Source organism: Apium graveolens, unplaced genomic scaffold (genome assembly GCF_009905375.1).
Source record: "Apium graveolens cultivar Ventura unplaced genomic scaffold, ASM990537v1 ctg1677, whole genome shotgun sequence".
Lineage (NCBI taxonomy): Eukaryota > Viridiplantae > Streptophyta > Magnoliopsida > Apiales > Apiaceae > Apium > Apium graveolens.
In genome coordinates, this window is record NW_027417352.1 from 6,392 (window position 1) to 78,480 (window position 72,089).

General features: G+C 32.8%; 7 protein-coding genes across 7 annotated transcripts; 4 read left to right on the top strand and 3 right to left on the bottom strand.

The window, feature by feature from the left end:
* Window positions 1-3,623: 3,623 nt before the first annotated feature.
* LOC141700038 (uncharacterized) lies at window positions 3,624-4,249 on the top strand. The gene is made up of 2 exons (XM_074503812.1): window positions 3,624-3,907; window positions 4,042-4,249. The coding sequence occupies exons 1-2, from the start codon at window positions 3,624-3,626 to the stop codon at window positions 4,247-4,249; spliced, it is 492 nt and encodes a 163-aa protein (XP_074359913.1).
* Window positions 4,250-19,549: 15,300 nt separating this feature from the next.
* Window positions 19,550-20,501, bottom strand: LOC141700039 (uncharacterized). The gene is made up of 2 exons (XM_074503813.1): window positions 20,127-20,501; window positions 19,550-20,050 (listed from the first exon to the last, which is right to left on the bottom strand). Exons 1-2 carry the CDS (start codon window positions 20,499-20,501, stop codon window positions 19,550-19,552), a joined length of 876 nt encoding a protein of 291 aa, XP_074359914.1.
* A 3,240-nt stretch (window positions 20,502-23,741) lies between these two features.
* LOC141700040 (uncharacterized) lies at window positions 23,742-24,557 on the top strand. Its single transcript, XM_074503814.1, has one exon. It carries the CDS (start codon window positions 23,742-23,744, stop codon window positions 24,555-24,557), a length of 816 nt encoding a protein of 271 aa, XP_074359915.1.
* Window positions 24,558-28,416: 3,859 nt separating this feature from the next.
* On the bottom strand, window positions 28,417-30,491 carry LOC141700042 (uncharacterized). Its single transcript, XM_074503815.1, has 4 exons — window positions 30,357-30,491; window positions 29,819-30,280; window positions 28,734-28,968; window positions 28,417-28,628 (listed from the first exon to the last, which is right to left on the bottom strand). The coding sequence occupies exons 1-4, from the start codon at window positions 30,489-30,491 to the stop codon at window positions 28,417-28,419; spliced, it is 1,044 nt and encodes a 347-aa protein (XP_074359916.1).
* Window positions 30,492-34,103: 3,612 nt separating this feature from the next.
* On the top strand, window positions 34,104-35,261 carry LOC141700043 (uncharacterized). Its single transcript, XM_074503816.1, has 2 exons — window positions 34,104-34,921; window positions 35,054-35,261. Exons 1-2 carry the CDS (start codon window positions 34,104-34,106, stop codon window positions 35,259-35,261), a joined length of 1,026 nt encoding a protein of 341 aa, XP_074359917.1.
* Window positions 35,262-41,585: 6,324 nt separating this feature from the next.
* LOC141700044 (secreted RxLR effector protein 161-like) lies at window positions 41,586-42,248 on the top strand. The gene is made up of 2 exons (XM_074503818.1): window positions 41,586-41,693; window positions 41,814-42,248. Exons 1-2 carry the CDS (start codon window positions 41,586-41,588, stop codon window positions 42,246-42,248), a joined length of 543 nt encoding a protein of 180 aa, XP_074359919.1.
* Window positions 42,249-50,227: 7,979 nt separating this feature from the next.
* LOC141700045 (secreted RxLR effector protein 161-like) lies at window positions 50,228-50,959 on the bottom strand. The gene has a single exon (XM_074503819.1). It carries the CDS (start codon window positions 50,957-50,959, stop codon window positions 50,228-50,230), a length of 732 nt encoding a protein of 243 aa, XP_074359920.1.
* Between the last annotated feature and the right edge of the window lie 21,130 nt (window positions 50,960-72,089).

Sequence of the window (72,089 nt, forward strand, 5' to 3'; positions counted from 1 at the left end):
TCAAGGTTAGTAATAAGATCCTTAAACTCAACAAAAGCTTCATCCTTAGTTCGTAAAAATAATACCAAGTAAACGAGAATAATCATCAACTATAACAAATCATAATTCTTACCTCCCAAACTTACATACCTTTCTGGACCAAAAAGATCTAGATGAAGGAGCTGCAAAGGAACATAAGTTGATACTTTATTCTTAGCAGTAAAGGATGTTTTCACCTGTTTTCCAAGTTGGCAAGCTGTACAAGGTTCTGTTTTCTTGTACTTCAACTTTGGTAGACCTCGTACCAGATCATGAGAAGATATCTTCCGAAAAAGATCCATGTGAACATGACCTAGACGTTGATGCCAAAGATTCTGCTGATCTTGAACAGTAGCAAGACAAATTTCCTCCTGCTGTTCATCAAAATCTAACACGAAAATATTTCCTTTCCTTTTGGCAACTAAAGCAAACTCATTAGTCTGAGTACCAATATAACATACATCTTTATCGAACTTAACCTTATGACCAACATCAGTAAGTTGACTTACACTAATAAGATTATTTTTCAAACCATCAACTAAAGAAACATTAAATAACAAACCTGTCATTACCAATGGTGTCTTTTCCAATAATTCTGACGGTGTTTGAATCTCCAAGAGTAACTAAGCCACCTTCCTTGGCAACTAGAGATAGAAACTTGGATTTATCACCTGTCATGTGACGTGAACAACCACTGTCGATGATCCATTTATTTCGTGGAACATGGACCTTCAAACAGACCTGCAATAATTGCTTTATCTCTTAGGTACCCACTTAACCTTGGGTCCTGGTTGGTTAGTATCACAAATCTTATATAAATGTCTATCTGATTTCTTAATCCACATCTGGACAATATTAACAGATGTATTAGCAGATTTATATCTAGTAGATGATTTATAAGATGAGTTAGAAGGGTGGCCCTTGATACCACATAATCTAGATTCAGATGTAGGGTGGCCAGCTTTGCCACAATCTCGACATTTCTCATAAGGCATCTTATATTTTATAGGAGCTCGCTTATACCCTCCTTGAAATGCACGTTTCTTGATTGATTCACATCCTAAACCTCCTTTATCAAGAGAAGATTTTTGTTCTCCAAGAAGAGCATTCAAAGTTCCTTCTCCATGGAAACATTTAGCTAAATCCTTTTCAAGCTGTTCGACTTTCTGCTTTAATTCAGGAACCAGGGGATCAGGAGCACTGTCTTCTTTAACGGTTTCTGGATCAACAGATATTGACTCTTTCTTCAAGGCTTCAAGGCATACATCTTTCATCTCAATCTCATTTTTGAGATATAGATTTTCTTCAGTAAGTTTTGAAACCCTTTCAAGCAAGGATTTGTTCTCTGCAACCAAGGCTTCTTCCTTCATGGGGTCATCCATTTCACTAAGAACTTCACTTAATGCTTGTTTTAAATAAGCATTCTTTTCTTTTAACTTCTTAACCTGGACCTGCAAATTCAACATGGATGAAGATATATTTGAATTATACTTAATATTCTGTACCTCATCATTATCACTTGAGTTGTCCTCTAGTCCAACAAAGCAAAGTTGAGCAACTTCATCGTCTGAATCGATCTCCACATCAGATTCATCATCACTCCAGTAATTAATGCCTTCTTTTTGTTCTTCAGCTTGTAGCAGTCCTTTTTGAAGTGCCCTTTCTTTCCACACTCAAAACAGGTATCCTTTTTTTGATTTGTTTTACTCTCCTTGCTCGGATTAGATTTGAAGTCCTTTTTTGGAAACTATGAGTTCATAGGTCATTTGGAAGCATTCCGTTTGGCAAGAAATTTATGAAACTTCTTTGTTAGAAGAGCAATCTCTTCATCAGAATCATCAGGAGACTCGTCTGCATCTGCATTAAGTGCAAGAGTTTTCTTACGAGGAGCTTCATCTTCTTCATCATATCTGCATAGCTGATTTTCGAATTCTTCCAATTCACTGAACAGTGTTAGAGTATCCATAGTCGAAAGCAGTGTTGAATCCTGCAGAATGGTAACCTTTGGAGCAAACTTCTTTGGTATTGCTCTGAGGATTTTCCTATTAATCTCAGATTGAGGAATGATCCTTTCCAGAAGTGAGATAGAGTTCATCAATGTCAGAAACCTCCCTTGAGCATCTCGCACGCTTTCATCTCTTTCCAACCTGAAACCTTCATAGTCACTCATTAGCATACTTAATTTTACTTCACGTACCTTAGACGTGCCTTCGTGGCTGACTTTGATTGTATCCCAAATCTGTTTGGCAATAGTACATGCTGAAACTTTTCTTAATTCTGTAGCTACAAAGCCATTGATAAGTGAGTTCATAGCTTTAGCATTGGAATTCATTGCGTTCACTTCTTCGGGAGAAAGATCCTTGAGAGATTTTCGCTTCCCTTCTTTTATCGGAATTGTGAAACCATTTTCTACAGCATCCCATTCGAATGCGTCACGCTGGAAAAAGATCTTCATCCGAAACTTCCAGTCATTGTAGTTTTCAGCACCATGAAGCAGTGGTGGATAATTGTTTGAATACCTATCTGGTTGAGCCATGGATCGCTAGCAAAATAAACACTAAAAAGAGATTTAAATGCACCTGCTCTTATACCAAATGAAATTCGATGGCTCGATAGATAATATTATATTCTAACTGTCAAGGTAAATGGGACAGTCTCTTATGCAAATGGGACAGTCCCTTTACAAATGAGACAATAATGGGACAGTCTCAATTAACTGCAGAAAGTAAAATGCAGAAATAAAAATGCAGAATGCTGAAAACTGAAAAGTAAAAACACCAGAAGTTTTCACTTGGTTCGGCCCCTACACCTAGTCTATGGCCTACATCCAAGTCCCCATGCCAACTAGCATAGAGAATGTATTATATCCACTTAAAACAAAGTACTTACAAACTTTCCTTGATTACAAACTTGGCTCACTTGAAAGAAACCTTTCCCTAGCACACAGCTACCTAACACAAAGCTACTTGGCCTTCCTGTTGTAATCAACCTCCCACAACCCGGGACAAGTGATATAATACATGATTCAAATACAATAATGTAATGTGAAAGTTTACAACTCAACTAAGCTTCTTGTTTGACTGGATATTCAAGAGATATAAAACAAGAATGGTTTTCAGATTATAAAGATAGAAATGGAATCATTAGGTGTAATCTGAGAATATGAGATGTGTCTTCTTCTTAAATAGAATATTCAAGAGAATGGAATAAGAAGAGTTTTTTAGAGAATAAAGATAGAACGTGGAATAAGCACTCTTATTGAATCTGAAAAATAAGATGTGTATTTATACACACAAATCTAACGGGTTTGATTTTCAAAACAAAGAAGAGATAAGATTGGATAATCTATTTGTTTGAAAATATTTGAATAAGTCTTTGTAAAACAACCCGTTAGTTGGTTGTAAAAGATAAACCTTAGAAAGGATAAGATTAGAATAGTTCAAATAGGTTTATCAAGATAGAGTTTGTTTTGAAGAGAAACTTGTTTACCCAGTCAAATAGAATTACACCAAACCCTATCACTTGCAACAACTAAGTCCCATAATCTGCATTCTCTATGTACATCTTGAATTAGGTCATCATAAGAAATCTGCAAATCAACAAGGATGTGGTTTGGTTGTAACACCAATCCAGTTTTTGTGCCACGTCCTCCTTTGTACCACAATGTTGTAGGTCGGTTTCCTCAACCAGGGTTAGGTGCAAACTTGGGTCCTATCCGGAATGTATTGGAAAATCCCGATGCTGATTTAAGTGAATTTTTGGAGGAATGCAGGTGGTGGATGGTTGCGAGGAGACCACCTTATGTTGCACCAGAAGATCGAACAATCTTTTTAACATTCTCCAAAGGCTACTACCTCCCTGAATCGGATATTCGAGAATTCTTCATAAGGTATAAAATTAATTTAATATGTAATATTCATCCAGATGTATGCAAATCCATAACTATACTATATATAGTGTTGAAAATTTGTTTATGTGGTGAGTAAGTAAATATATGTTTACATGCCTTTCCTCTGTGTTTAGGATTTTTGGCGATTTCATTGAAGTCATGTACATGCAAGATGTGTCGAGTGATGAACAACCATTGTACGCTAGAATGGTTTGCCGTTCTTCGTCCGTCATTCCACACATTGCTCCTCCCGGAAAAAAGACCAAGTACTCCATTTATGGGAAGCAAGTCTGGGCCAAAAAGTATATCAAGAGAAGTCACGAGTCCACTTCTGATGATTAGTAAAAAAACATCTGAACTAGCCTTTTTTTCACGTTTATGTTAAAGTTGGTGGCTTGTGGTAAATGTTTCACCACTTTTTAATATTGAAAACTTGTATTTTTGAAGAAGATACATCATGTTGTTCAAGTTTATTATCTTAAGAATTTTTTTCTGAAATAAATTGAATTAATCAGTCTCATGTTGAAAGTACAAAGTTACTTGTAATAGATCGAGCCATATAGAAAATGAGATATGATTAATAATATTTATAACTACAATAACATATAGAAATATTTTATTAATATATTAATTAATATAATATTGCACCATACTACACTCTTTTTCCGACCATGAATTCTAATTTAAAGATGCACATGAAAGGTGAACAATCATAAAAAAGATGGCCACAACATATTCTCTACATAATCAAAATTTTTACTTAATAAATAGATTTTAAAATCATAATCTAGACAACTGACAAACAACCAGAGTCTATGTATCATATCCTAGTCTAGATCATTGTCAGAGTCTATGTATGAGAGTAAATTATCCGAGTCGCCAGATCATCCTAAGTCTATATATATCATCTAACGATAAAAATTAAGAAATTAATGATGTTTTGAAGGCAAATCTTAGAGATATCCTCGAATTATTTTATGTAAACGGAAAAAAAAATCAGATAAAGTTGAAAGAAATACATCTGAGAGAGCTTTTAATAAAGTCAGAAATAGTGCGTGATTTCATGTAATTTATCGAACTTATGGTTTAATAGAAAAAGCTATAATAAATATTGTTAGTTAATACTTTCTGTCATTCATTGTAATATTTTTCAAATTTATTCTAAATTCTGATTTAGTTTAAATAGAATAGCTATTGATGTTTTTGCCACCTTTGATAGTTTTTTAATCCTAATTTATATAATACAAACAAGGTTAGACATTTTTTTATGTTTTTTACAATAATATTAGAAGACTTAAAAAGAAAAAAAGGCATGAAAGTTAGTTAACTTATGTCCATCAGTTCTTGTACAAGTAATTCTACTAATGCTGCACAAATATCCCAATAATATACAAGTCAAGATGAAATTATCTTAAGTTATCTTACCTATTACTCCGCCACACACCTCTAACTCACCCAGAATTGATAATCTACAAAAACATTTTATTAAAAATAAAAAATAACGAAGATGCTCTTGACTACCGATAACAAATTTTGAAAATAATGGTTGTGTCAAACTTGGAATGATGGAATAATGTGTGGACTTAGGAGCTCCGATGAAAAACTAGTAAAATTTTATTTTAGTTGTCCGTTATTTGATTATGTGCGTGTATAGATATATCCGATGCAATTGTCGATTATTTGTGTGTGTGCATATTCATACGAACACACACAGACACACACACATATATATATATATATATATATATAAATTTTCAAATTTTATTTTTTACTACTTAATTTTTGTATATGTTTGTATACCGTGTTTAGTATGGTTGTAATGATTTACTAGGTGTATCTAATCACCTTGTTTTAATCTTGACTAGTAATTTTCTTTCAAGAAGCCTGAGACAAAACAACAAAAAAACTATGATGTCCTGGAAGCTCCTGCAAATTAGAAATATCCAATTGTCAAATTTTTTTTGTTGAGGACACACAACGCGATTTGTACATTACACTATCTAACCCCCCGATATTTCCCAATCTTAAAACATTTTATTGAAAGGAGCCATAATAATTGATACCCTATTGATTCTATTCCCCAAATTCATTTGGGCAGGAACACTCAAAACACACTTTAACACATAACTTTAGTCTTATTAATACATAAAAACATTTATCGCTTCTGAATTTAGAATAGAGAAAACTTGTCTATTTTAAAAATCTGCACATACGGACAGGTTAAAACATCTAGTTATTCTGAACATAGAATAGTGAAAGAAGTACTTGTATAATTATAAGTAATGAGTTTGATACGTAAAACATTTAACTATTTTGAAAGTAGAATTGACGAGGGAATACATGCGTAAAGCTAAACATATTAACATGCAAATATTTTTACTATTATGATATTAATAATGAGGGTAAAACACTTGCCTTTGGTCCTTAAAATTATGCGCACTCGCATTTAACACAACAATCTCATTCTGACATCTCATGACATCATCATATTTTATTCCCTCAAGTCTCTTTATCTGCCGCTCATGTCGTTGCTACAAACCCAGCATGCATTACCATTCAAATATTTTCTTTTGACTTCAACGTTTGGTCATGATAGTCTAGAACGATCCGCATCTATAATTATAAGATACATCTTTAATCATCTACACGATAATTACTCGACAAACTCCTTTTCTAACATTCTATCTTCTATCCATACGATAGTCCACACATAATTAAAATATTTAAGCATAAGAATCTTAAATCATGTAGGCACATAATTCAAATAACACATAAACACATAATTCAAGCAACATGTAATTCAATTTTTCAATCGATTCAGTTTGGTATGTTTAAAACTGAAATCAAGCCAAAATACGACTTTTGGTAAATACGCCACATAGAAATGTTTACAAAATAAGCGACCATTCGACACAACAGGATTTAGGTCTCGAAAGTATTTTTAATGGAAGCCGAATATTTTTCAGAGTCTAGATGCGTTTCGTTTTGTACTAAACAGACAAACAGTCTATTTATTATGAATAACATAAGAATAATTCAAATAATAATACTATTAATTGATTATTAATACCTTTATATATTTTTAAAAACTCAAAATATTTTTCAAAATATTATTTGATTTAATTATAAATAATTCGTTTACCTATTTATTAATAAAATCAATTATTTAAAAATCCAATCAACCCATTTAGATTATAAATAATTAACTAGAATAAATTAGAAATTATTTAATCAAATTAATAAAGCAAACAATTTTTGGAATTTAAAACAATTCAGTTTAATTATTAATAAAATTAATTGAATAAAATATTAGATTTAAAAATGACTTTCTAGAATTTTTAATAAATCATAAACCATAACCAGTTTTTAGGAAAAAGTGTTTGTTTCTTATGGATCGAAACATTGTCAACTCCGAGTCACCGAGAACACAAGACCCGCAGGTAAAACAAACAGATTCTGACGAAGGGTCGATAGTCCGGCGAGGCCCCAATTGGGACGAAAATAACTCGAATTCTATGATTTTTCAGTTGGGTTTTCATTCTAAAACTGAAAAAAACTCGTATTAATTCATAAACATCACTAAACGATCAACCGATCGTAATTTTCGATCAAAAATTTGAACATCACGTTCAATTTTCGGCCAAACTCGACGCGACGGAAAATCTGAACCAACCTTGACAAAAATGAAGGTGAATATGTAAGCACATGACATCTGGAAGGCAGTGAGCTTGCAGATCCAAGGTTGCAGGCTGAGGAAAAGAACTATAGGTTGGCTTTGGCAAGCATCTATCAATTCACATTTTTTTTTTTTTTTTCCGGAGGACATCTTATGTTCAGTGGCTATTAAGACTACGACCGAAAGAAACATGGGATGCCATCAAACGATGTGCCTCGGTTCGATCGTGGTAAGACAGGCCAAGGTGCACACCTTCAAGTCAGAGTTTGAGGTGCCCTTAGCATTAAGGATGACAGAAACTATCGGTGAGTTCTGTTATGATGTTAAATGACCCTTTTTTTTTTTTTTGTCCAGACCAACATACGAGCGTTTGGGTGAATTGTTTGAAAAACGGTTATGTGCGTGAAGAAGCTTGTTGAGGGCTGTTACCTTCTAGGTTTCTGTACAATAACTCGCAATGGAGCAATTTGAAAGTTGAATGACGATGTCAATAGAGGAATGGCTGTGGGATTATAAAGGCGCATGAGGAAAAACTCGTGGCCAAAAAGAGAAGCTGGAAATCAATTACTCTTGACTGAGGATGATTGGGCAAAACGAGAAACAAATGGAGGGCAACTATTGTTAACTAAGGAGGAATGGTTAAAGAGAACAGTACAGGAGGAACTGACAGTTCACAAACCCAGAAATTTCGAGGAGGGTCTCAGGGATTCATGGTGTGAGAGAAACAAGTAAGGTAAAATGTTTTAATTGTCACAACTATGGACATTTTGCTACAATTGTCGTAAACCACGATGAGGTTGGGAGATATATCAAGAGGTGAACTTATCACAAATCCATGATAATGAACCTGCTTTGCTTATGGTGAAACAAGAAAAAGTGGAAGAGCGAACACTCTTGTTGAATGAGAAAGATGTTCGACCAAAGTTAAGCAAAGATTCTGAGATGCAAACTGAATCCAACTTGTTTTATTTGGATAACGGAGCTAGTAACCATATGACGGGGTTACGATCGAAATTCAAGGAGTTGGATGAAAGTATCACATGTCAAGTGAAATTTGGGGATGGTTCGTTGGTTCATATTAAAAGGAAAGGCTGCTCATGAAGGTTAGAAGATCTGCAAATCGGCTTTACAAGATTATAATGGAATCAAGCAAAGGTAGTTGCATGCTGTCAAAATTGAAAGATCCACAGTGGTTATGGCACTTACGTCTTGGCCATGTGAATTTTCAGGCAATCAAACTAATGTCTAAAAATAACATGGCATATGGGATACCTAAATTATTGAATCCAAAGGAGATGTGTACCGGCTGTTTGATGTCGAAGCAGGCAAGGGGATTGTTTCCGAGCAAGGAAAACTTTTCATGAAAAGAAACCATTGGAATTGATCCATGGAGATCTTTGTGGACCAATTACTCCAGCCACATTGGGAGGTAACAAATATTTTCTACTTCTTGTTAATGATTTTAGTAGAATGATGTGGACCTATATGCTAAGAAGCAAAGACAAAGTCTTAGAAGCGTTCAAAAAATTTAGAGTGATGATTGAGAAAGAAAAGGAAAACAAGATCAAGGTACTAAGAACCGATAGAGGAGCGCAATTTTGCTCTAACCAATTCAAATAATTTTGTGAGGACATGGACATTATACGATATTTTACTGCACCCTACACACCCGAACAAAACGGGGTTGTAGAGCGCAGAAATCGAACCGTTGTAGCTATGGCACACAGTTTTTTAAAGGAGATGAGACTGCCTTTAACATTGTGGCGGGAAGCTGTAAGGCACACGATATATGTGCTGAACAGATTACCTATAAGAGCTCTGACAGGGAAAACTCCTCGCGAAGCATGGACAGGAGAGAAGCCTGATGTGTCATACATTCGAGTTTTTGGGTGTGTCGCTCATATGAAAGTACAAAGTGGGCATACAACGAAATTAGAGGACCGAAGTAAAATGGTTATTTACCTTGGTAGAGAACCCAGGACTAAGGCTTCACGGTTGTATGATCCAATTAGTGGAAAAATACTAGTGAGACATGATGTTGTGTTCGAAGAAAATAGAGTTTGGCAGTGGGAAAATAAAGGAAAAGAAGGTGAACAACTGGGTGGAACCTTTTTGGTGGCTGTTGAAAATATAACAGGGGTTACCGAAGAATTAAGTGAAGTCTCAAGCTTCTCTGGTAATGGAACAGTAGGGAATGGTGCCAGCATCTCTAGTAACGAAACGGAGGGGAACGGTGAAAGTGGTGCAACAATGAGTAACAGTCCATCAAGTATCAGTCCATTAAACTCAAATACTGATGAAATTAGTACACCATCAGGTGACTGCAATCAACCCATTAAATTTCATTTACTTGATGAGATTTATAATGAAACACATGAAATTGACCTCGAAGATGATCTATTGTTGCTGGGAATTGAAGAACCTACAGATTACAAACAAGCAGCGAAAGATAAAGAATGGAAGTTGGCAATGAAGTACGAGATTGATGCTATGAAAAAATAAGACGTGGGAGCTAGTGGAATTTTCACCAAGACAAAGCCAATTGGTTTGAAGTGGGTGTATAAAATTAAGCGGAACACAAAGGGTGAAATCGTGAAGTACAAAGCGAGGGTGGTCGCAAAGGGGTATGCTCAACGGCAGGGAGTAGATTTTGATGAAGTTTTCGCACCAGTAACTAGGCTGGAAACAGTAAGGCTTCTACTAGCTTTAACATCAAAGAATGGTTGGGTAGTAGATCATTTAGATGTCAAGTCTGCTTTCCTCAATGGCGAATTGGAGGAGACGGTGTATGTGACACAACCAGAAGGGTTCATTAAAGAAGGAAAAGAGCAGATGGTGTATAGACTGGTGAAAGCTCTGTACGGCTTAAGACAAGCACCGAGAGCATGGTACTCAAAACTCAGCAAGGTTCTCGAGAGAATGGGTTTTGTTAAATGCCCATAAGAGCACGCTGTTTATACAAAACGTGAAGGAGAGGAGGTGCTACTTATTGGTGTATACGTAGATGATATCATGGTCACGGGAACTAGCATCGAGAATGTAAACAAGTTTAAACAGCAGATGGGTGAGATATTTGATATGAGTGATCTTGGAAGTCTATCTCATTACTTGGGCATCGAAGTAATTCAATAGGAGGGATTCACGAAGCTAAAGAAAATATCATATGCTCAGAGATTGCTCGAGAAATTTGGACTGAAGGATTGCAATTCTGCTAAATTTCCTATGGAACCAAAGGTATAGATTGATAATGATGAGAAGGAAAAGCCAGTTAATTCTACGGAATTGAAAATCATGGTAGGAGGTTTGAGGTATCTGGTTCATACTCGCCCCGATATAGCTTTTTCATTAGGTGTTGTAAGTTGCTTTATGGAGAGGCCGACTATTCTTGATCTCAATGCAGCTAAATGCATCCTAAGATATATCACAGGTACACTGGAGTATGGTCTGATTTATGCAAAGGGGACAGGTAAGTACTTTTTTTCTGGATACTTAGACAGTGACATGGGTAACAATGTGGTGGATCGAAGGAGTACAGGTGGGATGGCTTTCTATTCAAATAAAAGTCTGATTACATGGGTATCCCAGAAGCAAAGATGTGTTGCTTTGTCCTCCTGTGAAGCCGAATTCATGGCTGCTATTGCAGCAACATGTCAAAGAGTGTGGTTATGAAATCTATTAACACAAATAACTGACATGAAGCCTGGAGCTGTGGTGATCTACATTGACAACCGATCAGCAATAGACTTAGCTAAAAATCCTGTGTTTCACGGATGTATTAAACACATTGATATACGATATCATTTTATTCGGGAATGCGTAGAGCGTGGTGAAATTATTGTGAAGCATGTTCGAAGTGTGGAGCAATGAGCATATGTGCTAACTAAACCTATGACAACGATAAAGTGCGAAAGGATGCGTGAATTACTTGGAATCAGAAACTTGCAGAAATGAGTTTAGATTACGGGGAGATTTGTTCGAAATAATCTAAACTATATATGGTTTATTTGTTTATTTGCATTGGTGTCTGGAAAACGTATTTTTCTGTGTTTTGAATAAGTCACGGTTTATTTAGCTATTTTGTAGGAGCAGTTGAGTAAGTGTAGGTGGTGGAGTACTGATAGGAGTTGTTCCTGTTTTATAGGAGTAGTAGTTCTTTTTTCATTATATATATGCATCGAGTCTGTAGTATTAACTTAACTTTTATTATTATCATAGTTTAACAACAAGTTTATCTCTGCAAATACTCGTGTGTATTGTTCAGATATGTGGGTATAGTGTGTGCATAGTGTGTGTGTTTATACTGTTAATCTACATCTTCTTCCTATTTTTTCTAAATTATAGTTTACCTTATCCTAATGCCTTACTATTGCTTGTTCCACTATTTTGATAATTATTTTCTTCTATCTTTTTGATGTATTATTCAATCACCACGCTAATTATAGTGATCGCATAGATTGAATGGATTTTGGGGTATTAATTTCTTCTACTATTAGATGATTGCTCTAAAAGTTGAGACTTTTGGAGAAACATATTATTGTTTCTGTGGTGAACTTCTATTAGGAGTGTCCTGTTGAAACTTGGAAATCATTTTCATCACTAATGGTTTATCCCTGTTTCTCCAGGTTGATCTCACATTATTGTAATCTCACCTGGTGCTTTCCAGTACAGTATTAAAAATTGCTCAATATCATTTATGCTAGTGTTACATTTGTACATTCTATTAGAAGTGATTTAACAATCCTTTTAAATAAAGGCACTTGTTTAGGTAAACAAAATGGTAGAAATTTAAATGCTATACAACTTAAGAAGAGGAAAATAAATATATTTTGTATAACTATTTTTTAATAAATTCATTTAATTAAAGATTTTATCAAAACATTTAGATTAATAAAGATATAATTAAACCAAATTATAAATAATTTAATCAAATTACAATTTGAAATTAATAAAGCAAACAATTTCTGGAATTTAAAAACAATTCAGTTTAATTATTAAAAAATTAAACTATTAAATAAAATATTAGATTTAAAAACAAATTTCTTGAATTTTTAATAAATCAGAAATCAAAAACAATTTTTAGGAAATAGTCTTTGGCTCTTGTGGATCAAAACAAGGTCGACTCTACGTTAGAAAATCGGAACAATTCTCGGTCACGAAGAATATTAGACACTCTGGTAAAACTACAGATTTTGGCGAGGCTGGCGAGGCTCCCATTGTGATGAAAATAACTCAAGAACAATAGAAACTGATTTTAGGGGATTTTCTTATTTTTAAAACAATTTTTTTTTCCTATTTTCCGAAAATATATATGAATTTTAATTAATTAAAATCTATTTATATTTACATAATAATAGTCCTAAAAATATTTGGGGTCTAACTATACCACTTAATAAAAATATTTAGCCCAAAATTAACTCGGGGGAATAATTATTTCTCAAATAATCATAAAAATTATGTCAAAGTTCCTCAAAAATTAAGAACTTTCAAAATATGCAATAATATAAATTTTGAATTCCCATGATTTTAAAAACATAAAACTACAAATTTTGTGGGATTTGACGTGTCGGTTCTGATAACTTTTAAGAACTCAAAATATTTTATGAATTTAAAATAAACTCCGAATTATTTTTTAAAATATGCTAGTGCACGCAAATGATGCAGATCCATGTTAACATAATTAATTTCCGATAGCAATTAAGCGCATTTTGACACGTAACAAATATCCGAAAAAAAAACAATATTTGAAAATATTAACATGTATCTAAATAATTGAAATAGTGACTAATCTGGGAACACATTATACGTACCATTTTTTAAATCATGAAAAATGTTTATTTTAGAATTTATATAATTGAATGACTCTTTGAGAAAAAAGAGAATTACAAGAATTTTTTTTAGTAAGGTAAAAAGATAAAGATATATTCTCTGCTTTACATTTAAGTTTGTCTTGTAGAATAATTATCAACCAAATCTTTATATAAACAAAATAATTTAAAAATATTAACATGTATTTATTTTTCATAAATTTTATAATTTTTTCATGAAAAAGAAAACTATAAATGCATTTTATCATTCCAATCAATTTGAGAATATTTCTTGCAATGCACTTCAGTACATCAGAAATTTGCCAAGGAACATCGTTTGGAAGAAAACCCTACACAAAAGCCCTAAAATTTTTGGTAACATGTGGTAAATGTTTCACCACTGTTTAATAATGAAAACCTGTATTTTTCAAGCATATAAATCAAGTTGTTCAAGTCTATTATCTTAATAATTTTTTATATGAAATAAATTGAAATATCAGTCTCATGTTTAAAGTACATAGTTACTCGTAATAAATCAACCCATATATATAAAATGAGATATGATAAGTAATATTTATAACCAGAATAACATATAGAAAATTTTGATTAATATTATAAATTAGTATAATACTGCACAATACTAGGACTCTTTTTCCTACTATGAATTCTAATTTAAAGATACACACTAACCGTTAACAAACATAAGGAAGATGTCCACAACATATTATCCACATAATCAAAGTATTTACTTAATAAGTATATTTTAAAATCATAATCTAGACCGGAGACCAGCAACTAGAGTCTATGTATAGTAGCTATCAATAGAAGTTGGAAATAGTCGGGTATTTTAAGTAATTTATTGAACTTATTGTTTAATAGAAAAAAGTTATAATATATATTGTTAGTTTACACTCTCTGTTTTTCATTATATTATTATCCAAACTTATTCTAAATTCTGATTTATTTAGTTTACATACAGTAGCTAGGGATGTTTGTTCCATCCTTCATAGAGTTTCTAATCCTAATTTATATAATACAAATAGGTTAAGACATCTTTGTTTTGTGTTAATTGCAATTTGAAGAATTAAGAAGAAAAAACAAACATGAACATTAATTCTTATATTCATCCTTTCTTGTACAAGTAATTTTACTAATTCTGCACAAATATCACAATAATATAATAGTCATGATAAAAATATTTATTTTACCTATTACTGGGCCACCTACCCTAACTCACCCACAAAAGTGATAATCTATAAAGATATTTTATTCAAAATAATAAATAATAAAGATGCTCTCGATATTAAATTTTCAAAATAATATGGTTGTGTCCGAACTTGGAATGATGGAATAAATTGTGGACTTAGGAGCTCCCATGAAAACTAATAAAATTTTAAGATAGTTGTCCGTTATTTGAGTGTGTGCGTGTATAGATATATGCGATACAATTGTAGATTATTTGTGTGTGCATATTCATACGAACACACCCACATACATATATCTATATATATATATATATTAAATTTTATTTTTTACTATTATTTGTGTATTTGTGCATCTTGATCTTGACTACTTAATTTTTGTACATGTTTGTATTTGGTGTTTAGATTGGTTGTAATGATTTACTAAGTGTACTTGATCACCTTGTTTTAACGTTGACCAATTCATTTTCGTTCAAAAGGCATGCGACAAAAAAACAAAAATACTACATTTGTCATTAAAGCTCTTGCAAATCAGAAATATCCAATTGTCAAATTTATTGAGGACACACAACGAGATTTGTACATTACACTATCTAACCTCCTAATATTTCCCAATAAATTTGTAGATGAATTTTCTTTGTATAAATTGAATTTTTCCAAAAAGTTTGAGTGTAAGTTGGTTCAAATTGGATGAAGTGATATAGTGAAGACCAATGAACCAACATGTTACAGCCTTACAATGAGTTTTTAAGTTTATTAACGGTTAATAATGAAACCATTTTTTTATTACGGATCGGAAATGTCCAACATGATGTATAAAATATCTGCTTTAGCCAATATATTCAACTTTTGACCGGAAATTACGCGACTGTCTATATGGAAGGATTCTAGAGTTGTGATACTTTGAGGAAGTCAACAAGTACTATACAATTCAATATTTCAGTTGTTGGTTATTTGTGTGTATATTGTAGATTTTCATCTAGTAAATGGTACAAATTCCTAAATATTCGAATTTTATTAGAATTATATGTGTTCATACGTCTTGACCTTGATGGCCTATTTTTTGCGGTTTTCATATGACACAAGATAAAATATGAGTTGGTAAATTTTCATTGGCTTCTACTTATTAATTACAATGAACCCCTGCATATACAAAAAAAAAACTCCACAATAATGTGGGCATACATTACACATACCCTATTTATGCCCTTGTTCGAATTATATGTTCAATTTTTTAGTAATGATTCAGTAATTGTTGAATTTATGAGAATTTGATTATATGATATGGATTGGGGTGTAATACAGAGATGAGAAATACTGAAAAGGTGTACATATTTACTTAAGACTACTCTATCATACACACATGAAAAAAGGTACACATCTACCTATGCCTATCCCATTGTAAACACAAGAAATAAAAAAGGATGATAATACCAATAAAACCAAACATAAGAATTTTACTTGACAATCCAATACCATCACATCAGAGAAACATAAAGCGTGTGAGAGAGTCTCTATTAAACAAAGTTAAACCAACATAAAAACCCTAACCAAAATCAATTTTTTTAATGTTTAGGAACGAGGAACAAATTGAAAATCACAATCGTGATTTAAACTATATGACATGGATTGGGTTAATAAATGATGATTTATGTAATTTTAATTAGGTCATATAACAAGACATTGGTGCATTGATTTTATGATAATAGTTAAAATATAGAACAAAAGATCTATAGTTTGAGATGCTATATTATGGTAATTTTTTAGTTAACTAACTCTGGATAAGTTAACGACCAAAACACAACAGATGCACACAACAAATATACAATCGTAGCTTCTGTATGAAGATCATTACTAACATCACAATTGTAAGAATTAGGACGTGGAGAGGAATTTAGGAGAACAAGAAATTAACAACTAGTAAGTGTATCAGATATTTTAATAAGTAAGACAAATTGATAACAGTTGAAGTCATGATGGAAGATGAGATTGTTGCAAATACCAAACCGAATTCACTTCAATTTTTCTTGGATTTCTCTGGGGTTGTGTTCAATATGTTTGGTCGGTTTCCTTTTCAGTCTGGGTTTCATTGGGACCTGACTACTAGTTTGTCTTATGTAATCTGTTCCTTATTATTGAATTAAAAATTATAGACACAAGAATTGCGTTGGCTGGTTTTTCGTGTAAAGAGGATGATAATTTTGGGTATAAGTTGTCTTCGTAAAAGATATCATTAAAAAGTGGCAATAATTATAGTAAGTAGCTCGTCATACAATTGATGAATTGAAATATATCTTACCGTTTCCGTTGAGTAAATTTCAAATTTATAATTTTGGTACAATATAGTAAGATAAGTCATTTGACAACTATACTGCACAATTATTATTTTTAAATGAACAAGGTTCCTTTGTTCGCCACCAATTACTGTGAAAAGAATTGGATTTACTGCTTGCCTGCACCAAAAATTACTAAATGAACATACTAGTGAAGCATTGGACGATAGATTGGTCCAAGTGCCGGAAGGATACTGATGGGGAGATTTTAATCCAATCCAAGAAATAGGTTTCTAGGTGTCTTGGATTGAGAAGGATCTATGGATGCCTTTGGTATTTGTAATTGGCAGAGGAAGCCTTTGAACATTTTTAACCAAAATAATGTAATGGAATGTACAAAGAGATCCATAGCCATCAGACGTATAATATGCGGGCAATTATTGTGCACAACTAATATTTCGAATAATGTAGATTTTATGGAAAATTTAAGGCTCTAAGTGAATAAAATCATTGGCCAATGTACAATTTCAAATTGTATGATCAAATCTATGTTAGCTAAGTTTTTAGTATTTTTATGTATCATTGTATACGATCAAATATATTTATTTAAAGGTAAGTACGATATGAATAAAATGAGCTAAGGTGTCTTCTCGAAACTATCACGCATACTATTTTATATATTATGCATTAAGCAACATACACTATTTTATGCATCATGCACTAATACTGGATATGGAAACTGCCTTCCGCGCTATTTGTAAATTTTTGACTTTTAGGATATGGGTTGGGCTATAAGTCATTTAGTTTTTGATCTTAGGGGTCATTTGTTAAATCTGAATGACATTTTCTGAATGACAGAAATTTCTGGATGATCTGGACGAAGAGATAATAAGAAAATCTGATCTTAATCTGAACGGATGATGCTGTTTGTTAAAAAAATTTCTAAATTATCTGGATGATGATAATTTTCTATATTAACTTGCTATTTGTATAATTTTGTTTAATAATTACTTTAGCAAGATATTTTTGATAATAATAATAGAAGAGAATGTTTATGTCATTAATAAATTTTATTACAAAACACAATCAATAGAGAATTATAAAATTATTAAGAATACTTTCACAAATTCAAAGCAATATGATCTCGAAGATCATTCATGTATTGAGTGGCTTGAGATTCCCATTGTGTTTCATTTATTGGTCCCTCCAAATCTTCGTCATTTTTTTCTCCATCACTGGTTTGATCGCAAAAATCAAACAATTCATCTGCTAATTTCTTTTTTCTTATGAAATTATGAACATCAATACAAGAAATCACAATATCTCATTGCGTAGAAAATGAATAAGGAGCCATCTGTTTCAAGATTGGAAATCTTTCTTTTAGCACACCATAAGCACGCTCGATAACATTTCTTAATTTTGCGTGGGCATGATTAAATTTTTCCTCCTTAGTTAAGGCACGTTGACGATCAAAATCTGCTAACCAATATCTTGTGTTACGGTACGGGGTTAAATAACTATGGGTGTTCGTATATGCTGCATCACAAAGATAATATATATCTACAATACAAAATTAGAGAAAATATTCTTTACTTTACCCTATTAAAGTATTCTCGTTTAAAAATAGTAAGAGATACATACTTGGTGGAGGAACCGGAAATCCGGAATCAGGATCGAGGGCGACCTCTGTCAATATTCTTGAATAATGTGCTACTCCCTCCCATCCAGCCCAGACAAATGTAAATATCAATTTAAAATTACATATACCTAAAACATTTTGGTAACACTCGCCTCTTCCTCGTCTTCTATATCGAGCTTGTTGGCTAACTGGAATAACAACATGAACAAGTGTACCATCAAGTGCACCAATTGCTCCCTGTAGCCCAATAATAAAAAATGTGAAAACATATTAAAGAATGGTAGTATTACATCGACATGTTAATTAATAAGAAATTATACTGCAAAAAAATTTCATTACTTACAGGAAATATTTTTAGCAGCTCTTTGTGTCTCCTTGAAATATTTGAGTTTTGAATGGATGTTGTAGGAACTATCATTTCTTTTGCAAACTCCATCATCCCATCCAAGACCTCATGAAAATATTTGTATATTGTTTATGTAGAATGCTGGAACCTACGTTTCACCTTTATAAAACGATCGTTATGGCTTATAACATGTAAAAATATAGCCATTTTTTCTTCAACTGTTGAATATCGACTATCTTCCAGCCAACCACGTTGTTTAAAGTGTTTACAAAGTTGAATATATGCAACACGAGAAAGACGCATCATTTCTTGACAATGAGTGTTAGAACCTTCCAACAACTCTAATGTATAAGCAAATCCGGGCATTGCTGAATTATTATCTCTTATTCTTGGCACATTTTTTGGACGAAGTTTTCTCAGATAACAATACATAATCATCAAGCATAGTAACTGATCCTGAATTTCCATTATCACCCTGTAAAGTACTTTCAAATTATAAACAGATAGAAATAAACTAATAAAAAATCATAACAACTAAAAAAGCGTTAGTAAAACCATTAAATATGCATTATAATTGAAAAGTACAAAATTTGAAACCAAACCAATTTCTAAGTTCAACAAAGCTGAAGAAAGATCAAGTCCTAAGCCAAATCAAATACGAAACTTTAAAAAAGTAGGAAATGAATAGAACTAGATGAAAAACTAAATATCAAATCCTAATTTAGTTGAAACCATTTTAACCCAATGCTCATTCTCCTCTGCATCAAGAAGCATCCATTGTTCTCTATACTTTGCACTCTCACAAAAAATCCCAAGAGCCTTTCGATGCAAGGGATTTGTTGCTCCCCAGCCAAGACTATTCAATTTCTCTTTACATTCTTTAAGTGATGGTCCACTATTGGTCTGAACCATCAATTTTAGTGCATTAGTCATCTCATCTTCAAACTTTGTAGTTTTTGCAAGTTTTGGTGATATTTTAGCTTTTTTCTTTGGATTTTCGTGGATAATTGGATTCAGAGTATTTGACTGACTTTCTTCGATTATTGGAATCTCTATGTCATCATTTAGATCAATAGTCATGTTCTTCTTAGAGCTAGGCCCCCATCCACTAACTCCCGTGGCAGCAGTTCCATCATAAAGTTGAGTGCAAAGTTCAGGATAGCTCAAATGTGTGGTTTTTAATGTGTGCACGATCTTATTTCCCTGTGGACAACAAAATAGAGTAAATTTCATTTATGATGTGGTTTTTAATTTGATTGAATATGAATTAAAAAGTCACCTTTTTAAGTTGATCCCATGCTTCTTCTGAGAAGTTGAATGTATTAGTTGTCGGATCATAATGATTCCCAGTTTTGGATTTGAGTCGACACCAAGCAACATATCGGGATCTTAGGTAATCATATCGGTTTCTCATCTGTCTAGCGTCAACCTCAAAGTTGTGGGTTTTCTTAAGAATTTTTCCCGCTTTTATCCATGAATGCGGCTTAAGGTTACTACCTAGCGTGCCACTAGCTATAACTTCCTCAATGCATGCTTCCAGAAATGTTTTAGTTATAAGTTCACACCTCCACAATACTTTTTTTCTTTTTTGAGTTTCGCTACCTTGACTTTGACTCTCACTAACTTGAGTTTGGGTTTCACTAGCTTTGTCCATACCTACAAACCATATTGAGTTTAAAATTAAATAATATAATAATATATGATTCATAACGTTATAAGTTTCTCTTTGCAGGGGTAAATGACTATAGGTGATTAAACTACTAAACTATTATCATGGTTCATGCCTGGACAAATGTGTGTTCAAACATAATCACTTTGCACTATAAATGTACTAGAAACTTTAATTCTGTAGTATCTATCTCTGTCCTTAAAATTATTAAATACACCTTTAACACACACACAGAAAGAAAAGAAGCAATCAGGCAATGGAAACACGGAAACATAACACTGTAATCATGAACCACTTCCTTGTTTTCTATATAGCAGGAGAATTTAGCAATTGATGTCCATAAACATATAACACATGCATGAAAACAGTCCCAAATAAAAGCATTTCATTGCAACTAAATGTTAAGGAAAAAATCCAGAAAGCTAGAACAACATATCAACAAGCAAAGCCGACCATTACAATTTTAAAAATTGCTACTATTTTAAAAAAAACACATGGAAAAATAATAATTATAAATTAAATGTGTTAGCTGTATATGTGGATTATAGTTTACTACAGGGTATTTACTTGTTTTTTTTTGAATCAAGGATCAAGAAAAAGAAAATAATGGCTAAGTTTATGCATTATAATTACAATATGATAATGGCAAAGTTTTATAATTACAGTATGATAATGGCTAAATTAATCTAATATGTTTGAAGACACAATATATAAATAAGTACAAATTGTCAAAAAGTAAAAAAATTGTAAAATGTCCTTTTCTTTTGCATGACCCCTACATTTAGACAGTTTTATAATAAATTATTCAGAAAGGAAATAATTCCAGGAGTCCAGAAACCTATGAGAAAGCAAGTGACTTAAGCATTGTACAGCTTCATCATATATTTCACAAAGATAAAAGTTGGCTATTAATCTCTTTATGTTCAACTTGTAACTCAAAACTTAAGACACTGCTAGATTAGTTGTAGGTGGTTTTCCACTGTATAATTTCTATCTAATTAATTGGTGAGTACAGTGTTAGCATGGTCATCTCAAATTAGAACTAACATTTGTATTTATTTAGTAAAATAGTAGAGAATCAATTTATTTAGTAAAACAAGACATGTTACACTAATAACAGCAATAACCAAAAAACTTGAATCAGAGTTAAAAAGCTAAAGCTGTAAAACTCAGATTACACTCTTGGGGATGTGTGTGTGTTTCCATATAATCTATTTATAAACACTTGACACCGAATGTTTTGCATTAAAATTTGTCTATCAATTTCTTTACTTCCTGGACCATGTGAGGGGTGTCAATATGTCATACTTATAGATTCATTTTGATGATCTTACAAGTCTGACCAGGAACATGTATCATTCACAATTTCAGTTGCTTTTACAATTTCTTCTTCTTGTTTTACTTTACTTTTCTTGGGGGTTAAAACCACTGGAGTCGGCCTCTTTTTCAGATACAATACCAGTGATGGTGAACTACAGTACCAAAATATCTTATAAACAATTAAAGACTATGCTTAAATAATCCGGAGAGACGAGTGAATGTACAATATATCTGTAAAAATATAGATTAGTTATTTTTCCAAATTCAGTATTTACATTGAACAAATTAATTCTCGTGGTTAACCTAACTCAAGTTAGCCAAGTTTGAGGGCCTAACCTTTGATGAACATTTTCTTTTGCTACAAAAGAATCTCCTCTCTTCCACTTCATACTCAGTATCACGAAGTATTTATATCTCCATACTTAGATGACATTTACTTTCTCTATCTATATCTCAGCTACCAAAAATTAATTATTTCTTATTTTCTGAGCAATTGTTCCTGCATCAGTTTAATCGTTTTCAACTTTAACATATTCACTAAATTTCTTGCAATCATATAGAACAGGTGTGGACATAAATAGATAAATGCCAAATTGGGAGCTAAAGAAGTGCTGCAACCATGTGCAAGTTGTTTTCATCACCACCTAAAGTTAACAAATCAATTGAAAGCATAATAAATCTCTATTCATACTTTCAGGTTGAAATTGATTCGAGGAAAACTCACTAGGGTGTGTTGAAACAAGAGTGATGAATTGGGTACATAAATTCCTAAATCGAGCATAAATTTTGCTCGAGGGCACATAATTCATATGCCTCTGTTGTAGAAGACCTACAGAACAAACACAGTGCATAAACAATTACTAGCAAGATAAAGCACAACACATAACCAATTAAAATAAAAAATAACAGATATACAAAGACACACACATACACAAGTAGAAAGCAATACGAGTATAATCAATTAACATTAACTTTATAGGAGGGGGATGAAAGTAGAAAATATGAAAAGAAGAGAGTAGATAGCCCCTTAAATAGATAAATAAGAGAAGCGTTTGCGCCAAATAACCCTAAAAATCCCGCGAAAATTGTGTATACGATAGTAGCAGTTACAGGAATTGGAGTGATTTCTGGACGATTGAGCGAGAAAGATAAAGATCTGTCGTCCAGCAGTATTTTGTGTTTCGTCCAGAGTGAGTAACCTTAATAAAAAGTAAACAAACATTCTGAATGAGGCCCACTCTGGACGAGGCCCATAAAAATTCTCATTCGGCTGTTATCAAACGAGCCTTTAGTGATTTTTTTTTGTTTGGACGAATGGTTTCTGATTTTTCAAATGCAAAGCTTTCAACAAACATATATGCATTTCAAGTATACCACGTGCATGACAATTATACAATTTTAAGTTATTGTTAATTATGATGGTTATTTTAGAATTTAAATAATACATGACTCTTTAAGAAAAAAAGTGAATTACACGAAAAATATTTTAGTAAATTAACCAGATATAGAAATATTCCGTGATTTACATTTAAGCTTATAATTGTAGAATAATTATCAGCCAGATCTTTATGTAAAACAGAGTAAATTGAAAATATTAATATGTATTTATTCTTCATAAATCTTATGATTTTTCTATCAAAAAAAGAAAAAGATAAAAGGTGCATATTCTCATTGTAATCAATTTCAAAATATTTCTTAAAATGTCGGGTTCACTACATTATATATTCACACCAAGTCTCTGCTGTAGATGAGCGCTCTTGTCTATGTTTGGTTCTTACTGATACAAACTCTTCACATTTCCTCTTCAAACTACTCTCTAAACATTTTGTTTCTGTTTCCTCTCAAGTTCCCCTCTCTTGCTCCCACATCTAATCACCTAAATACACCTGTAATTCTTTTCAAGTCATGGCAATGGAGACTGAGTTTGAATTCTATGAATTTAAGCATAGGTTTGCCTTGTACGATCCAGCTTCCTATTTCGATGAAAATATTAGCGACCAGCATTTTAATCTTTACCATACCATCGACCGGACACTTTTTTATAGGCTAGTCCGTAAACTTGGTCGTAACGTTGATGAATCTATGTTTGTGGTGGCATTCTTAATCTGGCTGGAAAGAATCTGTTATAGCAAGAATGCTGTCCACAAAGTAATTTCTTGGCCATTTCATTTAATTAACCAACTTGCAAATGAGATTGCTGGTTTTTTTATGTGGATGGAGAACAAGGACGTAGGTCAAGAGTTGTTTGATCCTCGTTTGCTTCAGATGTTATGCTCTCGTGAAATCAACGTGCTCTACTTTCGGGAGAAACGGAGTAAGGTCAATGAGAGTGTCAGGAATATAGTCTCTGAAGTTTGTGTGAGGGCGTTTAGAGATATACTGACAAGTGATAGTCAGTTTGTAGATGTTCATGGAGATAGGATGTGGTTTGGTTGTAACACCAATCCAGTTTTTGTGCCACGTCCTCCTTTGTACCACAATGTTGTAGGTCGGTTTCCTCAACCAGGGTTAGGTGCAAACTTGGGTCCTAGAAATTATATGGGTCACGTCCGGAATGTATTGGAAAATCCCGATGCTGATTTAAGTGAAATTTATGGAGGAATGCAGGTGGTGGATGGTTGCGAGGATGAACCTCATGTTGCACCAGAAGATCGAACAATCTTTTTAACATTCTCCAAAGGCTACTACCTCCCTGAATCGGAAATTATATGTTGTAATTGAAAGTCGCGAGTCCACTTCTGATGATTATTAAAAAAAACATTTGAACTAGCCTTTTTTTCACCTGTTTATGTTAAAGTTGGTGGCTTGTGGTAAATGTTTCACCACTTTTTAATATTGAAAACTTGTAATTTTGAAGAAGATACATCATGTTGTTCAAATTTATTATCTTAAGAATTTTTTTCTGAAATAAATTGAATTAATTCTCATGTTGAAAGTACAAAGTTACTCAGTAATAGATTAAGCCATATAGAAAATGAGATATATGATTAATAATATTTATAACTACAATAACATATAGAAATATTTTATTAATATTATAAATTAATATAATATTGCACCATACGACTCTTGTTCCCACCATGAATTCTAATTTAAAGATGCACATGAAAGGTTAACAATCATAAAAAAGATGGCCACAACATATTCTCTACATAATCAAAATTTTTACTTAATAAATAGATTTTAAAATCATAATCTAGACAACTGACCAACAACCAGAGTCTATGTATCATATCCTAGTCTAGAACATGAGTCTATGTATCATACCCTAGTCTAGAACATTGTCAGAGTCTATGAGTCTCCAGATCAGTCCTAAGTCTATATATATCATCTAACGATAAAAATTAAGAAATCAATGATGTTTTGAAGGCAAATTTTAGAGATATCCTCAAATTATTTTATGTAAACTAAGTGTACTTGATCACCTTGTTTTAACGTTGACCAATTCATTTTCGTTCAAAAGGCATGCGACAAAACAACAAAAATACTACATTTGTCATTAAAGCTCTTGCAAATGAGAAATATCCAATTGTCAAATTTATTGAGGACACACAACGAGATTTGTACATTACAATATCTAACCTCCTGATATTTCCCAATAAATTTGTAGATGAATTTTCTTTGTATAAATTGAATTTTTCCAAAAAGTTTGAGTGTAAGTTGGTTCAAATTGGATGAAGTGATATAGTGAAGACCAATGAACCTACATGTTACCGCCTTACAATGAGTTTTTAAGTTTATTAACGGTTAATAATGAAACCATTTTTTCATTACGGATCGGAAATGTCCAACATGATGTATAAAATATCTGCTTTAGCCAATATATTCAACTTTTGACCGCAAATTACGCGACTGTCTATATGGAAGGATTCTAGAGTTGTGATACTTTGAGGAAGTCAACAAGTACTATACAATTCAATATTTCAGTTGTTGGTTATTTGTGTGTATATTGTAGATTTTCATCTAGTAAATGGTACAAATTCCTAAATATTCGAATTTTATTAGAATTATATGTGTTCATACGTCTTGACCTTGACGGCCTATTTTTTGCGGTTTTCATATGACACAAGATAAAATATGAGTTGGTAAATTTTCATTGGCTTCTACTTATTAATTACAATGAACCCCCTCCATATACAAAAAAAATCTCCACAATAATGTGGGCATACATTACACATACCCTATTTATGCCCTTGTTCGAATTATATGTTCAATTTTTTAGTAATGATTCAGTAATTGTTGAATTTATGAGAATTTGATTATATGATATGGATTGGGGTGTAATACAGAGATGAGAAATACTGAAAAGGTGTACATATTTACTTAAGACTACTCTATCATAGACACATGAAAAAAGGTACACATCTACCTATGCCTATCCCATTGTAAACACAAGAAATAAAAAAGGATGATAATACCAATAAAACCAAACATAAGAATTTTACTTGACAATCCAATACCATCACATCAGAGAAATATAAAGCGTGTGAGAGAGTCTCTATTAAACAAAGTTAAACCAACATAAAAACCCCAACCAAAATCAATTTTTTTAATGTTTAGGAACGAGGAACAAATTGAAAATCACAATCGTGATTTAAACTATATGACATGGATTGGGTTAATAAATGATGATTTATGTAATTTTAATTAGGTCATATAACAAGACATTGGTGCATTGATTTTATGATAATAGTTAAAATATAGAACAAAAGATCTATAGTTTGAGATGCTATATTATGGTAATTTTTTAGCTAACTAACTCTGGATAAGTTAACGACCAAAACACAACAGATGCACACAACAAATATACAATCGTAGCTTCTGTATGAAGATCATTACTAACATCACAATTGTAAGAATTAGGACGTGGAGAGGAATTTAGGAGAACAAGAAATTAACAACTAGTAAGTGTATCATATATTTTAATAAGTAAGACAAATTGATAACAGTTGAAGTCATGATGGAAATGAGATTGTTGCAAATACCAAACCGAATTCACTTCAATTTTTCTTGGATTTCTCTAGGGTTGTGTTCAATATGTTTAGTCGGTTTCCTTTTCAGTCTGGGTTTCATTGGGACCTGACTACTGGTTTGTCTTATGTAATCTGTTCCTTATTATTGAATTAAAAATTTTAGACACAAGAATTGCGTTGGCTGGTTTTTCGTGTAAAGAGGATGATAATTTTGGGTATAAGTTGTCTTCGTAAAAGATATCATTAAAAAGTGGCAATAATTATAGTAAGTAGCTCGTCATACAATTGATGAATTGAAATATATCTTACCGTTTCCGTTGAGTAAATTTCAAATTTATAATTTTGGTACAATATAGTAAGATAAGTCATTTGACAACTATACTGCACAATTGTTATTTTTAAATGAACAAGGTTCCTTTGTTCGCCACCAATTACTGTGAAAAGAATTGGATTTACTGCTTGCCTGCACCAAAAATTACTAAATGAACATACTAGTGAAGCATTGGACGATAGATTGGTCCAAGTGCCGGAAGGATACTGATGGGGAGATTTTAATCCAATCCAAGAAATAGGTTTCTAGGTGTCTTGGATTGAGAAGGATCTATGGATGCCTTTGGTATTTGCAATTGGCAGAGGAAGCCTTTGAACATTTTTAACCAAAATAATGTAATGGAATGTACAAAGAGATCCATAGCCATCAGACGTATAATATGCGGGCAATTATTGTGCACAACTAATATTTCGAATAATGTAGATTTTATGGAAAATTTAAGGCTCTAAGTGAATAAAATCATTGGCCAATGTACAATTTCAAATTGTATGATCAAATCTATGTTAGCTAAGTTTTTAGTATTTTTATGTATCATTGTATACGATCAAATATATTTATTTAAAGGTAAGTACGATATGAATAAAATGAGCTAAGGTGTCTTCTCGAAACTATCACGCATACTATTTTATATATTATGCATTAAGCAACATACACTATTTTATGCATCATGCACTAATACTGGATATGGAAACTGCCTTCCGCGCTATTTGTAAATTTTTGACTTTTAGGATATGGGTTGGGCTATAAGTCATTTAGTTTTTGATCTTAGGGGTCATTTGTTAAATCTGAATGACATTTTCTGAATGACAGAAATTTCTGGATGATCTGGACGAAGAGATAATAAGAAAATCTGATCTTAATCTGAACGGATGATGCTGTTTGTTAAAAAAATTTCTAAATTATCTGGATGATGATAATTTTCTATATTAACTTGCTATTTGTATAATTTTGTTTAACAATTATTTTAGCAAGATATTTTTGATAATAATAATAGAAGAGAATGTTTATGTCATTAATAAATTTTATTACAAAACACAATTAATAGAGAATTATAAAATTATTAAGAATACTTTCACAAATTCAAAGCAATATGATCTCGAAGATCATTCATGTATTGAGTGGCTTGAGATTCCCATTGTGTTTCATTTATTGGTCCCTCCAAATCTTCGTCATTTTTTTCTCCATCACTGGTTTGATCGCAATAATCAAACAATTCATCTGCTAATTTCTTTTTTCTTATGAAATTATGAACAACAATACAAGAAATCACAATATCTCATTGCGTAGAAAATGAATAAGGAGCCATCTGTTTCAAGATTGGAAATCTTTCTTTTAGCACACCATAAGCACGCTCGATAACATTTCTTAATTTTGCGTGGGCATGATTAAATTTTTCCTCCTTAGTTAAGGCACGTTGACGATCAAAATCTGCTAACCAATATCTTGTGTTACGGTACGGGGTTAAATAACCATGGGTGTTCGTATATGCTGCATCACAAAGATAATATATATCTACAATACAAAATTAGAGAAATTATTCTTTACTTTACCCTATTAAAGTATTCTCGTTTAAAAATAGTAAGAGATACATACTTGGTGGAGGAACCGGAAATCCGGAATCAGGATCGAGGGCGACCTCTGTCAATATTCTTGAATCATGTGCTACTCCCTCCCATCCAGCCCAGACAAATGTAAATATCAATTTAAAATTACATATACCTAAAACATTTTGGTAACACTCACCTCTTCCTCGTCTTCTATATCGAGCTTGTTGGCCAACTGGAATAACAACATGAACAAGTGTACCATCAAGTGCACCAATTGCTCCCTGTAGCCCAATAATAAAAAATGTGAAAACATATTAAAGAATGGTAGTATTACATCGACATGTTAATTAATAAGAAATTATACTGCAAAAAAATTTCATTACTTACAGGAAATATTTTTAGCAGCTCTTTGTGTCTCCTTGAAATATTTGAGTTTTGAATGGATGTTGTAGGAACTATCATTTCTTTTTCAAACTCCATCATCCCATCCAAGACCTCATGAAAATATTTGTATATTGTTTGTGTAGAATGCTGGAACCTACGTTTCACCTTTATAAAACGATCGTTATGGCTTATAACATGTAAAAATATAGCCATTTTTTCTTCAACTGTTGAATATCGACTATCTTCCAGCCAACCACGTTGTTTAAAGTGTTTACAAAGTTGAATATATGCAACACGAGAAAGACGCATCATTTCTTGACATTGAGTGTTAGAACCTTCCAACAACTCTAATGTATAAGCAAATCCGGGCAATGCTCAATTATTATCTCTTATTCTTGGCACATTTTTTGGACGAAGTTTTCTCAGATAACAATACATAATCATCAAGCATAGTAACTGATCCTGAATTTCCATTATCACCCTGTAAAGTACTTTCAAATTATAAACAGATAGAAATAAACTAATAAAAAATCATAACAACTAAAAAAGCGTTAGTAAAACCTTTAAATATGCATTATAATTGAAAAGTACAAAATTTGAAACCAAACCAATTTCTAAGTTCAACAAAGCTGAAGAAAGATCAAGTCCTAAGCCAAATCAAATACGAAACATTAAAAAAGTAGGAAATGAATAGAACTAGATGAAAAACTAAATATCAAATCCTAATTTAGTTGAAACCATTTTAACCCAATGCTCATTCTCCTCTGCATCAAGAAGCATCCATTGTTCTCTATACTTTGCACTCTCACAAAAAATCCCAAGAGCCTTTCGATGCAAGGGATTTGTTGCTCCCCAGCTAAGACTATTCAATTTCTCTTTACATTCTTTAAGTGATGGTCCACTATTGGTCTGAACCATCAATTTTAGTGCATTGGTCATCTCATCTTCAAACTTTGTAGTTTTTGCAAGTTTTGGTGATATTTTAGCTTTTTTCTTTGGATTTTCGAGGATAATTGGATTCAGAGTATTTGACTGACTTTCTTCGATTATTGGAATCTCTATGTCATCATTTAGATCAATAGTCATGTTCTTCTTAGAGCTAGGCCCCCATCCACTAACTCCCGTGGCAGCAGTTCCATCATAAAGTTGAGTGCAAAGTTCAGGATAGCTCAAATGTGTGGTTTTTAATGTGTCCATGATCTTATTTCCCTGTGGACAACAAAATAGAGTAAATTTCATTTATGATGTGGTTTTTAATTTGATTGAATATGAATTAAAAAGTCACCTTTTTAAGTTGATCCCATTCTTCTTCTGAGAAGTTGAATGTATTAGTTGTCGGATCATAATGATTCCCAGTTTTGGATTTGAGTCGACACCAAGCAACATATCGGGATCTTAGGTAATCATATCGGTTTCTCATCTGTCTAGCGTCAACCTCAAAGTTGTGGGTTTTCTTAAGAATTTTTCCCGCTTTTATCCATGAATGCGGCTTAAGGTTACTACCTAGCCTGCCACTAGCTATAACTTCCTCAATGCATGCTTCCAGAAATGTTTTAGTTATAAGTTCACACCTCCACAATACTTTTTTCTTTTTTTTGAGTTTCGCTACCTTGACTTTGACTCTCACTAACTTGAGTTTGGGTTTCACTAGCTTTGTCCATACCAACAAACCATATTGAGTTTAAAATTAAATAATATAATAATATATGATTCATAAAGTTATAAGTTTCTCTTTGCAGGGGTAAATGACTATAGGTGATTAAACTACTAAACTATTATCATTGTTCATGCCTGGACAAATGTGTGTTCAAACATAATCACTTTGCACTATAAATGTACTAGAAACTTTAATTCTGTAGTATCTATCTCTGTCCTTAAAATTATTAAATACACCTTTAACACACACACAAAAAGAAAAGAAGCAATCAGGCAATGGAAACACGGAAACATAACACTGTAATCATGAACCACTTCCTTGTTTTCTATATAGCAGGAGAATTTAGCAATTGATGACCATAAACATATAACACATGCATGAAAACAGTCCCAAATAAAAGGATTTCATTGCAACTAAATGTTAAGGAAAAAATCCAGAAAGCTAGAACAACATATCAACAAGCAAAGCCGACCATTACAATTTTAAAAATTGCTACTATTTTAAAAAAAACACATGGAAAAATAATAATTATAAATTAAATGTGTTAGCTGTATATGTGGATTATAGTTTACTACAGGGTATTTACTTGTTTTTTTTTGAATCAAGGATCAAGAAAAAGAAAATAATGGCTAAGTTTATGCATTATAATTACAATATGATAATGGCAAAGTTTTATAATTACAGTATGATAATGGCTAAATTAATCTAATATGTTTGAAGACACAATATATAAATAAGTACAAATTGTCAAAAAGTAAAAAAATTGTAAAATGTCCTTTTCTTTTGCATGACCCCTACATTTAGACAGTTTTATAATAAATTATTCAGAAAGGAAATAATTCCAGGAGTCCAGAAACCTATGAGAAAGCAAGTGACTTAAGCATTGTACAGCTTCATCATATATTTCACAAAGATAAAAGTTGGTTATTAATCTCTTTATGTTCAACTTGTAACTCAAAACTTAAGACACTGCTAGATTAGTTGTAGGTGGTTTTCCACTGTATAATTTCTATCTAATTAATTGGTGTGTACAGTGTTAGCATGGTCATCTCAAATTAGAACTAATATTTGTATTTATTTAGTAAAATAGTAGAGAATCAATTTATTTAGTAAAACAAGACATGTTACACTAATAACAGCAATAACCAAAAAACTTGAATCAGAGTTAAAAAGCTAAAGCTGTAAAACTCAGATTACACTCTTGGGGATGTGTGTGTGTTTCCATATAATCTATTTATAAATACTTGACACCGAATGTTTTGCATTAAAATTTGTCTATCAATTTCTTTACTCCCTGGACCATGTGAGGGGTGTCAATATGTCATACTTATAGATTCATTTTGATGATCTTACAAGTCTGACCAGGAACATGTATCATTCACAATTTCAGTTGCTTTTACAATTTCTTCTTCTTGTTTTACTTTACTTTTCTTGGGGGTTAAAACCACTCGAGTCAGCCACTTTTTCAGATACAATACCAGTGATGGTGAACTACAGTACCAAAATGTCTTATAAACAATTAAAGACTATGCTTAAATAATCCGGAGAGACGAGTGAATGTACAATATATCTGTAAAAATATAGATTAGTTATTTTTCCAAATTCAGTATTTACATTGAACAAAATAATTCTCGTGGTTAACCTAACTCAAGTTAGCCAAGTTTGAGGGCCTAACCTTTGATGAACATTTTCTTTTGCTACAAAAGAATCTCCTCTCTTCCACTTCATACTCAGTATCACGAAGTATTTATATCTCCATACTTAGATGACATTTACTTTCTCTATCTATATCTCAGCTACCAAAATTAATTATTTCTTATTTTCTGAGCAATTGTTCCTGCATCAGTTTAACCGTTTTCAACTTTAACATATTCACTAAATTTCTTGCAATCATATAGAACAGGTGTGGACATAAATAGATAAATGCCAAATTGGAAGCTAAAGAAGTGCTGCAACCATGTGCAAGTTGATTTCATCACCACCTAAAGTTAACAAATCAATTGAAAGCATAATAAATCTCTATTCATACTTTCAGGTTGAAATTGATTCGAGAAAAACTCACTAGGGTGTGTTTAAACAAGAGTGATGAATTGGGTACATAAATTCCTAAATCGAGCACAAATTTTGCTCGAGGGCACATAATTCATATGCCTGTGTTGTAGAAGACCGACAGAACAAACACAGTGCATAAACAATTACTAGCAAGATAAAGCACAACACATAACCAATTAAAATAAAAAACAACAGATATACAAAGACACACACATACACAAGTAGAAAGCAATACGAGTATAATCAATTAACATTAACTTTATAGGAGGGGGATGAAAGTAGAAAATATGAAAAGAAGAGAGTAGATAGCCCCTTAAATAGATAAATAAGAGAAGCGTTTGCGCCAAATAACCCTAAAAATCCCGCGAAAATTGTGTATACGATAGTAGCAGTTACGGGAATTGGAGTGATTTCTGGACGATTGAGCGAGAAAGATAAAGATCTGTCGTCCAGCAGTATTTTGTGTTTCGTCCAGAGTGAGTAACCTTAATAAAAAGTAAACAAACATTCTGAATGTGGCTCACTCTCGACGAGGCCCATAAAAATTCTCATTCGGCTGTTATCAAACGAGCCTGTAGTGATTTTTTTTTGTTTGGACGAATGGTTTCTGATTTTTCAAATGCAAAGTTTTCAACAAACATATCTGCATTTCAAGTATACCACGTGCATGACAATTATACAATATTAAGTTATTGTTAATTATGATGGTTATTTTAGAATTTAAATAATACATGACTCTTTAAGAAAAAAAGAGAATTACACGAAAAATATTTTAGTAAATTAACAAGATATAGAAATATTCCCTGATTTACATTTAAGCTTATAATTGTAGAATAATTATCAGCCAGATCTTTATGTAAAACAGAGTAAATTGAAAATATTAATATGTATTTATTCTTCATAAATCTTATGATTTTTCTATCAAAAAAAGAAAAAGATAAAAGGTGCATATTCTCATTGTAATCAATTTCAAAATATTTCTTAAAATGTCGGGTTCACTACATTAGATATTTACCCAAGGAAGAGCCACAAGATTTAACATAGCGGTTGAGAGCAAAACCACACCAAAAAACCCTAAAAAATTTGAATAGATGCGGCCTCTCCCAAAGGTTGCGACTGGCGGGTCAAATACACCCTGTATATTCACACCAAGTCTCTGCTGTAGATGAGCGCTCTTGTCTATGTTTGGTTCTTACTGCTACAAACTCTTCACATTTCCTCTTCAAATTACTCTCTAAACATTTTGTTTCTGTTTCCTCTCAAGTTCCCCTCTCTTGCTCCCACATCTAATCACCTATATACACCTGTAATTCTTTTCAAGTCATGGCAATGGAGACTGAGTTTGAATTCTATGAATTTAAGCATAGGTTTGCCTTGTACGATCCAGCTTCGTATTTCGATGAAAATATTAGCGACCAGCATTTTAATCTTTACCATACCATCGACCGGACACTTTTTTATAGGCTAGTCCGTAAACTTGGTCGTAACGTTGATGAATCTATGTTTGTGGTGGCATTCTTAATCTGGCTGGAAAGAATCTGTTATAGCAAGAATGCTGTCCACAAAGTAATTTCTTGGCCATTTCATTTGATTAACCAACTTGCAAATGAGATTGCTGGTTTTTTTATGTGGATGGAGAACAAGGACGTAGGTCAAGAGTTGTTTGATCCTCGTTTGCTTCAGATGTTATGCTCTCGTGAAATCAACGTGCTCTACTTTCGGGAGAAACGGAGTAAGGTCAATGAGAGTGTCAGGAATATAGTCTCTGAAGTTTGTGTGAGGGCGTTTAGAGATATACTGACAAGTGATAGTCAGTTTGTAGATGTTCATGGAGATAGGATGTGGTTTGGTTGTAACACCAATCCAGTTTTTGTGCCACGTCCTCCTTTGTACCACAATGTTGTAGGTCGGTTTCCTCAACCAGGGTTAGGTGCAAACTTGGGTCCTAGAAATTATATGGGTCACGTCCGGAATGTATTGGAAAATCCCGATGCTGATTTAAGTGAATTTTTTGGAGGAATGCAGGTGGTGGATGGTTGCGAGGATGAACCTCATGTTGCACCAGAAGATCGAACAATCTTTTTAACATTCTCCAAAGGCTACTACCTCCCTGAATCCGAAATTCGAGAATTCTTCACAAGGTATAAAATTAATTTAATATGTAATATTCATCCAGATGTATGCAAATCCATAACTATACTATATAGTGTTGAAAATTTGTTTATGTGGTGAGTAAGTAAATATATGTTTACATGCCTTTCCTCTGTGTTCAGGATTTTTGGCGATTTCATTGAAGTCATCTACATGCAAGATGTGTCGAGTGATGAACAACCATTGTACGCTAGAATGGTTTGCCGTTCTTCTTCCATCATTCCACACATTGCTCCTCCCGGAATAAAGACAAAGTACTCCATTTATGGGAAGCAAGTCTGGGCCAAAAAGTATATCAAGAGAAGTCGCGAGTCCACTTCTGATGATTAGTAAAAAAAACATTTGAACTAGCCTTTTTTTCACAAATTTATGTTAAAGTTGGTGGCTTGTGGTAAATGTTTCACCACTTTTTAATATTGAAAACTTGTATTTTTGAAGAAGATACATTATTTTGTTCAAATTTATTATCTTAAGAATTTTTTTCTGAAATAAATTGAATTAATTCTCATGTTGAAAGTACAAAGTTACTCAGTAATAGATTAAGCCATATAGAAAATGAGATATGATTAATAATATTTATAACTACAATAACATATAGAAATATTTTATTAATATTATAAATTAATATAATATTACACCATACTACGACTCTTGTTCCCACCATGAATTCTAATTTAAAGGTGCACATGAAAGGTTAACAATCATAAAAAAGATGGCCCCAACATATTCTCTACATAATCAAAATTTTTACTTAATAAATAGATTTTAAAATCATACTCTAGACAACTGACGAATAATCAGAGTCTATGTATCATACCCTAGTCTAGAACATTGTCAGAGTCTATGTATGAGAAATTATGCGAGTCTCCAGATTAGTCCTAAGTCTATATATATCATCTAACGATAAAAACTAAGAAATCAATGATGTTTTGAAGGCAAATTTTAGAGATATCCTCAAATTATTTTATGTAAACGGAAAAAAAATCAGATAAAGTTGAAAGAAAGACATCCGAGGGAGCTTTTAATAGAAGTCAGAAATAGTGCGTGATTTCATGTAATTTATCGAACTTATGGTTTAATAGAAAAGAAGTTATAATAAATATTGTTAGTTAATACTTTATGTCATTCATTGTAATATTTTCCAAATTTATTCTAAATTCTAATTTAGTTTAAATAGAATAGCTATTGATGTTTTTGCCACTTTGATAGGTTTTTTAATCCTAATTTATATAATACAAACAAGGTTAGACATTTTTTTTATGTTTTTTACAATAATATTAGAAGACTTAAAAAGAAAAAAAAGACATGAAAGTTAGTTAACTTATGTCCATCATATCTTGTACAAGTAATTCTACTAATGCTGCACAAATATCCCAATAATATACAAGTCAAGATGAAAATCAGTTATCTTACCTATTACTCCGCCACATACCTCTAACTCACCCAGAATTGTGATAATCTACAAAAACATTTTATTAAAAATAAAAAATAACGAAGATGCTCTTGACTACCGATAACAAATTTTGAAAATAAGATGGTTGTGTCCAAACTTGGAATGATGGAATAATGTGTGGACTTAGGAGCTCCTATCAAAAACTAGTAAAATTTTATTTTAGTTGTCCGTTATTTGATTATGTGCGTGTATAGATATATCCGATGCAATTGTCGATTATTTGTGTGTGTGCATATTCATACGAACACACACAGACACGCACATATATATATATATATATATAAATTTTCAAATTTTATTTTTTACTATTATTTGTGTATTTGTGCTTATGCATCTTGACTACTTAATTTTTGCATATGTTTGTATACTGTGTTTAGTATGGTCGTAACGATTTACTAGGTGAACCTAATCACCTTGTTTTAATCTGGACTAGTTCATTTTCTTTCAAGAAGCCTGAGACAAAACAACAAAAAACTATAGATGTCATTGAAGCTCCTGCAAATCAGAAATATCCAATTGTCAAATTTGTTTTGTTGAGGACACACAACGCGATTTGTACATTACACTATCTAACGCCCCGATATTTCCCAATCTTAAAATATTTTATTGAAAGGAGCCATAATAATTGACACCCTTATTGATTCTATTCCCCAAATTCATTTGGGCAGGAACACTCAAAACACAACTTTAACAACATAACTTTAGTCTTATTAAAACATAAAAACATTTATCGCTTCTGAATTTAGAAGAGAGAAAACTTGTCTATTTTAAAAATCCGCTCATACGGACAGGTTAAAACATCTAGCTATTCTGAACATAGAATAGTGAAAGAAGTACTTGTATAATTATAAGTAATGAGTTTGATATGTAAAACATTTAACTATTTTGAAAGTAGAATTGATGAGGAATACATGGGTAAATCTAAACATATTAACATGCAAAATATTTTACTATTATGATATTATAATAAGGGTAAAACACTTGCCTTTGGTCCTAAACAATTATGTGCACTCGCATTTAACACAACAATCTCATTCTGACATCTCATGACATCATCATATTTTATTCCCCCAAGTCTCTTTATCTGCCGCTCATGTCGTTGCTACAAACCCAGCATGCATTACCATTCAAATATTTTCTTTTGACTTCAACGTTTGGTCATGATAGTCTAGAACGATCTGCATCTTATAAGATACATCTTTAATCATCTACACGATAATTACTCGACAAACTCCTTTTCTAACATTCTATCTTCTATCCATACGATAGTCCACACATAATTAAAATATTTAAGCACAAGAATCTCAAATCATGTAGGCATATAATTCAAATAACACATAAACACATAATTCAAGCAACATGTAATTCAATTTTTCAATCGATTCAGTTTGGTATGTTTAAAACTGAAATCAAGCCAAAATACGACTTTTGGTAAATACGCCCCATAGAGATGTTTACAAAATAAGCGACCATTCGACACAAAAGGATTTAGGTCTCGAAAGTATTTTTAATGGAAGCCGAATATTTTTTAGAGTCTAGATGCGTTTGTTTTGTACTAAACAGACAAACAGTCTATTTATTATGAATAACATAAGAATAATTCAAATAATAATAATATTAATTGATTATTTAATACCTTTATATATTTTTAAAAACTCAAAATATTTTTCAAAATATTATTTGATTTAATTATAAATAATTCATTTACCTATTTATTAATAAAACCAATTATTTAAAAATTCAATCAACCCATTTAGATTAATAAATAATTAACTAGAATAAATTAGAAATAATTTAATCAAATTAATAAAGCAAACAATTTTTGGAATTTAAAAACAATTCAGTTTAATTATTAAAAAAATTAATTGAATAAAATATTAGATTTAAAAAAGAATTTCAAGAATTTTTAATAAATCATAAACCATAACCAGTTTTTAGGAAAAAGTGTTTGTTTCTTATGGATCGAAACGTTGTCAACTCCGAGTCACCGAGAACACATGACCCGCAGGTAAAACAACAGATTCTGACGAAGGTCGATAGTCCGGGGAGGCCCCAATTGGGACGAAAATAACTTGAATTCTATGATTTTTCAGTTGGGTTTCGTTCTAAACTGAAAAAACTTGTATTAATTCATAACATCACTAAACGATCAACCGATCGTAATTTTCGATAAAAAATTTGAACATCACATTCGATTTTCGGCCAAACTCGACGCGACGGAAAATCCGAACCAACATTGACGAAAATGAAGGTGAATATGCAAGCACACGACATCTGGAAGGCAGTGGAGCTTGCAGCTGAGGAAAAGAAAGATAGGTTGGCTTTGGCAACCATCTATCAATCCATTCCGGAGGACATCTTATTGTCAGTGGCTGTTAGGAATACGATAAAAGAAACATGGGATGCCATCAAAATGATGTGCCTAGGTTCCGATCGCGTAAGACAGGCCAAGGTGCAGACCTTCAAGTCAGAGTTTGAGGTGCTTAGCATGAAGGAGACAAAAACTATCGATGAGTTCTGTATGATGTTAAACGACCTGGTAACCAATATACGAGCGTTGGGTGAAATTGTTGAAAAAGGTTGTGTGGTGAAGAAGCTGTTGAGGGCTGTACCTTCTAGGTTTCTGCAAATAACCTCTGCAATGGAGCAATTTGGAAAGTGTAATGAGATGTCAATAGAGGAGGCCGTGGGATCATTAAAGGCGCATGAGGAAAAAACTCGTGGCCAAACAGAGAAGCTTGGAAATCAATTACTCTTGACTGAGGATGAGTGGGCAAAGCGAGAAACAAATGGAGGGAAACTATTGTTAACCAAGGAGGAATGGTTAAAGAGAACAAGTACAGGAGGAACTGATAGTTCACAAAACCAGAAATCTCGAGGAGGGTCTAAGGGATTACATGTTGTGAGAGAAACAAGTAAGGTAAAATGTTTTAATTGTCACAACTATGAACATTTTACTGCAACTTGTCGTAAACCACAACGAGGAAGGGAGACAAATCAAGAGGTGAACTTATCACAAATCCATGATAATGAACCTGCTTTGCTTATGGTGAAACAAGAAAAAGTGGAAGAACGAACACTCTTGTTGAATGAGAAAGATGTTCGACCAAAGTTAAGCAAAGATTTTGATATGCAAACTGAATCCAACTTGTTGTATTTGGATAACGGAGCTAGTAACCATATGACGGGGTTACGATCGAAATTCAAGGAATTGGATGAAAGTATCACAGGTCAAGTGAAATTTGGGGATGGTTCGTTGGTACATATGAAAAGGAAAGGCTGCTCATGAAGGTTAGAAGATCTGCAAATCGGCTTTACAAGATCATAATGGAATCAAGCAAAGGTAGTTGCATGCTGTCAAAATTGAAAGATCCAGAGTGGTTATGGCACTTACGTCTTGGCCATGTAAATTTTCAGGCAATTAAACTAATGTCTAAAATTAACATGGCATATGGGATACCTAAATTGTTGAATCCAAAGGAGATGTGTACCGGCTGTTTGATGTCGAAGCAGGCAAGGGATTGTTTCCGAGCAAGGCAAACTTTTTATGAAAAGAAACCATTAAAATTGATCCATGGAGATCTTTGTGAACCAATTACTCCAGCCACATTGGGAGGTAACAAATATTTTTTTCTTCTTGTTGATGATTTTAGTAAAATGATGTGGACCTATATGCTAAGAAGCAAAGACAAAGTCTTAAAAGCGTTCAAAAAATTTAGAGTGATGATTGAGAAAGAAAAGGAAAACAAGATCAAGAAACTAAGAACAGATAGAGGAGCGAAGTTTTGCTCTAACCAATTCAAATAATTTTGTGAGGACATGTGCATTATACGATATTTTACTTCATCCTACACACCCCAACAAAACGGGGTTGTAGAGCGCAGATATCGTACCGTTGTAGCTATGGCACACAGTTTTTTGAAGGAGATGAGACTGCCTTTAACGTTGTGGGGGGAAGCTGTAAGGTACACAATATATGTGCTAAACAGATTACCTACAAGAGCTCTGACAAGGAAAACTCTTCACGAAGCATGGACAGGAGAGAAGCCTGATGTGTCATACATTCGAGTTTTTGGGTGTGTCGCTCATATGAAAGTACAAAGTGGGCATACAACGAAATTAGAGGACCGAAGTAAAATGGTTATTTACCTTGGTAGAGAACCCGGGACTAAGGCTTCACGGTTGTATGATCCAATTAGTGGAAAAATACTAGTGAGACGTGATGTTGTGTTCGAAGAAAATAGAGTTTGGCAGTGGGAAAATAAAGGAAAAGAAGGTGAACAACTGGGTGGAACCTTTTCGGTGGCTGTTGAAAATGTAACAGGGGTTACCGAAGAATTCGGTGAAGGTTCAAGCTTCCCTGGTAATTGAACAGTAGGGAATGGTGCCAGCATCTCTAGTAACGAAACGGAGGGGAACAGTGAAAGTGGTGCAACAATGAGTAACATTCTATCAAGTATCAGTCCATTAAGCTCAAATACTGATGAAATCAGTACATCATCAGGTGACAACAATCAACCCATTAAATTTCATTTACTTGATGAGATTTATAATGAAACACAGGAAATTGAACTCGAAGATGATCTATTGTTGCTGGGAATTGAAGAACCTACAGATTACAAACAAGCAGAGAAAGATAAAGAATGGGAGTTAGCAATGAAGTACGAGATTGATGCTATTGAAAAAATAAGACGTGGGAGCTAGTGGAATTTCCACCAGGATAAAAGCCAATTGGTTTGAAGTGGGTGTATAAAGTTAAGCGGAACACAAAAGGTGAAATCGTGAAGTACAAAGCGAGGGTGGTCGCAAAGGGGTATGCTCAACGGCAGGGAGTAGAGTTTGACGAAGTTTTCGCACCAGTAAATAGGCCGGAAACAGTAAGGCTTCTACTAGCTTTAGCATCAAAGAATGGTTGGGTAGTAGATCATTTAGATGTCAAGTCTGCTTTCCTCAATGGCGAATTAGAGGAGACGGTGTATGTGACACAACAAGAAGGGTTCATTAAAGAAGGAAAAGAGCAGATGGTGTATAGACTGGTGAAAGCTCTGTACGGCTTAAGATAAGCACCGAGAGCATGGTACTCAAAACTCAGCAAGGTTCTCGAGAGAATGGGTTTTGTTAAATGCCCATAAGAGCACGCTGTTTATACAAAACGTGAAGGAGGGGAGGTGCTCCTTATTGGTGTATATGTAGATGATATCATGGTCACAGGAACTAGCATCAAGAATGTAAACAAGTTTAAACAGCAGATGGGTGAGATATTTGATATGAGTGGTCTTGGAAGGCTGTCTCATTACTTGGGCATCGAAGTAATTCAAGAGGAGGGATTCACGAAGCTAAAGCAAACATCATATGGTGAGAGATTGCTCGGGAAATTTGGACTGAAAGACTGCAATTCTGCTAAATTTCCTATGGAACCAAAGGTGTAGATTGATAACGATGAGAAGGGAAAGCCAGTTAATTCTACGGAATTGAAAATCATGGTAGGAGGTTTGAGGTATCTGGTTCATACTCGCCCCGATATAGCTTTTTCAGTAGGTGTTGTAAATTGCTTTATAGAGAGGCCGACTATTCTTGATCTCAATGCAGCTAAATGCATCCTAAGATATATCACAGGTACACTGGAGTATGGTCTGATTTATGCAAAGGGGACAGGTAACTACTTATTTTCTGGATACTTAGACAGTGACATGGGTAACAATGTGGTGGATCGAAGGAGTACATGTGGGATGGCTTTCTATTTAAATGAAAGTCTGATTACATGGGTATCCCAGAAGCAAAGATGGGTTGCTTTGTCCTCCTGTGAAGCCGAATTCATGGCTGCTACTGCAGCAGCATGCCAAGGAGTGTGGTTACTGACATGAAGCCTGGAGCCGTGATGATCTACATTGATAACCGATCAGTAATAGACTTAGCTAAAAATCCTGTATTTCACGGACGTAGTAAACACATTGATATACAGTATCATTTTATTCGGGAATGCGTAAAGCGTGGTGAAATTATTGTGAAGCATGTTCGAAGTGAGGAGCAATGAGCAGATGTGCTAACTAATCCTATGACAACGATTAATTTCGAAAGGATGCGTGAATTACTTGGAATCAGAAACTTGGAGAAAGGAGTTTAGATTACGGGGAGATTTGTTGGAAATAATCTAAACTCTATATGGTTTATTTGTTTATTTGCATTGGTGTCTGGCAAACGTATTTTTCTGTGTTTTGAATAAGTCACAGTTTATTTAGCTATTTTGTAGGAGAGTTGAGTAAGTGTAGGTGGTGGGGTACTGATAGGAGTTGTTCCTGTTTTATAGGAGTAATAGTTCTTTTTTCATTATATGTATGCATTGAGTCTGTAGTAATAACTTAACTTTTATTATTATCAAAGTTCAGCAACAAGTTTATCTCTGCAAATACTCGTGTGTATTGTTCAGATATCTGGGAATAGTGTGTGCATAGTGTGTGTGTGTTTATACTGTTAAACTACATCTTCTTCCTATTTTTTCTAAATTATAGTTTACCTTATCCTAGTGCCTTAGTATTGCTTGTTCCACTATTTTGATAATTATTTTCATCTATCTTTTTGATGTATTATTCAATCACGAAGCTAATTATAGTGATCGCGTAGATTAAATGGATTTTGGGGTATTAATTTCTTCTACTATTAGATGATTGCTCTAAAAGTTGAAACTTTTGGAGAAACACATTATTGTTTCTGTGGTGAACTTCTATTAGGAGTGTCGTGTTGAAACTTGGGAAATCATTTTCATCAGTAATGGTTTATCCCTGTTTCTCCGTTGAATTTCTGGTTGAGCTCACATTATTGTAATCTCACCCGGTGCTTAAAAATTGCTCAATATCATTTATGCTAGTGTTACATTTGTACGATTCTATTAGAAGTGATTTAACAATCCTTTTAAATAAGGGCACTTGTTCACGTAAAGAAAGTGGTAGAAGTTTAAATGCTATACAACTTAAGAAGAGGAAAATAAATATATTTTGTATAACTATTTTTTAATAAATTCATTTAATTAAAGATTTTATCAAAGCATTTAAATTAATAAATATATAATTAAAACAAATTATAAATAATTTAATCAAATTATAATTTGAAATTAATAAAGCAAACAATTTCTGGAATTTAAAAACAATTCAGTTTAATTATTAAAAAATTAAACTATTAAATAAAATATTAGATTTGAAAACAAATTTTTTGAATTTTTAATAAATCAGAAATCAAAAACAATTTTTAGGAAAAAGTCTTTGGTTCTTGTGGATCAAAACAAGGTCCACTCTAGGTTAGAAAATCGGAACAACTCTTGGTCACTAAGAACATAAGACACTCTTGTAAAACTACAGATTTTGGCGCCTCCCATTGTGATGAAAATAACTCAAGAACAATAGAAATGATTTTAGGGGATTTCCTTATTTTTAAAACAATTTTTTTCCTATTTTCTGAAAATATATATGAATTTTAATTAATTAAAAACTATTTATATTTACATAATAATAGTCCTAAAAATATTTGGGGTCTAACTATACCATTTAATAAAAATATTTAGCCCAAAATTAACTAGGGGGAATAATTAATTCTCAAATAATTATAAAAATTATGTCAAAGTTCCCAAAAAATTATGAATTTTCAAAATATGCAATAATATAAATTTGGAATTCCCATGATTTTATAAACATAAAACTACAAATTTTGTGGGATTTGACGTGTCGGTTCGGTTCTGGTCTGATAACTTTTAAGAACTCAAAATATTTTATAAATTTAAAATAAACTCCGATTTTTTTTTATAAAATATGCTAATGCACTTAAAATGATGCAGATCCATGTTAACATAATTAATTTCCGATAGCAATTAAGCGCATTTTGACACGTAACAAATATCCGAAAAATAACAATATTTGAAAATGTTAACATTTATCTAAATAATTGAAATAGTGACTAATCTGGGCACACATTATACATACCATTTTTTAAATTATGAAAAACGGTTATTTTAGAATTTATATAATTGAATGACTCTTTGAGAAAAAAGAGAATTACACGAATTTTTTTTAGTAAGGTAAAAAGATAAAGATATATTCTCTGCTTTACATTTAAGTTTGTCTTGTAGAATAATTATCAACCAAATCTTTATATAAACAAAATAATTTTAAAATATTAACATGTATTTATTCTTCATAAATTTTATAATTTTTTCATGAAAAAGAAAACTATAAATGCATATTATCATTCCAATCAATTTCAGAATATTTCTTGCAATGCATAGCGGTTTGGGAGAAAACCCTACAAAAAAGCCCTAAAAATTTTGGTAGCATGTGGTAAATGTTTCACCACTGTTTAATATTGAAAACCTGTATTTTTCATGCATATAAATCAAGTTGTTCAAGTCTATTATCTTAAGAATTTTTTATATGAAATAAATTGAATTATCAGTCTCATGTTGAAAGTACATACTTACTCGTAATAAATCAACCCATATATATAAAATGAGATATGATAAGTAATATTTATAACCAGAATAACATATAGAAAATTTTGATTAATATTATAAATTAGTATAATACTGCACAATACTAGGACTCTTTTTCCTACCATGAATTCTAATTTAAAGATACAAACTAACCCTTAACAAACATAAGGAAGATGTCCACAATATATTCTCCACATAATCAAAGTTTTTTTCTTAATAAATATATTTTAAAATCATAATCTAGACCCCTGAGGAGCAACTAGAGTCTATATATAGTCTAGAACTTTGTCAGAGTCAATATATGAGAGTAAACTCTTCTGAGTAGAAAAAAATATTTAATGTAAACTAAAAAAAATCAGATAAAGTAGAAGGAAAGACATCTGAGGGAGCTATCAATAGAAGTTGGAAATAGTCGGGTATTTCAAGTAATTTATTGAACTTATTGTTTAATAGAAAAAAGTTATAATAAATATTGTTAGTTTACACTCTTTGTTTTTCATTATATTATTTTCCAAACTTATTATAAATTCTGATTTATTTAGTTTACATAGAGTAGCTATCAATGTTTGTTCCGTCCTTCATAGAGTTTCTAATTCTAATTTATATAATACAAACACTTAAGACATCTTTGTTTTGTGTTAATTACAATTCCAAGAATTAAGAAGAAAAAACAAACATGAACATTAATTCTTATATTCATCCTTTCTTATACAAGTAATTTTACTAATTCTGCACAAATATCATAATAATATAATAGTCATGATAAAAATATTTATTTTACCTATTACTCGACCACCTACCCTAACTCACCCACAAAAGTGATAATCTATAAATATATTTTATTCAAAATAATAAATAATAACGATGCTCTCGATATTAAATTTTGAAAATAAGATGGTTGTGTCCGAACTTGGAATGATGGAATAAATTTTGGACTTAGGAGCTCCCATGAAAACTAATAAAATTTTAAGATAGTTGTCCATTATTTGAGTGTGTGCGTGTATACATATATCCGATACAATTGTAGATTATTTGTGTGTGCATATTCATACGAACACACCCACATACATATATCTATATAAATATTAAATTTTATTTTTTACTATTATTTGTGTATTTGTGCATCTTGATCTTGACTACTTAATTTTTGTACATGTTTGTATTTGGTGTTTAGATTGGTTGTAATGATTTACTAAGTGTACTTGATCACCTTGTTTTAACGACCAATTCATTTTCGTTCAAAAGGCATGCGACAAAACAACAAAAATACTACATTTGTCATTAAAGCTCTTGCAAATGAGAAATATCCAATTATCAAATTTATTGAGGACACACAACTAGATTTGTACATTACACTATCTAACCTCCCCATATTTCCCAATAAATTTGTAGATGAATTTTCTTTGTATAAATTGAATTTTTCCAAAAAGTTTGAGTGTAAGTTGGTTCAAATTGGATGAAGTGATATAGTGAAGACCAATGAACCTACATGTTACTGCCTTACAATGAGTTTTTAAGTTTATTAACGGTTAATAATGAAACCATTTTTTTATTACGGATCGGAAACGTCCAGCATGATGTATAAAATATCTGCTTTAGCCAACATATTCAACTTTTGACCGGAAATTATGCGACTGTCTATATGGAAGGATTCTAGAGTCGTGATACTTTGAGGAAGTCAACAAGTACTATACAAATCAATATTTTAGTTGTTGGTTATTTGTGTGTATATTGTAGATTTTCGTCCAGTAAATGGTACAAATTCCTAAATATTCGAATTTTACTAGAATTATATGTGTTCATACATCTTGACCTTGACGACCTATTTTTTGTGGTTTTCATATGACACACGATAAAATATGAGTTGGTAAATTTTCATTGGCTTCTACTTATTAATTTCAATGAACCCCCTGCATATATAAAAAAAACTCCACATATACATTACACATACCCTATTTATGCCCTTGTTCGAATTATATGTTCAATTTTTTAGTAATGATTCAGTAATTGTTGAATTTATGAGAATTTGATTATATGATATAGATTGGGGTGTAATACATAGATCAGAAATACTGAAAAGGTGTACATATTTGCTTAAGACTACTCTATCATAGACACATGAAAAAAGGTACACATAAAATCCCAACCAAATCAATTTTTTAATGTTCAGGAACGAGGAACAAATTGAAAATCACAATCGTGATTTAAACTATATGACATGGATTGGGTTAATAAATGATGATTTATGTAATTTTTAATTAGGTCATATAACAAGACATTGGTGCATTGATTTTATGATAATAGTTAAAATATAGAACAAAAGATCTATAGTTTGAGATGCTATATTATGGTAATTTTTTAGCTAACTAACTCTGAACAAGTTAACGACCAAAACACAACTCATGCACACAACAAAAATACAATCGTAGCTTATGTATGAAGATCATTACTAACATCACAATTGTAAGAATTAGGACGTGGAGAGGAATTTAGGAGAACAAGAAATTAACAACTAGTAAGTGTATCACATATTTTAATAAGACAAATTGATAACAATTGAAGTCATGATGGAAGATGAGATTGTTGCAGATACCAAACCGGGTTCACTTCAATTTTTCTTGGATTTCTCTGGGGTTGTGTTCAATATGTTTGGTTGGTTTCCTTTTCAGTCTGGGTTTCATTGGGACTTGACTACTGGTTTGTCTTATGTAATGTGTTCCTTATTATTGAATTAAAAATTTTAGACACAAGAATTGCATTGGCCGGTTTTTCGTGTAAAAAGGATGATTATTTTGGATATAAGTTGTCTTCGTAAAAGATATCAATAAAAAGTGGCAATAATTATAGTAAGTAGCTCGTCATACAATTGATGAATTGAAATATATCTTACCGTTTCCGTTGAGTAAATTTCAAATTTATAATTTTGGTACAATATAGTAAGATAAGTCATTTGACAACTATACTGGCACAATTGTTATTTTTAAATGAACAAGGTTCCTTTGTTCGCCACCAATTACTGTGAAAAGAATTTGATTTACTGCTTGCCTGCACCAAAAATTACTAAGTGAACATACTAGTGAAGCATTGGACGATAGATTGGTCCAAGTGCCGGAAGGATACTGATGGGGAGATTTTAATCCAATCCAAGAAATAGGTTTCTAGGTGTCTTGGATTGAGAAGGATCTATGGATGCCTTTGGTATTTGCAATTGGCAGAGGAAGCCTTTGAACATTTTTAACCAAAATAATGTAATGGAATGTACAAAGAGATCCATAGCCATCAGACGTATAATATGCGGGCAATTATTGTGCACAACTAATATTTCGAATAATGTAGATTTTATGGAAAATTTAAGGCTCTAAGTGAATAAATTCATTGGCCAATGTACAATTTCAAATTGTATGATCAAATCTATGTTAGCTAAGTTTTTAGTATTTTTATGTATCATTGTGTACGATCAAATATATTTATTTAAAGGTAAGTACGATATGAATAAAATGAGGATCTAAGGTGTCTTCTCGAAACTATCACGCATACTATTTTATATATTATGCATTAAGCAACACACACTATTTTATGCATCATGCACTAATACTGGATATGGAAACTGCCTTCCGCGCTATTTGTAAATTTTTGACTTTTAGGATATGGGTTGGGCTATAAGTCATTTAGTTTTTGATCTTAGTGATTTTTTTTTTGTTTGGACGAATGGTTTCTGATTTTTCAAATGCAAAGCTTTCAACAAACATATCTACATTTTAAGTATACCACGTGCATGACAATTATACAATATTAAGTTATTATTAAATATGATGGTTATTTTAGAATTTAAATAATACATGACTCTTTAAGAAAAAAAGAGAATTACACGAAAAATATTTTAGTAAATTAACAAGATATAGAAATATTCCCTGATTTACATTTAAGCTTATAATTGTAGAATAATTATCAGCCAGATCTTTATGTAAAACAGAGTAAATTGAAAATATTAATATGTATTTATTCTTCATAAATCTTATGATTTTTCTATCAAAAAAAGAAAAAGATAAACCGTGCATATTCTCATTCTAATCAATTTCAGAATATTTCTTAAAATGTCGGGTTCACTACATTAGATATTTACCCAAGGAAGAGCCACAAGATTTAACATAGCGGTTGAGAGCAAAACCACACCAAAAAACCCTAAAAAATTTGAATAGATGCGGCCTCTCCGAAAGGTTGCGACTGGCGGGTCAAATACACCCTGTATATTCACACCAAGTCTCTGCTGTAGATGAGCGCTCTTGTCTATGTTTGGTTCTTACTGCTACAAACTCTTCACATTTCCTCTTCAAATTACCCTCTAAACATTTTGTTTCTATTTCCTCTCAAGTTCCCCTCTCTTGCTCCCACATCTAATCACCTATATACACCTGTAATTCTTTTCAAGTCATGGCAATGGAGATTGAGTTTGAATTCTATGAATTTAAGCATAGGTTTGCCTTGTACGATCCAGCTTCGTATTTCGATGAAAATATTAGCGACTAGCATTTTAATCTTTACCATACCATCGACCAAACACTTTTTTATAGGCTAGTCCGTAAACTTGGTCGTAACGTTGATGAATCTATGTTTGTGGTGGCATTCTTAATCTGGCTGGAAAGAATTTGTTATAGCAAGAATGTTGTCCACAAAGTAATTTCTTGGCCATTTCATTTGATTAACCAACTTGCAAATGAGATTGCTGGTTTTTTTATGTGGATGGAGAACAAGGACGTAGGTCAAGAGTTGTTTGATCCTCGTTTGCTTCAGATGTTATGCTCTCGTGAAATCAACGTGCTCTACTTTCGGGAGAAACGGAGTAAGGTCAATGAGAGTGTCAGGAATATAGTCTTTGAAGTTTGTGTGAGGGCGTTTAGAGATATACTGACAAGTGATAGTCAGTTTGTAGATGTTCATGGAGATAGGATGTGGTTTGGTTGTAACACCAATCCAGTTTTTGTGCCACGTCCTCCTTTGTACCACAATGTTGTAGGTCGGTTTCCTCAACCAGGGTTAGGTGCAAACTTGGGTCCTAGAAATTATTATAAGTGTAGATATAGTAATATAGACTCACAATAAGCAAACATGCTTGACTAATATTTCTGAATGGATAATAATTGAAGAGATGACTAAAATGGATACATGCTGAATGTTTAAAACAAGAGAAACTAACAACTATAAACCAGGAACTAAATACCTGATTTATCTCCATTACTCTCCTAGATAGACTCAACTACTAAGACCTATTCTAACTGCATATAACCACGTATACACAGCTGATTTATTATTAAAACAGAATTAATCATATTTAGATTAAATTAATATTCCAACAAACTCCCCCTTAATCTAAAATTGATTAAGGTCCTTGACTCCCAGCAGCTGGCGCATCCTTTCAAACTTAACAATTGACATGGGCTTTGTAAGAATATCTGCTCGTTGTGCCTCTGTGTTCACATGTCTGATAACTATGGAACCTTTCTCTACACATTCTCGGATGAAGTGGTAGCGCACATCTATGTGTTTACTACGTCCGTGGAACACTGGATTTTTAGCAAGGTCTATAGCAGACCTATTATCAATGTAAAGCACAACTGGTCCAGCTTTGATGTTCATAATCTGACTTAACAAACTGTGTAACCAAATCCCTTGACAGGCCGCAGCCGTGGCTGCCATAAACTCAGCTTCACACGATGACAACGCCACACATCGTTGTTTTTGAGATACCCATGTGATCAATGATTCATCAAGATAAAAAGCCATACCTCTTGTTGATTTCCTGTCCACAATATCGCCTGCAAGATCACTATCAGAGAAGCCAGAAAGCATATAGTCACCACGACCTCGAGCATACACCAGTCCATAGTTTAACGTCCCTTTCACGTACCTCATAATTCTTTTTACAGCATTCAGATGTAACACAGTAGGTCTCTCCATGAATCTACTCACCAAGCCTACTGCATACGCAATGTCAGGGCGCGTATGCACCAAATACTTCAAACCACCCAACATACTTTTAAAATCCGTAGAATTTATAGCTTCACCTTTCTCATCCTTGTGTAGTTGAATCTTTGGTTCCATCGGTTACTTGGCTGAGTTGCACTCTGTTAAGCCAGCCTTCTCCAACACTTTTCTAGCGTACGCCGTCTGTTTTAACTCGATATGCCCTGCTCCTTGTTTTACTTCAATGCCAAGATAATAACTCAGTTGTCCAAGATCTGACATCTCGAATTCTTTACTCATCTGTGCCTTGAACTGAACAATATTGGTTACATTCGTGCCCGTGATGATCAAGTCGTCTATATATATACCTATAATCAAAGTTTCATCATCCTCCTTTTTAGTATACACAGCATGTTCCAACGGGCATTTGATAAACCTAAGTTTTTCCAGACACTTATTCAGTTGATTGTACCAAGCTCGAGGAGCTTGTCGAAGCCCGTACAGTGCTTTAAACAACCTGAAGACCTTTTGCTCTTCCCCTTGCATCTCATAACCTTCTGGTTGTTGGACATATACCTCCTCATATAGTTGACCATTTAAGAACGCTGATTTAACATCCAAATGATGAACTTCCCAAGAATTTTTGGCTGCCAATGCTAGAAGTAGTCGTACTGTTTCCATCCTTGTTACTAGGGAAAAAGCTTGTTCGAAATCAATACCACATTTCTGTACATATCCCTTGGCGACGAGTCTTGCCTTTTGCTTCAAAATCTTCCCATCTGTGTCCTTTTTTACATTGTAAACCCACTTCAAAGCAATCGACTTGTGACCAGGTGGCAAGTTTGTCAATTCCCCGGTTCTGTTTCTCTCTATAGCTTCAATTTCACAGTCCATGGCATGTCTCCAGCAACTTTCTTTTACTGCTTCTGCGAAATGTACTGGTTCATCAATCCCAGCTAACAACAACTCGTCAGCTAAGTCATCGTCCAGTTCCTGCTGCTCAGTTTCATTGTATATGTCCTGAAGTAGCCTGTAACGATAAGGTGACTCACTACCATCATAGGCATCTTTATTTAGAGTTTCTGTGGTGCTGTAACGAGACTGAGGAGTCTGTGAGGTATGTGACTGAGGTGACTCTGCTTCACCTAATTCAGAAGAATGATTGTTTGACCAGTTTTCATTTCCCATATTTTCCACTCGAGGAGTGCCTTGATCACTCGATATTTCTTCGTCCTGAGTTTCTTCACCGATTACCCCTGCCACAGTGAACTGATGTCGACACCTGTGTATCATCTTTAGTTGCATTGTTCCAATTCCATCCCTTTGCTTCATCGAACATGACGTCCCGGCTAATGTGCACACGCCTAGTGTCGGGATTGAACAAATGGTAAGCCTTTGTACCTGCTTCTCGTCCAAGATGAATAACACGAACACTTTTGTCATCCAATTTAGTTGTATGCACACTTGGTACTTTCATATAAGCAATGCAGCCAAAGACCATGAGATATTCCACCTGTAGCTTTTTCTTTGACCATGACTCATAAGGCGTTGCACCTTCAACTGCTCGAGTTGGCACTCGGTTTAACAAATAAACGGCGTGCCTTATTGCTTCTCCCCACATATACATATGCATGTTTCTTTCTTTCAGTAGACTCCTCCCCATGGCAACCACAGTTCTGTTGCGTCGCTCCACAACTCCGTTATGTTGTGGAGTGTATGGAGCTATAAAGTGGCGAGCAATACCCATATCGTTACAAAAACTTGCAAAGGCCTTCGAGCAGAATTCTCCTCCTCTATCAGTGCGAAGAACTTTAATAGTCTGGTTTGATTCCTTTTCCACTAATACTTTAAATGTCTTAAAATATGTCAGTGCTTCAGCCTTTGTCCTGAGCATATAAACCCTCATTGCACGACTAAAATCGTCAACAAACAATAGAAAATACTTGTTACCAGCTGGTGTTGGTGGAGAGATAGGGCCACAGATGTCTCCATGGATGAGTTCCAGCCGTTCCTTGGCACTAAAGACAGACTGTGTGGGAAACGGGCGTCTCGCCTGTTTAGACATCAAGTATCCCTTACACACTTCCTTTGGGTGTGTAAAAGTGGGCAAACCATGTACCATTCGATTCTTGGACATCAGATTCATAGAGTTAAAATTCACATGACCAAGCCGTGCATGCCAAAGCAAGCTCAAATCATCTGCTTTTGTTAACAAACACATTCGACTAGTATCCTTTGTTAAAACCTTGTATAATCTATTTGATGCATGCTTCACTTTCATTATCATGGTATTTTTCTCATTATAAATCCACAAAAATTCTCCCTTAATAATCACTTTACTACCACCTTCAGACAATTGGCCCAATGAAATTATATTATTGCATAGACTTGGAATAAAGTATACCTCTTTGAGAGTACATTCCTTGCCATCCTGAGTTGTAATATTGATTGATCCTTTCCCATGTATTTCAACTGTGGATCCATCTCCAAACTTGACTCTACCTCTCACTCCTTCATCCAGTTTAGTGAACTTGTGACGGTAACCGGTCATGTGGTTACTAGCCCCATTATCGAGATACCACACACTTGTGTCCCTTTGTCCTTCGAATCCAGCTTTGTTCAATTTTGGACTTACTCCTCCTTCATGGAGCAAAAACATCTCATCCTTGACACCATGACATTCTGCCAGCAAAAGAGTGGGTTCATCATCATTTACATAGGCCAAATTTGCCTCATGTGTTTGCTCCTTTTCTCTCCTGGGTTTACGACACTCCGCAGCATAGTGTCCGTAAGCACTGCAATTAAAACAATGTATGTTGTTTCTGTCACGACCACCTCTAGAGAAGTCTCTTCCCTTTGTTACATCTCTTCCCTGTGAGCTACCTCTGTTCGCTCGCTTCACCCACTCATCCCGAGTGAGTAATAGTTGGCCTTCCTTATTCTCCCTTTTCACCCATTCTTCTTCGGTGAGAAGTAGCTGTTGATCACTGCTCTCATTTTTCCCACGTACTCTTTCTTCATGGGCCTTAAGAGAGCCCACTGTCTCCTCAACAGACATTTGCTCCAGGTTCCCGAACTGCTCAATAGCTGAAGCTATCTGTAAGAATCTGGTGGGTACAGCTCGCAGAATTTTCTTGACCACGTATTCTTCTTCAATCTCCTCTCCCAACGTACGTATATTGGCTACTAAGCCGTTCAGCCTCATGCAGAAATCGTCAAGTTGCTCAGTGTCCTTCATAGTGAGGGCTTCAAACTCTGATTTAAGAGTCTGAACCTTCGCTTTTTTTACTTTATCTGCACCCAGATGTACTGTCTTGATGGCATCCCACGCCTCCTTTGAGGTTTTCTTGTCTGCAATTGACAACAACAGGTCCTCAGCAATTCCCTGGTAGATTATGGCCATTGCACGTTTATCTACCTTATCCTCGACAGCTGTTGTAGTTTCTTTAGGTTCTATCGCATCCCACACGCCGTGAGCTTGCATGAAAACCTTCATTTTTAGTGACCATGCTGTGTAGTTCGTTTTGTTGAGCATCGGAAAACTTAAACCAAATGAGCCCTCCTTTCCCTTGTTAGTTTCCATGAGTGTACAGACAGATTGTATGTATCAAGCTCTGATACCAGATATAAGTGTAGATATAGTAATATAAACTCACAATAAGCAAACGTGCTTGACTAATATTTCTGAATGGATAATAATTGAAGAGATGACTAAAATGAATACATGCTGAATGTTTAAAACAAGAGAAACTAACAACTATAAACCAGGAACTAAATACCTGATTTATCTCCATTACTCTCCTAGATAGACTCAACTACTAAGACCTATTCTAACTGCATATAACCACGTATACACAGCTGATTTATTATTAAAACAGAATTAATCATATTTAGCATTAAATTAATATTCCAAAAAACTCCCCCTTAATCTAAAATTGATTAAGGTCCTTGACTCCCAACAGCTGGCGCATCCTTTCAAACTTAACAATTGACATGGGCTTTGTAAGAATATCTGCTCGTTGTGCCTCTGTGTTCACATGTCTGATAACTATGGAACCTTTCTCTACACATTCTCGGATGAAGTGGTAGCGCACATCTATGTGTTTACTACGTCCGTGGAACACTGGATTTTTAGCAAGGTCATCTACATGCAAGATGTGTCGAGTGATGAACAACCATTGTACGCTAGAATGGTTTGCCGTTCTTCTTCCATAATTCCACACATTGCTCCTCCCTAAATAAAGACCAAGTACTCCATTTATGGGAAGCAAGTCTGGGCCAAAAAGTATATTAAGAGAAGTCGCCAGTCCACTTCTGATGATTAGTAAAAAAAACATCTGAACTAGCCTTTTTTTCACCTATTTATGTTAAAGTTGGTGGCTTGTGGTAAATGTTTCACCACTTTTTAATATTGAAAACTTGTATTTTTGAAGAAGATACATCATGTTGTTCAAATTTATTATCTTAAGAATTTTTTTCTAAAATAAATTGAATTAATTCTCATGTTGAAAGTACAAAGTTACTCAGTAATAGATTAAGCCATATAGAAAATGAGATATGATTAATAATATTTATAACTACAATAACATATAGAAATATTTTATTAATATTATAAATTAATATAATATTGCACCATACTACGACTCTTGTTCCCACCATGAATTCTAATTTAAAGATGCACATGAAAGGTTAACAATCATAAAAAAGATGGCCACAACATATTCTCTACATAATCAAAAATTTTACTTAATAAATAGATTTTAAAATCATAATCTAGACAACTGACGAATAACCACAGTCTATGTATCATATCCTAGTCTAGAACATTGTCAGAGTCTATGTATGAGAGTAAATTATCCGAGTCTCCAGATAAGTCCTAAGTCTATATATATTATCTAACGATAAAAATTAAGAAATTAATGATGTTTTGAAGGCAAATCTTAGAGATATCCTCGAATTATTTTATGTAAACAGAAAAAAAAATTTAGATAAAGTTGAAAGAAAGACATTCGAGGGAGCTTTTAATAGAAGTCAAAAATAGTGCGTGATTTCATGTAATTTATCGAACTTATGGTTTGATAGAAAAGAAGCTATAATAAATATTGTTAGTTAATACTTTATGTCATTCATTGTAATATTTTCCAAATTTATTCTAAATTTTGATTTAGTTTAAATAGAATAGCTATTGATGTTTTTGCCACTTTGATAGTTTTTTAATCCTAATTTATATAATACAAACAAGGTTAGACATTTTTTTTATGTTTTTTACAATAATATTAGAAGACTTAAAAAGAAAAAAGGCATGAAAGTTAGTTAACTTATGTCCATCATTTCTTGTACAAGTAATTCTACTAATGTTGCACAAATATCCCAATAATATACAAGTCAAGATGAAAATCAGTTATCTTACCTATTACACCGCCACATACCTCTAACTCACCCAGAATTGTGATTATCTACAAAAACATTTTTATTAAAAATAAAAAATAACGAAGATGCTCTTGACAACCGATAACAAATTTTGAAAATAAGATGGTTGTGTCCAAACTTGGAATGATGTAATAATGTGTGGACTTAGGAGCTCCGATGAAAAACTAGTAAAATTTTATTTTAGTTGTCCGTTATTTGATTATATGCGTGTATAGATATATCCGATGCAATTGTCGATTATTTGTGTGTGTGCATATTCATACGAACACACATAGACACGCACATATATATATAAATTTTCAAATTTTATTTTTTACTATTATTTCTGTATTTGTGCTTATGCATCTTGACTACTTAATTTTTGCATATGTTTGTATACCGTGTTTAGTATGGTTGTACCGATTTACTAGGTGTACCTAATCACCTTGTTTTAATCTTGACTAGTTCATTTTCTTTCAAGAAGCCTGAGACAAAACAATAAAAAACTATAGATGTCATTCAAGCTCCTGCAAATCAGAAATATCCAATTGTCAAATTTGTTTTGTTGAGGACACACAACGCGATTTGTACATTACACTATCTAACCCCTCGATATTTCCCAATCTTAAAACATTTTATTGAAAGGAGCCATAATAATTGACACCCTTATTGATTCTATTCCCCAAATTCATTTGGGCAGGAACACTAAAAACACAACTTTAACAACATAACTTTAGTCTTATTAAAACATAAAAACATTTATCGCTTCTGAATTTAGAATAGAGAAAACTTGTCTATTTCAAAACTCCGCATATACGGACATGTTAAAACATCTAGCTATTCTGAACATAGAATAGTGAAAGAAGTACTTGTATAATTATAAGTAATGAGTTTGATATGTAAAACATTTAACTATTTTGAAAGTAGAATTGACGAGGAATATATGCGTAAAGCTAAACATATTAACATGCAAAATATTTTACTATTATGATATTATAACAAGGGTAAAACACTTGCCTTTGGTCCTTAAAAATTATGCGCACTCGCATTTAACACAACAATCTCATTCTGACATCTGATGACAACATCATATTTTATTCCCTCAAGTCTCTTTATCTGCCACTCATGTCGTTGCTACAAACCCAACATGCATTACCATTCAAATATTTTCTTTTGACTTCAACGTTTGGTCATGATAGTCTAGAACGATCCGCATCTATAATTATAAGATACATCATTAATCATCTACACGATAATTACTCGACAAACTCCTTTTCTAACATTCTATCTTCTATCCATACGATAGTCCACACATAATTAAAATATTTAAGCTTAAGAATCTCAAATCATGTAGGCACATAATTCAAATAACACATAAACACATAATTCAAGCAACATGTAATTCAATTTTTCAATCGATTCAGTTTGGTATGTTTAAAATTGAAATCAAGCCAAGATACGACTTTTGGTAAATACGCCACATAGAGATGTTTACAAAATAAGCGACCATTCGACACAAAAAGATTTAGGTCTCGAAAGTATTTTTAATGGAAGCCGAATATTTTTCAGAGTCTAGATGCATTCGTTTTGTACTAAACAGACAAACAGTCTATTTATTATGAATAACATAAGAATAATTCAAATAATAATAATATTAATTGATTATTTAATGCCTTTATATATTTTTAAAAAGTCAAAATATTTTTGAAAATATTATTTGATTTAATTATAAATAATTCATTTACCTATTTATTAATAAAACAAATTATTTAAAAATTCAATCAACCCATTTAGATTAATAAATAATTAACTAGAATAAATTAGAAATTATTTAATCAAATTAATAAAGCAAACAATTTTTGGAATTTAAAAACAATTCAGTTTAATTATTAAAAAAATTAATTGAATAAAATATTAGATTTAAAAAAGAATTTCTAGAATTTTTAATAGATCATAATCCATAACTAGTTTTTTGGAAAATGTGTTTGTTTCTTATGGATCGAAACATTGTCAACTCCGAGTCACCGAGAACACAAGACCCACAGGTAAAACAACAGATTCTGACGAAGGTCGATAGTCCGGCGAGGCCCCAATTGGGACGAAAATAACTCGAATTCTATGATTTTTCAGTTGGGTTTCATTCTAAACTAAAAAAACTCGTTTTAATTCATAACATCACTAAACGATCAATCGATCGTAATTTTCGATAAAAAATTTGAACATCACGTTCGATTTTCGGCCAAACTCGACGCGACGGAAAATCTGAACTAACCTTGACGAAAATGAAGGTTAATATGCAAGCACACGACACCTGGAAGGCAGTGGAGCTTGCAGATCCAAAGGTTGCAGCTGAGGAAAAGAAAGATAGGTTGGCTTTGGCAGCCATCTATCAATCCATTCCGGAGGACATCTTATTGTCAGTGGCTGTTAAGAATACAACAAAAGAAATATGGGATGCCATCAAAATGATGTGCCTAGGTTCCGATCGCGTAAGACAGGCCAAGGTGCAGACCTTCAAGTCAGAGTTTGAGGTGCTTAGCATGAAGGAGACAGAAACTATCGGTGAGTTCTGTATGATGTTAAACGACCTGGTAAACAATATACGAGCGTTGGGTGAAATTGTTGAAAAAGGTTGTGTGGTGAAGAAGCTGTTGAGGGCTGTACCTTATAGGTTTCTGCAAATAACCTCTGCAATGGAGCAATTTGGAAAGTTGAATGAGATGTCAATAGAGGAGGCCGTGGGATCATTAAAGGCACATGAGGAAAAAACTCGTGGCCAAATAGAGAAGCTTGGAAATCAATTACTCTTGACTGAGGATGAGTGGACAAAGCGAGAAACAAATGGAGGGCAACTATTGTTAACCAAGGAGGAATGGTTAAAGAGAACAAGTACAGGAGGAACTGATAGTTCACAAAACCAGAAATTTCGAGGAGGGTCTCAGGGATTACATGGTGTGAGAGAAACAAATAAGGTAAAATGTTTTAATTATCACAACTATGGACATTTTGCTGCAACTTGTCGTAAACCACAACGAGGTAGGGAGACAAATCAAGAGGTGAACTTATCAGAAATCCATGATAATGAACCTGCTTTGCTTATGGTGAAACAAGAAAAAGTGGAAGAACGAACACTCTTGTTGAATGAGAAAGATGTTCGACCAAAGTTAAGCAAAGATTCTGAGATGCAAACTAAATCCAACTTGTTGTATTTGGATAACGGAGCTAGTAACCATATGACTGGGTTACGATCGAAGTTCAAGGAATTGGATGAAAGTATCACAGGTCAAGTGAAAATTGGGGATGGTTCGTTGGTTCATATGAAAAGGAAAGGCTGCTCATGAAGGTTAGAAGATCTGCAAATCGGCTTTACAAGATCATAATGGAATCAAACAAAGGTAGTTGCATGCTGTCAAAATTGAAAGATCCAGAGTGGTTATGGCACTTACGTCTTGGCCATGTAAATTTTCAGGCAATCAAACTAATGTCTAAAAATAACATGGCATATGGGATACCTAAATTGTTGAATCCAAAGGAGATGTGAACCGGCTGTTTGATGTCGAAGCAGGCAAGGGGATTGTTTCCGAGCAAGGCAAACTTTTCATGAAAAGAAACCATTGGAATTGATCCATTGTGATCTTTGTGATCCAATTACTCCAGCCACATTGGGAGTTAACAAATATTTTCTACTTCTTGTTGATGATTTTAGTATGATGTGGACCTATATGCTAAGAAGCAAAGACAAAGTCTTAGAAGCGTTCAAAAAATTTAGAGTGATGATTAAGAAAGAAAAGGAAAACAAGATCAAGGTGCTAAGAACTGATAGAGGAGCGGAGTTTTGCTCTAACCAATTCAAATAATTTTGTGAGGACATGTGCATTATACGATATTTTACTGCACCCTACACACCCCAACAAAATGGGGTTGTAGAGCGCCGAAATCGTACCGTTGTAGCTATGACACACAGTTTTTTGAAGGAGATGAGACTGCCTTTAACGTTGTGGGGGAAGCTGTAAGGCACACGATATATATGCTGAACAGATTACCTACAAGAGCTCTGACAAGGAAAACTCTTCGCGAAGTATGGACAGGAGAGAAGCCTGATGTGTCATACATTCGAGTTTTTGGGTGTGTCGCTCATATGAAAGTACAAAGTGGGCATACAACGAAATTAGAGGACCGAAGTAAAATGGTTATTTACCTTGGTAGAGAACCCGAGACTAAGGCTTCACGATTGTATGATCCAATTAGTGGAAAAATACTAGTGAGACGTGATGTTGTGTTCGAAGAAAATAGAGTTTGGCAGTGGGAAAATAAAGGAAAAGAAGGTGAACAACTGGGTGGAACCTTTTCGGTGGCTGTTGAAAATGTTACAGGGGTTATCGAAGAATTCAGTGAAGGCTCAAGCTTCTCTGGTAATGGAACAGTAGGGAATGGTGCCAGCATCTCTAGTAACGAAATGGAGGGGAACGGTGAAAGTGGTGCAACAATGAGTAACAGTCTATCAAGTATCAGTCCATTAAGCTCAAATACTGATGAAATCAGTACATCATCAGGTGACAGCAATGAACCCATTAAATTTCATTTACTTGATGAGATTTATAATGAAACACAGGAAATTGAACTCGAAGATGATCTATTGTTGCTGGGAATTGAAGAACCTACAGATTACAAACAAGCAGCTGAAAGATAAAGAATGGGAGTTGGCAATGAAGTACGAGATTGATGCTATTGAAAAAATAAGACGTGGGAGCTAGTGGAATTTCCACCAGGACAAAAGCCAATTGGTTTGAAGTGGGTGTATAAAATTAAGCGGAACACAAAGGGTGAAATCGTGAAGTACAAAGCGAGGGTGGTCGCAAAGGGGTATGCTCAACGGCAGGGAGTAGATTTTGACGAAGTTTTCGCACCAGTAACTAGGCTGGAAACAGTAAGGCTTCTACTAGCTTTAGCATCAAAGAATGGTTGGGTAGTAGATCATTTAGATGTCAAGTCTGCTTTCCTCAATGGAGAATTGGAGGAGACGGTGTATGTGACACGACCAGAAGGGTTCATTAAAGAAGGAAAAGAGTAGATGGTGTATAAACTGGTGAAAGCTCTGTACAGCTTAAGACAAGCACCGAGAGCATGGTACTCAAAACTCAGCAAGGTTCTCGAGAGAATGGGTTTTGTTAAATGCCCATAAGAGCACGCTGTTTATACAAAATGTGAAGGAGAGGAGGTGCTACTCATTGGTGTATATGTAGATGATATCATGGTCACAGGAACTAGCATCAAGAATGTAAACAAGTTTAAACAGCAGATGGGTGAGATCTTTGATATGAGTGATCTTGGAAGGCTGTCTCATTACTTAGGCATCGAAGTAATTCAAGAGGAGGGATTCAGGAAGCTAAAGCAAACATCATATGCTCAGAGATTTCTCGAGAAATTTAGACTGAAGGACTGCAATTCTGCTAAATTTCCCATGGAACCAAAGGTGTAGAATGATAAAGATGAGAAGGGAAAGCCAGTTAATTCTACGGAATTCAAAATCATGGTAGGAGGTTTGAGGTATCTGGTTCATACTCGCCCCGATATAGCTTTTCAGTAGGTGTTGTAAGTTGCTTTATGGAGAGGCCGACTATTCTTCATCTCAATGCAGCTAAACGCATCCTAAGATATATCACAGGTACACTGGAGTATGGTCTGATTTATTCAAAGGGGACATGTAACTACTTATTTTCTTGATACTTAGACAGTGACATGGGTAACAATGTGGTGGATCGAAGGAGTACAGGTGGAATGGCTTTCTATTTAAATGAAAGTCTGATTACATGGGTATCCCAAAAGCAAAGATGTGTTGCTTTGTCCTCCTGTGAAGCCGAATTCATGGCTGCTACTGCAGCAGCATGCCAAGGAGTGTAGTTACGAAATCTATTAACACAAATAACGGACATGAAGCCTGGAGCCGTGGTGATCTACATTGACAACCGATCAGCAATAGACTTAGCTAAAAATCCTCTATTTCACGGACGTAGTAAACACATTGATATACGATATCATTTTATTCGGGAATGCGTAGAGCGTGGTGAAATTATTGTGAAGCATGTTCGAAGTGAGGAACAATGAGCAGATGTGATAACTAATCTATGACAATGATTAAGTTCGAAAGGATGCGTGAATTACTTGGAATCAGAAACTTGCAGAAAGAAGTTTAGATTACAGGGAGATTTGTTGGAAATAATCTAAACTCTATATGGTTTATTTGTTTATTTGCATTGGTGTCTGGCAAACATATTTCTCTGTGTTTTGAATAAGTCACAGTTTATTTAGCTATTTTGTAGGAGCGGTTGAGTAAGTGTAGGTGGTGGAGTACTAATAGGAGTTGTTCCTGTTTTATAGGAGTAGTAGTTCTTTTTTCATTATATGTATGCATCGAGTCTGTAGTAATAACTTAACTTTTATTATTATCAAAGTTCAGCAACAAGTTTATCTCTGCAAATACTCATGTGTATTGTTCAGATATCTGGGAATAGTGTGTGCATAGTGTGTGTGTTTATACTGTTAAACTACATCTTCTTCCTATTTTTTCTAAATTATAGTTTACCTTATCCTAGTGCCTTACTATATCTTGTTCCACTATTTTGATAATTATTTTCTTCTATCTTTTTGATGTATCATTCAATCACCACGCTAATTACAGAGATCGCATAGATTAAATGGATATTGGGGTATTAATTTCTTCTACTATTAGATGATTGCTCTAAAAGTTGAAACTTTTGGAGAAACACATTATTGTTTCTGTGGTGAACTTCTATTAGGAGTGTCCTGTTGGAACTTGGAAATCATTTTCATCAGTAATGGTTTATCCCTGTTTCTCCGATGAATTTCTGGTTGAGCTCACATTATTGTAATCTCACCCGTTGCTTTCCAGTACAGTATTAAAAATTGCTCAATATCATTTATGCTAGTGTCACATTTGTACGATCCTATTAGAAGTGATTTAACAATCCTTCAAAATAAGGGCACTTGTTCAGGTAAAGAAAGTGGTAGACGTTTAAATGCTATACAACTTAAGAAGAGGAAAATAAATATATTTTGTATAACTATTTTTTAATAAATTCATTTAGTTAAATATTTTATCAAAGCATTTAGATTAATAAATATATAATTAAAATAAATTATAAATAATTTAATCAAATTATAATTTGAAATTAATAAAGCAAACAATTTCTGGAATTTAAAAACAATTCAGTTTAATTATTAAAAAATTAAACTATTAAATAAAATATTAGATTTAAAAATAAATTTCTTAAATTTTAATAAATCAAAAATCAAAAACAATTTTTAGGAAAAAGTCTTTCGTTCTTGTGGATCAAAACAAGGTAGACTCTAGGTTAGAAAATCGGAACAACTCTGGGTCACGAAGAACATAAGACACTCTGGTAAAACTACAGATTTTGGCGAGGCTCCCATTGTGATGAAAATAACTCTGTTTGAATGATTTTTCAGTTGGGTTTCGTTCAAAATTAAAACAACTAATATTAATTTATAACATCACTAAACAATCAACCGATCGTAATTTCCGATCAAAAATTCGAACATCACGTTTGATTTTCGGCCAAACTCAACGCGACGGAAAAACTGAACCACCCTTGACGAATCATAGCTCAAATCTATGCTTATAACTTACTCAATCCTACATAGCAATCAACATGAAAATACTATAAAAAATGACACCAGAAAATCAAATAAAAATCATGATATAGCCCTCGACTATGATCAACATAACCCGTAATTAAACAATGAAATTAAACACATAATTGAACTGGAAATTACTAAATCAATCTAAATATAACGTAAAAACAAATGAACAATTGATAAAAATGAAACCCTCAAATTTGAAAAAGAAGCCTAAAATCGGGTTTATAAAGTCATTACCCTTTGGAAGAAATTGATGGGCTAAACAGGAAAGTATGATTAGGACTTCGATTTGAGTACTCAAATACTGAAATTGGAGTTCTACATCACCTTCAAATTTGATTTTGATTCTCACTTAAGCTCAAGAACAATAGAAACTGATTTTAGGGGATTTCCTTATTTTTAAAACAATTTTTTTCCTATTTTCCGAAAATATATATGAATTTTTAAAACAATTTATATTTACATAATAATAGTCCTAAAAATATTTGGGGTCTAACTATACCACTTAATAAAAATATTTAGCCCAAAATTAACTAGGGGGAATAATTAATTCTCAAATAATTATAAAAATTATGTCAAAGTTCCTCAAAAATTATGAATTTTCAAAATATGCAATAATATAAATTTGGAATTCCCATGATTTTATAAACATAAAACTACAAATTTTGTGGGATTTGACGAGTCGATTCGGTTCTGGTCTGATAACTTTTAAGAACTCAAAATATTTTATGAATTTAAAATAAACTTCAATTTTTTTTATAAAATATGTTAATGCACGCAAAATGATGCAGATAGTGGCATACAAGATCCATGTTAACATAATTAATTTCCAATAGTAATTAAGCGCATTTTGACACGTAACAATATCCGAAAAATAACAATATTGAAAATGTTTACATGTATCTAAATAATTGAAATAGTGACTAATCTGGGCACACATTATACATACCATTTTTTAAATTATGAAAAACAGTTATTTTAGAATTTATATAATTGAATGACTCTTTGAGAAAAAAGAGAATTACACGAATTTTTTTTAGTAAGGTAAAAAGATAAAGATATATTCTATGCTTTACATTTAAGTTTGTCTTGTAGAATAATTATCAACCAAATCTTTATGTAAACAAAATAATTTTAAAATATTAACATGTATTTATTCTTCATAAATTTTATAATTTTTTCATGAAAAAGAAAACTATAAATGCATATTATCATTCCAATCAATTTCAGAATATTTCTTGCATTGCACTTCACTACATCAGAAATTGGCCAAAACGAACATCGATTCCATAGCCGTTCCAAACCGTACAGAAAATCCCTAAAAATTTTGGTAGCATGTGGTAAATGTTTCACCACTGTTTAATATTGAAAACATGTATTTTTCAAGCATATAAATTAAGTTGTTCAAGTCTATTATCTTAAGAATTTTTTATATGAAATAAATTGAATTATCAGTCTCATGTTGAAAGTACATAGTTACTCATAATAAATCAACCCATATATATAAAATGAGATATGATAAGTAATATTTATAACGAGAATAACATATAGAAAATTTTGATTAATATTATAAATTAGTATAATACTGCACAATACTAGGACTCTTTTTCCTACCATGAATTCTAATTTAAAGATACACACTAACGGTTAACAAACATAAGGAAGATGTCCACAACATATTCTTCACATAATCAAAGTTTTTACTTAATAAATATATTTTAAAATCATAATCTAGACCCTTGACCAGCAACTAGAATATATGTATACTCTAGAACTTTGTCAGAGTCTATATATGAGAGTAAACTCATTTGAGTAGAAAAAATATTTAATGTAAACCAAAAAAAATCAGATAAAGTAGAAGAAAAAACATCTGAGGGAGCTATCAATAGAAGTTGAAAATAGTCGGGTATTTCAAGTAATTTATTGAACTTATTGTTTAATAGAAAAAAGTTATAATAAATATTGTTAGTTAATACACTCTATTTTTCATTATATTATTTTCCAAATTTATTCTAAATTCTGATTTATTTAGTTTACATAGAGTAGCTATCGATGTTTGTTCCATCCTTCATAGAGTTTGTAATCCTAATTTATATAATACAAACTGAGACATCTTGTTCTGTGTTTATTACAATTCCAAGAATTAAGAATAAAAAACAAACATGAACATTAATTCTTATATTCATCCTTTCTTGTACAAGTAATTTTACTAATTCTGCACAACTATCACAATGATATAATAGTCATGATAAAAATATTTATTTTACCTATTACTCGGCCACCTACCCTAACTCACCCACAAAATTGATAATCTATAAAGATATTTATTCAAAATAATAAATAATAAAGATGCTCTCGATATTAAATTTTGAAAATAAGATGGTTGTGTCCGAACTTGGAATGATGGAATAAATTGTGGACTTAGGAGCTCCCATGAAAACTAATAAAATTTTAATATAGTTGTCCGTTATTTGAGTGTGTGCGTGTATAGATATATCCGATATAATTGTCGATTATTTGTGTGTGCTTATTCATACGAACACACACACATACATATATATATATTAATTTTATTTTTACTATTATTTGTGTATTTGTGCATCTTGATCTTGACTACTTAATTTTTGTACATGTTTGTATTTCGTGTTTAGATTGGTTGTAATGATTTACTAAGTTTACTTGATCACCTTGTTTTAACCTTGACCAATTCATTTTCGTTCAAGAGGCATGCGACAAAACAACAAAAATACTACATTTGTCATTAAAGCTCTTGCAAATCAGAAATATCCAATTATTAAATTTATTGAGGACACACAACTAGATTTGTACATTACACTATCTAACCTCCGGATATTTCCCAATAAATTTGTAGATGAATTTTCTTTGTATAAATTGAATTTTTCCAAAAATTTGAGTGTAAGTTGGTTCAAATTGGATGAAGTGATATAGTGAAGACCAATGAACCTACATGTTACAGCCTTACAATGAGTTTTTAAGTTTATTAACGGTTAATAATGAAACCATTTTTTCATTACGGATCAGAAACGTCCAACATGATGTATAAAATATCTGCTTAGCCAACATGTTCAACTTTTGACCGGAAATTATGCGACTGTCTATATGGAAGGATTCTAGAGTCGTGATACTTTGAGGAAGTCAACAAGTACTATACAAATCATATTTCAGTTGTTGGTTATTTGTGTGTATATTGTAGATTTTCATCCAGTAAACGGTACAAATTCCTAAATATTCGAATTTTATTAAAATTATATGTGTTCATATGTCTTGACCTTGACGGCCTATTTTTTGCGGTTTTCATATGACACACGATAAATATGAGTTGGTAAATTTTCATTGGCTTCTCCTTATTAATTTCAATGAACCCCCTGCATATGCAATAAAAAAAACTCCACATATACATTACACATACCCTATTTATGCCCTTGTTCGAATTATATGTTCAATTTTTTAGTAATGATTCAGTAATTGTTGAATTTATGAGAATTTGATTATATGATATGGATTGGGTGTAATACATAGATCAGAATACTGAAAATGTGTACATATTTGCTTAAGACTACTCTATCATAGACACATGAAAAAAGGTACACATCTACCTATGCCTATCCCATCGTAACACAAGAAATAAAAAGGATGATAAGACCAATAAAACCAAACATAAGAATTTTACTTGACAATCCAATACCATCACATGAGAGAACATAAAGCATGTGAGAGAGTCTCTATCAAACAAAGTGAAACCAACATAAAAACCCCAACCAAAATCAATTTATTTAATGTTTAGGAACGAGGAACAATTGAAAATCACAATCGTGATTTAAACTATATGACAAGGATTGGGTTAATATATGATGATATATGTAATTTTTAATTAGGTCATATAAACAAGACATTGGTGCATTGTTTTATGATAATAGTTAAAATATAGACAAAAGATCTATAGTTGAGATGCTATATTATGGTAATTTTTTAGCTGACTAACTCTGGACAAGTTAACGACCAAAACACAATTGATGCACACAACAAATATACAATCGTAGCTTGTGTATGAAGATCATTACTAACATCACAATTGTAAGAATTAGGACGTGGAGAGGAATTTAGGAGAACAAGAAATAACAACTACTAAGTGTATCATATATTGAATAAGTCAAGACAAATTGATAACAATTGAAGTCATGATGGAAGATGAGATTGTTGGAGATACCAAACCGGGTTTCACTTCAATTTTTCTTGGATTTCTCTGGGGTTGTGTTCAATATTTTGGTCGGTTTCCTTTTCAGTCTGGGTTTCATTGGGACTGGACTAGTGGTTTATCTTATGTAATGTGTTCCCTTATTATTAAATTAAAAATTTTAGACCATAAGAATTGCGTTGGCCGGTTTTTTCGTGTAAAGAGGATGATAATTTTGGATATAAGTTGTCTTCGTAAAAGATATCATTAAAAAGTGGCAATAATTTAGTAAGTAGCTCGTCATACAATTGATGAATTGAAAATATATTTTACCGTTTCCATTGAGGTAAATTTCAAATTATAATTTTGGTACAATATAGTAAGATAAGTCATTTGACTACTATAATGCACAATTGTTATTTTTAAATGAACAAGATTCCTCTGTTCGCCACCAATTACCGTGGAAAGAATTGGATTTACTGCTTGCCTGCACCAAAATTACTAAGTGAACATACTAGTGAAGCATTCGACGATAGATTGGTCCAACTGCCAGAAGGATACTGATGGGGAGATTTTAATCCAATCCAAGAAATAGGTTCTAGGTGTCTTGGATTGAGAAGGATCTATGGATGCCTTTGGTCTTTGCAATTGGCAGAGGAAGCCTTTGAACATTTTAACCAAAATAATGTAATGGAATGTACAAAGAGATCCATAGCCATCAGACGTATAATATGCGGGAAATTAATGTGCACAACCTATATTTTCGAATGATGTAGATTTTATGGAAAATTTAAGGCTCTACGTGAATAAAATCATTGGCCAATGTACAATTTCAAATTGTATGATCAATTCTATGTTAGCTAAGTTTTTAGTATTTTTATATATCATTGTGTACGATCAATATATTTATTTAAAGGTAAGTACGATATGAATAAAATGAGGATCTAAGGTGTCTTCTCGAAACTATCACGCATATTATTTATATATTAATGCATTAAGCAACACACACTATTTTATGCATCATGCACTAATACTGGATATGGAAACGCCTTCGGCGCTATTTGTAAATTTTTGACTTTTAGGATATGGGTTGGGCTATAAATCATTTAGTTTTTTATCTTAGTGATTTTTTTTGTTTGGACGAATGGTTTCTGATTTTTCAAATGCAAAGCTTTCAACAAACATATCTGCATTTCAAGTATACCACGTGCATGACAATTATACAATATTAAGTTATTGTTAATTATGATGGTTATTTTAGAATTTAAATAATACATGACTCTTTAAGAAAAAAAGAGAATTACATGAAAAATTATTTTAGTAAATTAACAAGATATAGAAATATTCCCTGATTACATTTAAGCTTATAATTATACAATAATTATCAGCCAGATCTTTATGTAAACAGAGTAAATTGAAAATATTAATATGTATTTATTCTTCATAAATCTTATGATTTTTCTATAAAAAAAGAAAAAGATGAACCGTGCATATTCTCATTCTAATCAAATTCGAAATATTTCTTAAAATATCCGGTCACTACATTAGATATTCACACCAAGTCTCTGCTGTAGATGAGCGCTCTTGTCTATGTTTGGTTCTTACTGCTACAAACTCTTCACTTTCCTCTTCAAATTACTCTCTAACATTTTGTTTCTGTTTCCTCTCAAGTTCCCCTCCTTGCTCCCACAATCTAATCACATATATACACCTGTAATTCTTTTCAAGTAATGGCAATGGAGACTGGTTTGAATTCTATGAATTTAAGCATAGGTTTGCCTTGTACGATCCAGCTTCGGTATTTCGATGAAAATTATTAGCGGACCAGCATTTTAATCTTTACCATACCATCGACCCGCCACTTGTTATAGGCTAGTCTGTAAACTTGGTCGTAAAATTGATGAATCTATGTTTGTGGTGGCATTCTTAATCTGGCTGGAAAGAATCTGTCATAGCAAGAATGCTTTCCACAAAGTAATTTCTTGGCCATTTCATTTGATTAACCAACTTGTTTGATCCTTGTTTGCTTCATGTTATGCTCTCGTGAAATCAACGTGGTCTACTTTCGGGAGAAACGAAGTAAGGTCAATGAGAGTGTTAGGAATATAGTCTCTGAAGTTTGTGTGAGGGCGTTTAGAGATATACTGACAAGTGATAGTCAGTTTGTAGATGTTCATGGAGATAGGATGTGGTTTGGTTTCTAACACCAATCCAGTTTTTGTGCCACGTCCTCCTTTGTACCACAATGTTGTAGGTCGGTTTCCTCAACCAGGGTTAGGTGCAAACTTGGGTCCTAGAAATTATATGGGTCACTGTAACACCCCTTCTTAAAATAGACGGGAAATATTACTTAAAATCCATAAACCTGCAAACATAGCACTAATATATTTCTAACAATAATTAAACAGTCTAAAATCTCCAAAATAATATTAAATCTCCAAAATGTCTAAACCAAATATAAATGCTGAAATCTCTAATATAATTATGTCTGAATAATGATAGAAGTCTGAAATCCTAAGAACGAAATAAAGGGAGCTCTCCATCACACAGTCCAGATCCCCCTAAGCACCTGCCAGAAATAAATACGGCATGAGCCAAACGCCCAGTACGGATTTGGAATACAAATTATAAAAAAAGATCAGAAATAAATAATCAGCAATTTTCAATAAAATAAACAATTTTAAAAATAAGTAAGGCTGAAACAACCGAGGGGTTAGGATATTTTATACCGAGATCAGAACAGATACAAATACACACATCATAGGGTACCTAATGCGTGCAACAGAATGGATAATGTGTACGGCAATACAACGTCACCATAAATCAAATCACAAATCAAACTCTGGGTGCACCCACGTATCCTAACAAATATCAAATGCGCAAAAGCTCCTCCCAAGAGCTAACAGAAGGATACGCCGTGACCAATCACACTGTCGGAAGTGTCATGTCACTGGTGCCGCAATGACATGGCTGTAGTACCCCTACAGCTGGTTACTCGGTATACCCTATATCACGCTAAGGGTTCAAAATAATATTCTCGCAAAATTTAAATCTCACTGAGATAAATGATACAAATTTCCAAAGCAGGTGGGTGTCATAAATAATTTTTGAAAACCGCGTAAACAGATATCTAAATTTTCAAAATCAATTTAAAACAATTTCGGAAATTAAAACGGTCATAGCAAATATTAACGGAATGAACTAAAAGTAGAACGGAATGAATCAAATAAATATAATGGACAAGAGGAGTAGCGCTGAATAAAAGGGGACAGAATCCGTACCTCGAAATCGCAACTTAATACTAACGAATTACGCAAATGATCCGCTAATTTCTCGGCCCGAATCTAATTATAAAAAAAATATAATTTATAATTAATATTATTGCTTTTTAAAAAAAAATTTATTTCTCAAATAACCCAAAATAATTTATATTAGTTAAATTTAACAGTTCCTAAGCACGAGTTAAATTACTGACAGACACACCACAACCAGTCATGCTATTATCATACTTTACATACAAGTCTAGTACCAATTTGGAAATGTATGCACTATGCTATCTAAATTAATTAAATAAAGAATGTAGACATATAGCTTAGCCAAGTCAATAGGTTAACATGATTCACCGCAAAAATAATAATTGGTTAATTAAAAAAAATAAAAAAATAAATAACAAAGTACATATGCATACTAATAATAGCATTACATGCAAGGATCTCATTAGTACACAACATATACATGGCATGTCATATGTATATTATAATGACATAAAAGTGACCTTCCAATACCAACTTACAGTAACAATAAAACCAAAGCAATAAATAACTCATTTAATTATAAAGGAAAAGATTTAATTTGACTAACATGTACATACTCACTTACATATAATTGTACAATAATCTCACATTATTTAACAACTCAAGACACATGTAACTTAAATATACTATCAATTAATTAATAAAATATGTATACTTAAACAAATCCATT

Coding starts and splice junctions, on each gene's coding strand:
- LOC141700043 (XM_074503816.1), top strand. CDS start 34,104: ATGGCAATGGAGACTGAGTTTGAATTCTATGAATTTAAGCATAGGTTT. Junction 34,922..35,053: donor ATTCGAGAATTCTTCACAAG/GTATAAAATTAA, acceptor CTCTGTGTTCAG/GATTTTTGGCGATTTCATTG.
- LOC141700040 (XM_074503814.1), top strand. CDS start 23,742: ATGGCAATGGAGACTGAGTTTGAATTCTATGAATTTAAGCATAGGTTT.
- LOC141700044 (XM_074503818.1), top strand. CDS start 41,586: ATGGTCACAGGAACTAGCATCAAGAATGTAAACAAGTTTAAACAGCAG. Junction 41,694..41,813: donor CTCATTACTTGGGCATCGAA/GTAATTCAAGAG, acceptor CCAAAGGTGTAG/ATTGATAACGATGAGAAGGG.
- LOC141700038 (XM_074503812.1), top strand. CDS start 3,624: ATGTGGTTTGGTTGTAACACCAATCCAGTTTTTGTGCCACGTCCTCCT. Junction 3,908..4,041: donor ATTCGAGAATTCTTCATAAG/GTATAAAATTAA, acceptor CTCTGTGTTTAG/GATTTTTGGCGATTTCATTG.
- LOC141700045 (XM_074503819.1), bottom strand. CDS start 50,959: ATGGAACCAAAGATTCAACTACACAAGGATGAGAAAGGTGAAGCTATA.
- LOC141700039 (XM_074503813.1), bottom strand. CDS start 20,501: ATGGACAAAGCTAGTGAAACCCAAACTCAAGTTAGTGAGAGTCAAAGT. Junction 20,051..20,126: donor CATGGGATCAACTTAAAAAG/GTGACTTTTTAA, acceptor TGTTGTCCACAG/GGAAATAAGATCGTGCACAC.
- LOC141700042 (XM_074503815.1), bottom strand. CDS start 30,491: ATGAGAAACCGATATGATTACCTAAGATCCCGATATGTTGCTTGGTGT. Junction 28,969..29,818: donor CAGAGGAGAATGAGCATTGG/GTTAAAATGGTT, acceptor ATTGGGCTACAG/GGAGCAATTGGTGCACTTGA. Junction 28,629..28,733: donor ATTTCCGGTTCCTCCACCAA/GTATGTATCTCT, acceptor TTTGTGATGCAG/CATATACGAACACCCATGGT.